We start from the raw sequence: 72,089 nt of genomic DNA, 5'->3' as shown, positions 1-72,089 counted from the left end.
AAATTTACTAACCTATCCTTCTACACCTTCATCTAGGTCATTTATAAAAGTGACAAACAGCAGTGGTGGCAAAACAGATCCTTGCATTACACCACTGGTAATTGAACTCCAGGATGAACCTTTCCCATCAACCAACACTTTTCAGCGAGTCAATTTTCAGTCTTTCAGCTAGCCAATTTCTGATACAAACCATTAAATTTCCCTCGATTCCGTGCCTCGCTATTTTCTGCAATAGCATACCATGAGGATCCGTATCAAACGCCTTACTGAAAACCACATCAACCACCTTACCCTGATCCATCTGTTTGGTCACCATCTTAAAGCACTCAAGAAGATTTGTGAGGCACAATCTCCCCTTCACAAAACCGTGTTGTCTACCCCTAATCAACTTATTCCTCTCTAGGTAATTATAAATCCTTTCTCTTATGACTTTTTCCGACACTTTACCCACAACTGAAGTAAGGCTCACTGATCTATAATTACCGGGGTTGACTCTATTCCCCTTCTTGAACAAGAGGGAGTTGTCCTCCAGTCTTCTGGCACTATTCCTGTAGACAATGACAACACAAAGATCAAAGCCAAAGGCTCTGCAATCTCCTCTCTGCCTTCCCAGAGAATCCTGGAATAAATCCTATCCGACTGAGGTGACTCATCTACTTTCACACTTTCCAAAATTGCTCACACCTCCTCTTTGTGAACTGAATTCCATCTAGTAGCCTGTTTCTCAGTATTCTCCTCGACAATATTGTCTTTTTCCAGTGTGAATACTGATGAAAGATATTCATTGAGCAATTCCCCTACCTCTTCAAACTCCACCCACAACTTCCAACTCCGGTTCTTGATTGGCCTTAATCTTTCTCCAGTCATTCTTTTATTCCTGATATACCCAGAGAACGCTTTAGAGGACACTGGTGGTTCTTAGCCTTCTCTTTAGGTCTTTTCTGGCTGACTTGTAAATCTAAAGTGCCCTAAAGTGTCTCATCCTAATAGAAGCCTTTTTATTAGATTAGATTAGACTTACAGTGTGGAAACAGGCCCTTCGGCCCAACAAGTCCACACCGACCCGCCGAAGCGAAACCCACCCATACCCCTGCATTACCCCTTACCTAACACTACGGGCAATTTAGCATGGCCAATTCACCTGACCCGCACATCTTTGGACTGTGGGAGGAAACCGGAGCACCCGGAGGAAACCCACGCAGACACAGGGAGAACGTGCAAACTCCACACAGTCAGTCGCCTGAGTCGGGAATTGAACCCGGGTCTCTGGCGCTGTGAGGCAGCAGTGCTAACCACTGTGCCACCGTGCCGTTTTCTTCTTCTTGACAAGAGATTCAACCTTTTTAGAAAACTATAGCTCTATCGCTCGACAATTTCCTCCCTGCCTGACAGGCACATGCTTATCAAGGACACGCGGTAGCTGTTCCTTGAAAAAGCTTCACATTTCAACTGTGCCCAACCCCTGCAGTTTCCTTCCCTATCCTATGCATCCTAAATCTTGCCTAGTCGCATCATAATTGCCTGTCCTCCAGCAATAACTCTTACACTGCCGCATATACCTATCCCTTTCCATCACTAAAGTAAACATAACTCAAATTGTGGTCACTGTCACCAAAGTGCTCACCTACCTCCAAATCTAATACCTGGCTGGGTTCCTTACCCAGTACCAAATCCAATGTCGTCTCGCCCCTTGTTGGCTTGTCTACATACTGTGTCAGGAAACCATCCTGTATACATTGGACAAAAACTGCCCCATCTAAAGTACTCGAGCTATTGTATTTCCAGTCAATATTTGGAAAGTTAAAATCCCCCGTAACAACTATCTTGTTACTCTTGCTGCTATCCAGCATTATCTTTGGTATCCTTTCCTCTACATCACTGGAACTATTCGGAGGCCGAGAGAAAACTCCCAACAGAGTGCTTTCTCCTTTACTGTTGCTTACCTCAGCTCGTGCTACCTCAGTAGTTGAGTCCTCAAATGTCCTTTCTGCCACCATCCTTGACTAAGTGCATATCTCTCCCTCTTTTAGCATCTTCACAGTTGCATGTGAGTAATTTTGGACCCAATATTTAAGGAAAGTTATTATTTCATTGGAGGCAGTTCCAGAACATTGATGTGGGTGATCCCTGATCAAGAGGAAAAGGCTAAACAGGCTGAGAATTTAGAAGAATGCGATATGATCTCATTGCAACATATAGGGTTCTTAAAGGACTTGACAGGGTAAATGCTGAGAGGATATTATCCCTCACGGGAGAGTCGAGGACCAGAGGGGATGGTCTCATAATAAATGGTTGACAATTTAAGACTGAGATGCAGAGGAATTTGTTCCTAGGTTTGAGAGTCTTTGGAACTCCTCATTACATAGAGCTGTGGGAGTAACGTCCCTGTCTATATTTAAGGCTGAGATAAATTCTTGAGCAGTAGGAGAATTGAGGTAATAAGAAAATACAGAAAAGTAAATAGTGTGGAATGTCGTGTCAGCAATGATCCGAATGAACGATGGAGCAGGCTTAATTAGCCAAATGGTCTGTTCCTATTCCTATTTCTTATGGTTTAGGACCTTGAGCTATAATTAACCTATATCATGTTCTCCTTTCCCACAACATCACTCACATTTTCCATTGCTGTGACCTCAGGCACATTAGTCGAAAGTGGATGCAAGGAGAACATCTACAGAAGTCCGTGCCTGGCATTGGGAAGCTATTGGAAGTAGATTGTTCCTATTGGACACTGGCCTATGTTATATCTCAGCAGGGGCCAAGTAGCTGGTGTCATGGAAGTTAAATTGACTCGACTCAAATGCTAGCAAGAGCATAGACAAAGCTTTATTGTAACCTCTACAGGGGGCTAATAGATTTGGCAAAAATGTCTTATATAAGGGCCCTGAACAAGTTTCACATATTCTCTTTATACTATTTTTTGCTTATTCTTATCACAAGCTCAAGCACAAGGGTTGGGAACATTCAAGCTTCTTCCTGCCCACCCCCCATTCTTCACTCCCTCCAAAATCATTGCCATGGGTCTCCAGAGTCTGGTGACATTTGATGAAATATGCCTACATATTTGAAGAAATATGGCTATGGATTAGGACCGGCTCCTGGTCTCCTCGCCTTGGTCTATCTCCCATACAATGTCGCTATTGAATGCTTTGCACTTTTTATAATTTAAGTTGGCCAGAAGTCATGTAAATCCACGGAGTCAGGCACATTCCCTACTAATAGGTATTTGTTTGAATCAAGCTTATAAAGTGTTTTCATGGCAAATTCAATACAGGCAGCATCACATCCACACCGTTTCACTGATGTCATCAATTAACAGAAGTCTAAATACTGAAGTGATTACACTGCTCTGGGTCAGAGACCTGTAATTATTCCTGGGTTTATTATGGTCAGATCTTTCAGTAAACTGCAAATGGATGAAGTAGCAGAAAAGGAAAAGGAATAAAATTCTCTTTTCAACAAAACAGCCAATACTGACTAATATGACATGAACCTTCAGTAAATTTGAATAATGAGAAATTACTATGTTTGGATTCTGAATCAAACATTGAGTTACAAATTGTGCTTGTAAGGGTTAAATTAGCAATCGTGTATAAAGACCTTGAGTTTCTTGTTCCGAGATAAGGAAGTTAAACTTGAATCCTTGCATTTGCGATGTTTTCCCTCTGTCCCAGTGCAGACAAGTCTTTATTTGACCTCCTTACTCCCCACCCACCAGCTCCTGCCCTCACAGCCAAAACTCTCGATGTTGATAAGAAGTGCCAAATATTAACTTTGTGATCATGCACATATTTAAAATGATTTAACTGGTATTTTATGACCAGTTGCGGCTGTGAAAATGTTGACACCTCACACTGTGAATTAAGTGGAAATCTAAGTTTGTCAGAAATTAAAGGAAACAAATTGGCAAGTAAGTTTGGTCTAATATCAGATTAAATCTGCTATATTAGGGATCCAATAATGAGAAAGGGAAGTGCTGGCAGGACTTGAAAGCTGGGTAAGCAAGTTTGCGGATGACACAAAAGTCGGTGGAGTTGTGGATAGTGAGGAAGGAAGTGGTAGGTTACAGCGGGATATAGATAAGTTGCGGAGCTGGGCGGAAATGTGGCAAATGGAATTCAATGTAGCTAAGTGCGAAGTCGTTCACTTTGGTAGGAATAACAAGATGATGGATTACTGGGCTAATGGTAGGCTACTTGGTAGTATGGATGAGCAGAGGGATCTTGGTGTCTATGTACACAGATCTCTGAAAGTTGCCACCCAGGTAAATAGTGCTGTGAGGAAGGCATATGGTGTACTGGGCTTTATTGGCAGAGGAATTGAGTTCCGGAGTCCTGAGGTCATGTTGCAGTTGTATAGGACTCTGGTGAGGCCTCATCTGGAGTATTGTGTGCAGTTTTGGTCGCCATACTATAGGAAGGATGTGGAAGCTTTAGAACGAGTGCAGAGGAGGTTTACCAGGATGTTGCCTGGAATGGTAGGAAAATCTTATGAGGAAAGGCTGAGGCACTTGGGGCTGTTCTCATTGGAGAAGAGAAGGTTTAGGGGAGATCTGATAGAAGTGTATAAGATGATTAGGGGTTTAGATAGGGTAGATACTAAGAACCTTTTACCGCTAATGGAGTCAGGTGTTACTAGGGGACATAGCTTTAAATTAAGGGGTGGTAGGTATAGGACAGATGTTAGGGGTAGATTCTTCACACAGCGGGTTGTGAGTTCATGGAATGCCCTGCCCGTATCAGTGGTGAACTCTCCTTCTTTATGGTCATTTAAGCGGGCATTGGATAGGCATTTGGAAGTTATTGGGCTAGTATAGGTTAGGTAGGATTCGGTCGGCGCAACATCGAGGCCGAAGGGCCTGTACTGCGCTGTATCCTTCTATGTTCTATGTTCTATGGCAGTTGTCAGATTATGTCAGGATTGCCTCACGAAGGCATCCCACGGCAGCGTGGTGAACACAAACACAGATGAGAACAATTACAGAAAACAACTGCTTGACTGGTTCAGAAATGCTTGGCTTATTTTGAGAGACCAATCTTAAATCAGCATAAAACATCCAAAGTTTTTCAATGGTCCATTGAATTTTGCCTGTCTTTCAGTATAAAGGTATTGCATAGCCCAGAAATGGCTTTAAACAAGGATGACGTACTGTGACATACTGAAGAAATGGTTTTCTCTTTTTTTTCGCTCTGTGCTGTCTCTTCCACACCCCAACCCCTGCATTCCCTCATTGTGGTGTACTGTAGACATCCTGTGGAAGTCAAAAGAACCCCATACCAACACGACCAAGATGGTTCATGAGGCATCTTGAAAACAAATAAAATCCCAGCAGCATTTTTTAGATCATAGGACAGCATTGTCAACACACTCCAGGGGGATGGGTGGTGAAGGCAGCAATAACTAGTTACATTAGCAAGATTACAAGACTGGGCAAGGTATACTGCTTTGTCATTACCCCCTCATTAACTTCACCATGCAAGGCTAAAATCTCAGAAATGCTTGGCTTATTTTGAGAGACCAATCTTAAATCAGCATAAAACATCCAAAGTTTTTCAATGGTCCATTGAATTTTGCCTGTCTTTCAGTATAAAGGTATTGCATAGCCCAGAAATGGCTTTAAACAAGGATGACGTACTGTGACATACTGAAGAAATGGTTTTCTCTTTTTTTTCGCTCTGTGCTGTCTCTTCCACACCCCAACCCCTGCATTCCCTCATTGTGGTGTACTGTAGACATCCTGTGGAAGTCAAAAGAACCCCATACCAACACGACCAAGATGGTTCATGAGGCATCTTGAAAACAAATAAAATCCCAGCAGCATTTTTTAGATCATAGGACAGCATTGTCAACACACTCCAGGGGGATGGGTGGTGAAGGCAGCAATAACTAGTTACATTAGCAAGATTACAAGACTGGGATACAAGGTATACTGCTTTGTCATTACCCCCTCATTAACTTCACCATTGCAAGGCTAAAATCGGGAGCATTGGAATCTTCACTGCTCACCTGGTGATTTGTTTAATTGCAACAATAGTCAAGAAGCTCAATATGATCAAAGAGAGAGCAGTTTGATTGACTGGCAAAAGAACTAACGTACCTAATTTCCACTCCCTTCACCATCACTGAGCTACGATGTTGGGCTACCTAGCACTTACACTGTACGGAATGAACTGCAGCAACTCATTAGACTTACACTGAAAGGACCTTTCCTGTCTATAATCTCTATTTCTGAACAGAACAATAATCAGCTAAAGGTCTGTTCCACCTGATTCTGACTTTGCATGGATATCTCTGTTCTTTTATTATCACTATGGCAAAATAATGCGATTTATTAAAATTGCAGTCATTGACTAACTTAGGAAAACTAGTCGACCAGGCTTGGAATATTGAATCTCAAGTCTGTGATTTCTTTTTTTGTTAAATTGCTTTGGACTTAATTCTGAATAAGTTTACTGATGTTAAATGAGTTAATTTGTGCTCTTTGATGAATTGCAGTTCTGGAAACATTGTCAGTGCAAACAGTGAGGAAAATGGGAATGCAGATTCTCCTGGATCAAGTGAAGTAATTGCAAAGTAAGCTTAGTTGCATGCATGACTAAGTTAGTCATTATATCAGAATATGACAAACCATTAGGAAATAACTGGTGAGCTGGTAGTTTATGCAATGTTATACAACGATCAATGGTAACAACTCGGAGGCAATGATTTGATCAGCTCTCAAAGAGGAACTTGCCGATGTTCACTCCCAAGTCCTTTTACTATGTGATACTGCAAAACCTCTCCTTATGAAAATTGTAGATTCCTTTTGAAGACCTCAGTTGAAGCTGCCTCCACCACTAAACTATCAGGCAGAACATTCCAGTTTCCGAGCAATGCTGTTTTTAAGAACAGTTTTCCTTGTAACCGTTGTTTTCTTTTTTTTGCTGATCAAGTTAAATCCACTGATCCTTTTCTTCTCAAGCCTTTTTAAAATATAATCCGCACAGTATGGAAACAGGCCACTTGGCCCAACAAATCCTCACCAACCCTCCAATCCAAATGCATTCTCCTACCCTTTTACGCTACTCTATCCAAATCCCTCATGATTTTGAACACTTTTAAAATGAATTCTTCATCTTCTGTTCTCAAACTATCCACATAGTTCTCCAATTGCTCATCTCTGGTACCATTTTTGTGTACCTTTTGTGCACCTTCTCAAATCCCTTCCTGAAGCGTGCTGCATAAATACTAGACATGAGGGAAAAGCATGTTTATAACTATTTGTCATAATTTCCTTCTTTTGCATGCCACTGTCTTATTTATAATGTTCAGAATCCTAATGATATCTTCAATCTGCAATCTGAGGAAGTTGACAATTTAAGTTCACGAGAAAAGAAAGTGACAGTCAAAAAGTAAGTTTGATCCAATGTATGACCATGTTATGCTTCAACATGTGTTCAGTCTCTTTCTGAACCTGTGCCACCCTTCAAAGGTTAAGTCCATAGGATGTTGCTTGATTGGAACAGCATTTCCTCAATCAATATTATGTGCAGTGAGATTAGTAATTCCCAGGTTATTCCCACATATCTCCCCATGTGATTATAGTAACTCTTTCAGGTCATTTCGATTTTCATCTGGAAGGTAACTCAGCAGTTTATCCCAGTTTTCCAGAACTTCCTCATTGTTCAATTTAATTTGAGGAATGTCCAATTCACAATCATCTGAAATTGTTTCGTCACTCTGTGTTGTAGCCAGTAACACATTCTCTTTTGTTTTGCTATCAAAATAGCTTTTGAACAAAACACATCTCTTTAAGCCACAGAATGGTCACAGAAATAGGTGGAGCAGTAAGCCATTCAGCCCCTTAAGCATGCGCTGCTGTTCAAAATGACAATGGCTGATTATCCAACTCAATATCCTGTTCCATTATTCTTTCGATAAGCTTTGATCTCTTTAGCCAGAAAAAAAACTATTATGTTTTGGACTCAATCTATTTCTATTCCTGTGAATTCTAAAGAGTCAGCACTGTCAGGGTGAAGAAAGGTTTCCTCATCTCAGTCCAAAATGCCCGAGCCAGTATCTGTAGACCGTGAGCCTTGGTTCTGGACTCCCCAGCCGTGGAGAACATCCTTCCTGGTTATCTAATTCTGGATATAAACACTGACTTGTGCTGCATCTTGTGATCTTAGCCTGGGTCAATTTGGGGAGGGTTATTCTCAGTATTGCCACACTTTGACAGTGCAAGTTAACCTCTTGCTGACAGCAGGCTGGAAGCAAGGTAGCCATTTGTTGCTAAGGAAGAGATAGGACTGAGTGCTCACTGCCCATTTCAAAAGGGAAGAATGACCCATTGAGGAGAGATTTTAGAGGACTTTTTGTAGCTGTAACGGTGGACACTGATAGAAATTACTGACTCCCGTATAACACACAGAGAATCAGCAAAGGTGACTCAAAGTGCTGATTCCTAATTAGCACTTTCCAAATGACAACAGCCCATTGGTTGAAGAAGCTTTCCTTTTTAACATTAAAATGTTCAGCAATGTATGACATGCCTCTGGAATAGGTAGGACAGGAACTTAAACCTACTAAGTCTAATCTAGGAACTTAAGCCTACTGATCTAGGGGAAGGGAGACTATCATTCTACCATAAGAGGCCTGTTTTGCATCTCATACAGAATCAATGCAATTTCCCTTAATTGCTTCATTAATTCCTGGGGATGTAAATAATAAGCCGCCTGTCAGAGTATTGGGTGTTGCTCAGGTGTCACTGAGTAGTTTGCTGATCTTTGAGTCGGAGGGTTCAAGACCTACCATCGGGTTTAGAATAGACTAATTGATGCTGCCACAACAGTGCAGTCCTGAGATAATCCTACGCATCAGATATATATGAGGCATTAAACCAAAGCCACTCTGCCCTCTAAAGGGACCCTTATTTTGAATTAAAGTGAGGAGATTATACCTGGTGTCCCGGCCAATACTTATCGCTCAATCCCGATGAGCAGATGATCTGGTCATCATCTCCTTCCTGCTTTTCTCATGGTACACAAATTAGATCTCACATTTCTGACATGTGACTACATGATCAAAAGTACTTCAGTTGTTGGAGAGAACATCTCTGATTGAAAATTGACTTTGTCCGAACCTGCATGGATTGTTACTCAACTTGGTTGTTCATGTTTCACTCTCTGCTGTAAGAAAACACTCCTTCCCAACTTCCATCAAATGAGAATGAGATAAAGCTCAGTGCTGTAATATTTCACTTTGTACTAACATCTGGATCAAACTAATATACCATTCAATGCAAATATAAAATAAATGGAACCAGTTTTAAAGTATCAAAGCAAATTATATTTTCCACCAAAGGAGTGTATTGAAATATTTCAATAGTTCTCATTGTGTCAAGTACCAGCAAACCGTGGAGTCTGTTCTTGTCTTTTATCTTGTCTAAAGAATAGGCTGAGGAAAAGAACAGTGCATGAGGAGAGCAGTACAGTGTGGATCAGTGATTAACAGCAGGAGAATTATTCTCCAGATTAGAATAGATATGTAGTGGAATATACTAAAATGATAGAGTAAGAGAAGCTAAAGTGAGATGTTGTCAGCTGAAAGTTTTATAAGCTTGTTAAAATCGGGTCAGCCAGGATCTTATTGAATAGTGGAGCAGGCTCGAAGGGCCAAGTGACCTATTCCCACTTATTGTTCATACCGCGAAACAATTTTGCTAGTTACTCAAGCGAAGGTATTAAACACACATTTTAAACTGTTGCATGGGCACATGCTGACATTTCCATCTATGATTCCCAGGGTTTGATAGCATGTAGTTGACAGTGGCCCCAGGGGTTCTGCACTTGTTTCAGAGATCTGGAAAGAGATGTTTAGGATACTGTGAGATTGCATTAAGATGTTATATAAATGCACAACTTTTCTACTTGCCTTCCTGCTGGGGTAGAGGGTGTTTTGCTCTTCATCAAACCTGTGCATCATTTGACTTCAATTTGCTTTTCTTTGTTGCATTATTGTATGGAGTTTATTCTCTTAAGTCAATAGCCTGGATTTTGCCCAAAGTTTAAGAGGATTTTACTCACATTGGTGAGTTTCTGTATCCCATGGAGTAACTTCATTGCAGTCAGTAATGGGAAATAAAGCAGATCAAATATAATGTTGTTAATTGTTATTAGGTCAATTAATAGGGATAACTATATGCTGTTCTATGAGCCTCAGGATTTAAAAGCCTTTTCAGTAGGGCCACTGCTGATTTACCCAACGCGCTATATTGGTGAACTCACTGATACTGAAACCTCTATAATCTGGGACAATGATGAAATACAAACTGACTGGAACTGCATCTTATCAGAAAAACTAGGGAACAGAGAGAGATTGGGACCGAAGCTCAGAACACAGAGGCACTGTAAACCCAAGCACCCATTGACACAGCTTCTCGAGATGAGTTATGATGTGGTTCTGCACTATTCAGTTCTGATCTGTGATCGCAACCAATGCTTCTCTGTCAAGCAGATGTGGTTTATGGATAAAAATAATGTCTGCTAGAAGGTAACTACAAAGCTCTCTTGCGATAATGTGACACAGACTCAAGTGAAATGTGGAGTATCTCCTTTTGGGGCTTCTTGCATCCTTTCAAGTGGCAGCTGAATTTGATAATCAGGTCTCAGTTACTATCGAATTGGATGAAATCTTGTTAATGGTTCATTTATTTACATTTCCCTATCTCTGAGGTTTGCTCCATTTCGTTATTAAAGAGCCAATGTGTGTGAGATCTCTTTAGTGCTGTCCACAGGATAGCCGTACTCCTGTCACTGTGCAACTGCATATTGATAGCTGCCTTTAAAAACAATCTGAATCTATGGTCACATACTGGTGTAGGAACTGAGCGGGGCCCAGAACAGAATGAGCAACTCTTCAACTGCTGCAAACCAATGTCATTATCACAAGGGTGCTTTTGGTGCCATCTTCACTATTCAGAATAACAATTAGTTTTCCTGCTGGTGCAGCATTTCTCTCTATTACTTTACATAATAGTGTGCTGTGTGTATGTGCATGTGGTTTGTTTCTATTTATTTCTGTTCCTCAATGGCTTTGAAATTGTTGCTGTATAGGATCAAAGGTAAAGTAATGTCTCCACAAGGACATTGTTGCTGGTTTCCCTCTGAGACCAGTGCAGAACTTTACCAGTTCATTGTCGGCCTGATACATTATAGTGAAGTTTCCCCTCTGCCAGCTGGGACAGCATGGACATTTGAGTATTGATGGAAATAAAGGTTTTTTTTATTCAAGTCTTTAGTATTGTACTTATCAGGACACTCTCAAGAATATCAATGGGAAGGGAGAAAGCATGGGCGGCACGGTGGCACAGTGGTTAGCACTGCTGCCTCACAGCGCCTGTAGACCCGGGTTCAATTCCCGACTCAGGCGACTGACTGTGTGGAGTTTGCACGTTCTCCCCGTGTCTGCGTGGGTTTCCTCCGGGTGCTCCGGTTTCCTCCCACAGTCCAAAGATGTGCGGGTCAGGTGAATTGGTGCTAAATTGCCCGTAGTGTTAGGTAAGGGGTAAATGTAGGGGTATGGGTGGGTTGCGCTTCGGCGGGTCGGTGTGGACTTGTTGGGCCGAAGGGCCTGTTTCCACACTGTAAGTCTAAGTCTAAGTCTAATCTAATCTAAAGCATTTAATCTGTCTGGGTAATGAGTGCTGATTGGTAAAGGCATGGAGAATGGTCCAGGTGATGATTGGCAGTTAACAGCCAATGCTTGTTGTGATTCGACTAAATTGGTGATGGCCATTCTCGGACTCATTTGGCAGGGCAATACCTTGACCACTCAGGCAACCTGCCAATTGCAAACTTAACAATGTTTAGCTCTTAACTGTCTGTCACCATCTGACCAGTCCATTTCCATTGGGGACATCTCGGTCAATCATTGTGCACTTTCCAAAGCATCAGAACTCTTTTCTTGTTCAGTGTAAAATGTTGTTTCCCTTCATATCAAAATCCTTGCAGCTATCCTGATGTATGCAAGACAAAAAAAAGAGCATGTCCTATTTTATAGCAATATCCAATTTCTATATTTGCAAACAACCGTTTCAATATGGGAACCTTTTGTTAATGGAGTAGATTAGATTAGACTTACAGTGTGGAAACAGGCCCTTCGGCCCAACAAGTCCACACCGACCCGCCGAAGCGAAACCCACCCATACCCCTACATTTACCCCTTACCTAACACTACGGGCAATTTAGCATGGCCAATTCACCTGACCCGCACATCTTTGGACTGTGGGAGGAAACCAGAGCACCCGGAGGAAACCCACGCAGACACGGGGAGAACGTGCAAACTCCACACAGTCAGTCGCCTGAGTCGGGAATTGAACCCGGGTCTACAGGCGCTGTGAGGCAGCAGTGCTAACCACTGTGCCACCGTGCCTCCCACAAGGCACGAGTATCCAACATCCAGCTGATATCATTAAAATGGAATCTAGTTTTCGAATTTGAAATGATTTAACCCCCTGACAAGCCCACTTCGTACATGCAGATCCTTTTGAATATTGTATCAGTCTGGCTGTTGAAAGACAGCTTTGGAAAGTTGTTTATTTCAGTTAACTTCTATTTAATGAATTGCTGAAACGGTGGATAATGCATTCTATTGCATTTGCAAAACTGAGATATCTTGAGAAATCAGGAGATGTGCACAGTGCAAATAAAAATCCCATTTAATGCTGGCCTGGACAAGACTGGTAAACTTAAACTTGTGCTTATAGAGAAAGGACTGAGATCTTAACTGGCACATTATGATCTAATGTATTGAATTTAAACTTATGTCGATCTTTAAATTCTTCAAGGCCTTGATCCAGGCTGTCTCTTGTACCCCTTATATACACACTCTCTTCTTTGGTTCTCTGATTGCTTTATATATATTTTTGTCCATGAGTATGGTCAAGCCCCCTTAATTAACTGTACTTTACTGATAAACTTCCTTAGATGCCCTCTGGTGTTCATTCTAACTTTGAAAGCTTGCTTAAAAGCCGGTTTCATGTTTCTGGTCATTGGTCCTAACTCTTCTGATTCATGTTTGGCGTTCGGTGCATCCTTTTCCAGTTTGGAAGGTCAAACTCGAATGCTGAATATAGGGTTAAAGGCAGGATTCTTGGCAGTGTGGAGGAACAGAGGGATCTGGGTGTGCAAGTACATAGATCCCTCAAAGTTGCCACCCAAGTGGATAGGGTTGTTAAGAAAGCAGATGGTGTTTAGGCTTTCATTTACAAGGGAATCGAGTTTGAGAGCAGCGAGGCTTTGCTACAACTCTACAAGTCCCTGGTGAGACCACACCTGGAATATTGTGTCCAGTTCTGGTTGCCCTGCTATAAGAAATAGATAGAGGCTTTGGAGAGGGTGCAAAGAAGGTTTACCAGGATGCTGCCTGGACTGGAGTGCTTGCCTTATGAAGAAAGGTTGAATAAGCTCAGACTTTTCTCTCTGGAGAGAAGGAGGAAGAGAGGAGACCTGATCGAGGTATACAAAATAATGAGAGGAATAGATAAAATCAATAGCTAGAGAATTTTCCCCAGAGCAGGATTGACTGGTACGAGGGGGTCATAGTTTTAAGATATTCGGAGAAAGGTATAGAGGAGACGTTAGAGGTAGGTTCTTTATGCAGAGTGTTGTGAATGCATGGAATGCTTTACCAGCAGTGGTGGTGGAAGCAGAGTCATTAGGGACATTTAAGTGACTGCTGGACATGCAAATGTTTAGCAGTGAGTTGAGAGGTGTGTGGGTTGTTATTATATTTTACATTAGGATTAAACCTCGGCACACTGTCGTGGGCCAAATACTGTGCCCACAATGTTCTATGTTCTATGTTAAAGCATCTCATAAATGTGAGTATTAATATCCACTTTGGCAGATTTAATTGATTCTCATCGGAATGTATCTGCCAAACCTTTAGCAAAACCAAATCAGCAAACAGCTTCAGACTGTGCCCACGTCCAACACAAAACATTGCTGCTCCTCATTCACTTTTCAAATGCACTGCTCCATTCCAAACAGTGGACCACCCGTTCCCATTCATAGACATTTGTTTCTGATGGATGGAAGTGGTTGTTTCTGTACTTCTGCCATTTTTATTGAACTCATCTCAAGTTACACTTTAGAATTTGACGGTCAGGCCAAGACTGTTTGTGTTAAGCTTTATCAATTTTGACCAGGTTGCCAGCTCTTCATGTTCTTGAATATTGGAATGGGACTGGGTTCTATCAGCCCTCTAGGGACAGGCTGCAAGGTCATTAGGTGGATAATAGGGTGGAAGATGATAAGGGAAGGAAGGAGTTTCAGTGGCTCTCATATTTCCACCTCCGTAGTATTTTATTGATCCCAAATTCGGGAAAGGATGGCCACTCAGGTGGTCAATGTAGAGTGTGTTCCCGCCAATGCTGGCAGTTTATTAGCAGTAAGGTCCTCCATTGTGTGGGAGACCTCCCCCTGCATCCTAGTGACACCCCTGGAGGATGTTCCTCCTAATGTAGTACCTTATGGCTCACAACAGGGTATCCCATCTGCACACTGGAACAGTCCCCTGTCCATGGTGGTGATCATTACGGGAACTGGAAATCAGGGTAAGTGAGTGAAAGAACTAGAGTGTTCACAACATTCCCAGGACCAGGTTGGCAGCTCCTACTGAGGCCATTAATAAGTCATTGAGATCCCCCAATTGGTGCATGGACGATGGGTTACTCCTACTCCTAGTAAGAGTACTGTGATTACTGCGTTTTCAGTGCGATCAAGCAAATAGTGAAGTGGGGCCATGTGATAAAATCATTTACATTCAGTGCTGGATACTTGAGACTTTTTTTGTGAGAAACTTTATAATTCTTCTAAATGTTCTTTATGCACTTTTTGTTTCATACAATGGTGATGTTCTACATAGGATTACAGAGGAAAAACAGACCATTTGGCACAATCAGTTTATGCCAGTGTGTATGTTCTACTCAAGGTGTTTCACATCTTTCCTCATCTAAATCGCCCGTTGTAATTCTCTATTCCCATCCCTTCCAAGTGCTCGCCTAGTTTCCTTGAAATACATCTAAACTATTGATTTCAACTATTCCGTCTGGTCACATATTCCCCATTCTCATCATTCTTTCAGTTAAGAGGTTTCTTCTGAATTCCCTTTTGGACTTCTTGAGGTACCGTCTTATATTGACAGCCTCTAGTTATATTCTATCCCACAGTGAAATGTTTTCTCTGTACCTTCTCTTTTCAAAACCTTTCTTAATTTTAGAACTGTCATCCTTCTTTTCAAGAGAGAAGTGAACAGCACAACAATTCTTCCTTGATATACACAGCCAGAAACTTGTGTGTCATTCTCATAAATCATCACTTCACTCTCTCTCATACATTCTATAATATGTCAACTCGAACTGCAGGCAATACTCTGAATTATAGTCAACCAAATTTTTATAGTGACCCTACTTTCAAATCTATCCCTTTAGAGATACAACTTAGAGCTTTGTTTGCATTTTTATGGCCTTTGGAACCTGTGGTGAAATTGTTAGTGATTGATGTAATTGTCTGAAATCCCTTTGTTTGTCTCCCTCACTTAGACGTGCATCTTTGAATAAGTGACCTGCACATTATTCCTACCAAGATGTAACACCTTACATTTATCTGTGTGGATCTTCATTTGCTAATTATTTGAACATGCCGTAAATTAATTAATGATCTCTTGCAACTTCTTGTAGTCCTCAGAATTGGCTACATTTCAACATTCCTTTCCAATTTGGTGTCATTGAATTGCTAATTTTTTTGTCGTAATTAGATGCAATATTTAATTTGCAGTTTTACTTTATTTTGTTTTGAATATTTAGAGAGGTGCAGTAATCCACACGTTAACTATAACAACTAAATGTAGAATGACAGATAGATGAAAATTATTACAAACACAGGACTAATTAATAGACTCTATTAACTTCACGGTCAAAACAGGGAATTATTTTTTACACGAATGATATGGTGAGATGATCCATAGTGCAATAACTTTTTGTCCATTTTTTTATTGCAGTTTATTTCCCCAGGTCTTTCTGTGCCACTGATATGAAATTGAAAAGGCACCCATCCTCCATTTTCAACTAAATGATAATAAAAAAAACAGCATTTATATAAAATGCAACATGATTTATGAAGCCAATCCTCTAGGCTTATACATATTCACAGCCATGTAGAGTTATATAGGGAGAGGCTGAATAGGCTGGGGTTGATTTCTCTGGAGCGTTGGAGGCTGATGGGTGACTTTATAAAATCATCAGAGGCATGGATACGGGGAATAGACAAGGTCTTTTCCCTGAGGTTTAGAGTGTAGGTGAGTATAGGTTTAGAGTGAGAGGGGAAAAAGTTGAAAGTACCTCAGGAGTAACTTTTTCATGCAGAGGATGGTGTGTATGGAATGAACTGCCAGAGGAAGCGGTGGAGGCTGGTGCAATTTCAACATTTAAAAGGCATCTGAGTGTGTATAAGAATAGGAAGGGTTTAGAGGGATATGGACCAAGTACTGCCAAATGGGACTAGATTAGTTTAGGATATCTGGTCATCATGGGCAAGTGAGACTGAAAGATCTGTTTCCAAGTTGTACATCTCTATGACTCTATGATCTACCCCTTTGCTCTTAGTGTACTAGTCGAATCTCTTTGGATTATCTTTAACATTATCTCCCAAGGCTATCTCATTTTCCTTTCTTGCCCTCCTCATTTCCCTCTTTAGAATGTCCCTGCACCTCTTGTACTCTTCGAGATTCACTTGATCTCATTTATCTATATCTAATATATGATTCATTCTTACTCTGAACTAGAGCCTCAATATCTTTATTCCTCCAGTGTTCCCTCCTCTTACCAGCCTTACCTTCACACTAACAGGAACATCACGCCTCCGAACTCTCGTTATCTCACTTCTGAAAGCTTCACTATTGCCGGCCGTCCCTTGAGCTGCAAACAGTCTACTCCAATCAACTCTTGAAAAATTTTGTCTCATAATATCAAAATTTGCCCTAGTTCAATTAAGAACTTTAACTTATATATAATGCCAATCCTTTCCATAGATATTTTAAACTAATCGAATTATGACCCTGGCCCCATAAAGCTCCCCTACTAACCATTCAGTCACTTGCCCTACCTTATATCACAAGAGTAGGTCAGGTTTGCTCCTTCTGTGAGAGTTACATCTGTATATTAATGAAGAAAATTAACTTTAGCACTTACCAAATTCCTCACCATCCAAGCTCTTAAGATCATGGCTGTCCCACTTTATGTTTGGAAGGTTAAAATTTGTGATTATTACAATCCTATTATTCTTACGTATAAATAAGATCTCTCCACATATTTGTTACTCAATTTCACTCTGACTACTGGGGGGACTATTACAATTGCATCAAAGTAATCATGCCCTTCTTATTTCTGAGTTCCATCTACATAGCTTCACTGGACCATCCCTCAGAAATACCTTGTGGTAGAACAGCAGTAATGTCTCACCACAAGAAAAGTTGACTCCAATCTCCTTCTAGCTCTTCCTACTTCTGCCGTACCTTTGATGGTGGGAGGGGATTTGAACATAAATTATTCAATTTACTGGTGATGGTTAGTAGCTGAAAATAAAGATACTCTGGGGGACTTGGGTGATGGGAAATAAAAGGTTACATTGTATGGAAGGAAAATTCTGGATATAAACAAGAATTTTAAAAAACGAACTCCACTCTGTCTGCCCAGGTCTTGCCTACACCGCTGTACCTCCAGAGTACTTTCCTTTTATTTTGATGAGTTCAAGTTAATCTCACCCACTGTTTTGTCCTTGTCAACCATTTGTTGACGGGTGTTTGCTGTTTCAGAATGTAGGTTGCCTTATTGTGTATGTTCTCAGAGTTCAGTGTTTGGAGTCCTTGTTGTTCCAACTTGTGTTTTGGTCTCTAATGCAAAATTACAGAAAAATATTAACAGCAATTTAAGGTAAAATGTTAGGATATTGGAAGAACAGCATAGAGCATCAAGTTTGACAGAGGGGTTGTGGGAAAGGACATGGAAAGCAGCAGGGTTTCCAGAACTTCTGATCTCTGCCTTCTCTGATCGAAATCAACCTGTGATTGATCATTTTTGAGGATTGTTATTCATTAATATCGGTGTGTCAGATAGATCTCCGTCTCAGGGAGGGGTGGCGTGCTCCTTTGTTTTGTGATGAACTCAGGGGAACATACAATAGTAAGGGGTAAACCCAAAGGGGGTGAAGGAGCAGAGGATCCTCCGTGTGTGTGTGCACAAATCAGGGAATGGACCATGACACGTGGACAGAAGAGCAAATAAACCCTACTTCATCAATAACACCGCAGAGAACAAACACAAAGCAATTATGTTAAACTGAAATCAAACAGTCTCTTGTCTCACCTGGAATATTGCAGCTAGTTTCAGGTGCCACATTTTTGACAAAATGCGAAGTTATCAGGTGCGTGACTGATTCACAACACTGTTCCCGGGATGATACACCTCAACAACTCTGAGAAATTGAGAATGTTCTCCTCTGCTGATAGTTTCCAGACTCTGTGAACAGTTGCTATGATTGGTTCTCAATACCGTCTTGCGTCATATAGATCCCAATGGCTGAATATTTCAGGGACTCATGAGCTCTGCCTTGCCTGATCAACATTGACCTCTGATTTATTATTTTTGAGGGTTGCTGTTCAGTAATATCCCTGTATCAGATAGATCCCAGTCTCGTTCCCTGGGATTTGACAGGTGTGGTGTGTCAAATAGATCCCAGGAATTCTGCTCCATGAGATTTATGTGTGAGAAAATCTCCAGTTCTGAGAATCCGCCCTTGGATTGTGCACATGTTGCTGTCTGACTACCTGACTGAACGTTGACATTTTTGGCTGATGAATGTTTCGTTGGGCGTTTTAGGTGGTGAGTTATGCATTACTAACCCAGGCTGTGCGGACATTGGGAGTACATGTAGTTTAGACAGTGTAGAGTAAACTTTCAAACTTCTTTGCCTGCCTTTCATAGGCTTCTGTTGGAGCAAAGCTCCTAATTTGTATCATTACGTGACCCGAGGCCGTGACCCTTGGTGCATAAGAGGAAATGTTCTCTAATCATTCTGCCTCTGGAGTGTTCCATCAGGCATATCGTGTGAAAGATGCATTTACATTAGTGGGCGGCATGGCAGCGCAACATTTAACTAAATGACTGGATGAAACACAACCAAACAGAACAAGTGAAAGTATTTGGCTGGGAAAGGAGTAGGATGTGGGAAAATGTATGATTACTGACTGGCCTTGAAGAAAGAATGAAGCAAACTCAAGGTTAGTACATATTCATTCGAGATTTATTAACCATTTCAGAAAGCATTTTCATCCAAAAAGTTGATGTAAAAGCTAACAGAAGTGAATATAATGGCTGGTTGCCACATTGAGACGAGAACACATGCGCTGTGAGGTGGGAATTTTCTGTACATCAGTAACAGTCACAAGAAAGGGAATACAAAGGCTCATCAGAAAGGGTAGGCAACCATTCTGAGTAAGGAACAAATAAAAACAAAACAAATGGGCTTCAAACAACAGGGAAGCTACAAATTCTTCCAACCACAACCATCTCAAAGATATCAAAGTAAAAACAAAAATCCATCAATAATTGTCTCAGTTACACACTGATAAACTGAAGTGATCTCACTGTTAGAGTCAGCAACAGGACAGATTGTAGATTGGGAATTCAGAGACCTTGATAAGCAGATCAGGAAAATCAAAGGAGTCCACAATTCATTCACTTAACCTGGAAAAGAGAGATAAAGCAATGACACAGATATTTATGATCAGGGACGTTCAGATTTAATGTTTATTCATGGGCACACTTAGAGATTTCACAAAACATATTGGGCTGCTTGGCGTGAGAAAGATGTGATTATTCTCACCTTCACCAGAGTGACAGCAGCGCTGTAGAAAATACTCAGGAAGAACAAGGTGATGAACGTGGAAGCAGTTGTCCAGATGTTGCTGTTATCATTGTCATAGTCTTCAATCCAAGTGCGATTTATTGAATCTATGAACATAAAGCCGAGAGAACGCATTTAGATCGTTTATTGATCCAGATCGATCTATGTGCATCCAAGTCATGTAATTAGAGACCATTACATCTTCATAAAGCAGTCAGGTATTTCTCAAGTGTGACTCTTATCTGTATCCATCAGTGCATTATTGACTCTCAGCAAGAAATTACAAATACTAACTGCACATGTTCTTTCGTCATTGTCCATGTCAGAACGTTCTAAATTATTTTTCTTTTAATCTATTATTTAAGGATATTATTATTTGAGGAATGCTTATTACGAATGATTATTTTAATTATATCATTATATTTTAAATATAGGCTGTGACAGCACTTTAGTTGAAAATTGTGGCCATCACTGAATAAAAGTTCAAATGTGATTCTCACCTTTATGTATTGGTGACCAATTGCTTGGCAAATCGTGAATATAAGTGACATCACAGTCAGGACATTGCTTCATATTTTTGTTCGTAGGATCTGTATATTTAGGAATAAGTTTTTGTACATGTGTCCCTTAATTTATTTGACCTACTGCTTGGTGTGTTTGGTTTCCCTTTAATGTTTGTGTATGTGGTTATGAGAGTCTCTTACTTCACTCTTGCCCATGTTGGAGTCTGTGCATGAATAAACATATTCCTGTTCCTTTACTGCTGGTGTGCTCATGTGTTTGGGCACCGAAATTTTGGTCTTTTCACATTGTGTAAGCATCATCATGCTAATATGCCATTTTGTTGCTGCCTATGCTTATCTTGTAATGTCTTTGTGAGTGTTCACTTTTCATGAGTGCTATCTAAAATGTGTGCTTATGTGTCTGTTTCAGGTCCTTAATGTTTATGCTTAATAAATGTTAGCATGCAATGTTATGTTTTGATGGATGTTTATATTTATATGATGATGTTTGCTTGTGTGGCAATCTTTCCCAAACCATCTCCTGAGAAGCTTGTTTGTGTTACTGTGTGTGGATGCTTGCTGATGCTCGTGCCCATTATCCTTATTTAATAAACGCCCCTCTATTTGTTGATCTATGCACTTGTGTGTCTGCATGTGAGACTCTGAATTTGTGTGTACGTGTGACATTGTATACATGCTGATCATTGTGGTTTAACAATAACTAATTAAGCTGCCTCTGTCATCGTATGTTTGTGATTCTGAAAATGGGAAAATAATGATATTAATATTTATCTCTGTGCACTTACGTGCCTGTATGAGTTGACATGTGGGAGGACATTTTTCGGAATTTGTATCTGTGTGTTCATGCGTGTATGTCTGTACGCATTGTGCTGTATGAATGTATATGTATTCATGCCCATTTGTGTGTTACCGTGTGTCTATATTTCTCATGGTTATGTGTGAGTACCCCTGTTCATTTGTGCAAATAATTTTCTTTCGGTGTATGTGAGTTTTTGTATGAGCTTAGGTGAGTGTTCAAGTACCACTTGCATGTGTGGCTCTGTGCGAGTATGCGTGTGTGACCTCTTATCTATATGCACATTTGAGTGTGCACATAAATATGTGTCTTTAGGTGAGAGCCCATATATGTGTCATTACGTGTGTATTTGCGATCATCTCTCTGTATCTGTTCTCATACCAGACTGCAATTTTTATTATTCTAATTTATTGTTCTAATTTTAATGGATTGCCCATAATTAGATTTGACCTTGGTGTTGTAGGAAACATTTCCCATCATCGTGGAGAGATAAGCGTTTTATGAGCAACTCTTCTGTTGCAGTGATAGAATTTCTGTCTCTGAGAGAAAAGGCGTGAGTTCAAATCCCCACTGCCCCAGAGATAACATTTCTGAATATGTTTATTAGAAAATGTCTACTTGTGTTCTGTATGTGAAACAAAATGATATCAGGTATTCGAATAACAGTAGAGGAAAGTATTGCAAGGATGATTCAGGAGAAGAGTGAAAGTAGCACGGTGGTTGTTATGGGGGACGTTAACATCCCAGATATTGACTGGGAAAGCTATAGCTCGAGTTCGTTAGATGGGTCGGTGTTTGTCCAATGTGTGCAGGAGGGTTTCCTGACACAATATGTAGACAGGCCAACAAGAGGTGAGGCCATACTGGATTTGGTTCTAGGTAATGAACCCGGCCAGGTGTTAGACTTGGACGTAGGTGAGCACTTCGGGGACAGTGACCACAACTCGGTGACTTTTACTTTCGTGATGGAGAGGGATAAGTGTGCACTGCAGGGCAAGAGTTATAGCTGGGGGCAGGGAAATTATGATGCGGTGAGGCATGACTTAGGATGCGTGGATTGGAAAAATAGGCTTCAAGAGAAGAACACAAATGATATGTGGAGATTGTTCAAGGAACAGCTATTGGGTGTCCTTGATAAGTATGTACCAGTCAGGCAGGGAGTAAAGGTTCTTGTGAGGGAGCCGTGGTTTAATAAGGAATTGGAATCCCTTGTGAAAGGGAAGAGGGCGGCCTATGTAAAGATGAGGCGTGAAGGTTCAGTTGGGGCGATTGAGAGTTATAAGGTAGCCAGGAAGGATCTAAAGAGAGAGCTAAGAGCAGCGAGAAGGGGACATGAAAAGTCTTTAGTTGGTAGGATTAGGGAAAACCCAAAGGCTTTCTATAGTCATGAATAAAAGGATGACTAGGGTAGGTATCGGTCCAGTCAAGGATAGTAGTGGGAAGTTGTGCGTGGAGGCGGAGGAGATTGGAGAGACTCAAAATCAATACTTTTCGTCAGTATTCACTCAGGAACAGGACACTATTGCTGATGTGAATACTGAGTCACAAGTGATTAGAATGGATGGCCTTGAGGTATGTAGGGAAGAGGTCTGGGGAATACTGGAAAGGATGAAAATAGATAAGTCCCCTGGGCCTGATGGCATTTATCCTAGTATCCTCTGGGAAGCTAGGGAGGAGATAGCAGAGCCATTGGCCTTGATTTTTATGTCGTCATTGTCTACGGGAATAGTGCCAGAAGACTGGAGGATAGCGAATGTGGTCCCCTTGTTCAAGAAGGGGAGTAGGGATAACCCGAGTAACTATAGGCCAGTGAGTCTCACTTCTGTTGTGGGCAAAGTCTTAGAGAGAATTGTAAGGGATAGGATTTATGAACATCTCGATAGGAATAATGTGATCAAGGATAGTCAGCATGGTTTTGTGAAGGGCAGGTCGTGCCTCACAAACCTTATTGAGTTCTTTGAGAAGGTGACTAAGGAGGTCGACGAGGGTAAAGCAGTAGATGTGGTGTATATGGATTTTAGCAAGGCGTTCGATAAAGTATCCCATGGTAGGCTCATGCAAAAACTACGGAGGTATGGCATTGAGGGTGCATTAGAGGTTTGGATTAGGAATTGGCTGGCTGGAAGGAGACAGAGGGTAGTAGTTGATGGAATAGGTTCATCTTGGAGTGCAGTTACTAGCGGTGTTCCACAAGGATCTGTTTTGGGACCATTGCTGTTTGTCATCTTAAGAAATGATTTAGAGGACGGGCTTGAAAGCTGGGTGAGCAAGTTTGCAGATGACACGAAAGTCGGTGGAGTTGTGGACAGCAAAGAAGGATGTGGCAGGTTACAGCGGGATATAGATAAGTTGCAGAGCTGGGCAGAAAGGTGGCAAATGGAGTTCAATGTAGCTAAGTGTGAAGTCATTCACTTTGGTAGGAGTAACAAGAAGATGGATTACTGGGCTAATGGTAGGCTACTTGGTAGTGTGGATGAGCAGAGGGATCTTGGTGTCCATGTACACAGATCTCTGAAAGTTGCCAGCCAGGTAAATAGTGCTGTGAAGAAGGCATATGGTGTACTGGGCTTTATTGGTAGAGGAATTGAGTTCCAGAGTCCTGAGGTCATGTTGCAGTTGTATAAGACTCTGGTGCGGCCTCATCTGGAGTATTGTGTGCAGTTTTGGTCGCCATACTATAGGAAGGATGTGGAGGCATTGGAACGAGTGCTGAGGAGGTTTACCAGGATGTTGCCTGGCATGGTAGGAAGATCATATGAGGACAGGCTGAGGCACTTGGGGCTGTTCTCATTGGAGAAAAGAAGGTTTAGGGGAGATTTGATAGAGGTGTATAAGATGATTAGGGGTTTAGATAGGGTTGACACTGAGAACCTTTTTCCGCTAATGGAGTTAGCTGTTACAAGGGGACACAGCTTTAAATTAAGGGGTGGTAGGTATAGGACAGATGTTAGGGATAGATTCTTTACTCAGCGGGTTGTGAGTTCATGGAATGCCCTGCCAGTAGCAGTGGTGAACTCTCCCTCTTTATGGTCATTTAAGCGGGCATTGGATAAGCATATGGAGGTTATTGGGCTAGTGTAGGTTAGGTCACTTTGGTCGGCGCAACATCGAGGGCCGAAGGGCCTGTACTGCGCTGTATTTTGCTATGTTCTATGTTCTAATTGATCCCATGTGCTCCAGAAAACTGAGACAAAACTATGGAATTCAAACCGGGACGATGCAAACACCAGTTTTGGATTATGGGAATCGATGTTAATCATTTGTTAACAGAGCCAAGCGTGTCCAACATGTTTCAAAGGTATTATTTTGCATGGAAATGTTCAATCTTTGGACAGTAAGCAAGAAGCTGACTGTTCCTGTTAGTAACGGGGTTACATTACAGAGGACATCGACCATGAAAACTCTGCACAGGGAGCAAGAGGACAGACCATTCATCGTTCCCCTCCCCTCTGCTCCACGACAACTTATCTGTCGATTCTCTTTGGTGTGAAAGTGAAGATACATTCTGTCAACTCATGCGCTGGCGCAAGATCCCTGGCAGTTCCCCAGAAATAAAGGTTACATTCAAACTGTTCTGCACTCTTTACGATTGGTATGTTCCAATCAAATTTAATTTTAAAGTGTATTAAATTTACATTTCCAATTGGTGCAATGTGGCAGTTGAAAACTGACATGAATTTTGTAAGAATGTCCAATCAGGGGAATCAAGAACACCAAGTTCAAAACTCGTGCTCTTCCCTTGACATAAAATGGACAGTGTCAGATTTTGTCACAGAGGGACTAAAGATAGATAAGGTATTTGGCGGAATCCTGCAATGAGTGAGCTTTACTCTGTCTCTGACCCAGGGTGTATCTGAGCAGAGAACATTAACTGCACAAGACCCTTGTCCTAGACCTGTTAATAATCCACTTTAACTACACCGATGTAATGTAAGTCAGAGTGAGAAACAACTAATTCAGTATTTACCTCACAACTGGAGGGAAAAGAAACTTTATTACTTCTGTTGAATTATTAAATGCAACTTTGAGATTTTTATTGACATGAATTAACAGTGTCCATCAGTGCAAGTGAAATGTTTACGAAACTCGGTTTACCGCTGGATTTATCGACTGTTCTGTTGATGATCTTCAATGGAATCGCTTCATGTCCCACCACACAGGAGTAAGAAGCACCGCTGGCCCACTCCTCCGCTGTAATGGATAACAGGCTGTAGATGAAGAAGGAGGTGTTGTCACTCTCCGCCATCACCTCGGTGTTCTTGTAGTTACTGGGATTCACCTGCTTGTCATTGTTTGTCCACTTGACGAAGATCTCTCGGGGGGAGAAACCTCTCACTAAACAGGTGAGGGAGAGAAACCTCTGAGCGGAGATTTCTTCTGTTGGTGGCAGGAGGACCGACACTGATGGCTCCAGCGGATTAATCACTGCAGAATATTTGAGACAAATATAAATCAACCAAAAGCATCCTGAACCAATATCACAATTTCACTCAATATTAAAATACGTCATTTTAAATTTGGGATTTATTCACTTTCCTTTTCTAAAGGAGCAGTATGGTACACATTCTGTTCAGTAAAAAAAGTAAAGTGAAAGTTGCCTCCATGTTTCCAGCCCACAACAAGGGCATTCTGTCCAACTGTCATTGCTGATGGTGACATCACAACCCAGGTTTCTTCCCACCTTATCTGACTTAATCAGAATACAATATCCTTTGGTCCATCTTTTTCTTAATCAGCTACTTAGCTATCCTGCCTTCAGACGCATCATTAATGCTCCCAACGGTGTTTGTTCATTACCAATCAAAGCCTGCCATTGATGTAACTGGATCTGGATTCCACATGGGATGCTTTGTGTTTTAATCTCACCGCTCACCTTTCTCCTTGTGGATGGAGTCTCTCAGCGGAGTCGGTAGATTCTGATGGTACACCACACATTCAAAAGTAACGCCACTCAGCCAGGCTTCAGTAGAAATGTCTAATTTGCTGATCACGCTGTCGGGATTCTGTCCAGGCTGGTCAGCAATCTCTGATTTCAGAGGCTTCTTTTCTTGTTTCCAGGTCACGTTGACTCCAGAAGGAAGATTGGACACAACGCAGGTTAACGTCACCGTCGCCTCCAGTAAGACTTGTTCTACTGGCGGTGGGAGGATTTTAACGGTGTTAGGGTGGCACTCGGTATCTTCTATGAAACAAAAATCAAAGTCAATGAAAAATGCCCCTTTATGATACAAACACCCAATCTTCAGATTACTTCTTCACAGGGTGAAGACACCACCTTCAAAATGGCAACTCCAACCATTGCTGAAACGATGCTTACTATTGTTGATGTATTTTGAGTTGTGAATGCATTTGTGATTACCTATGACATACCCTGTGTCATTATTCCTAAAGAACACTGGCTTTGTAACAAGTGACACCTGTGAAAAAAGTAAAATCATCGAAGATACCATTATGTAACCCATGGAATTACCTTTCTTTCAGAGTTTGTCTCTCACTTAAGACCATCTATTGATACTTGTGACAAGAGTAATCTGAATATAATGAGTTCAATTCCATGTTCATAACCCTTAGGTGTAAGTGCTGCTGGTCACGCTGACTGCTAAATCACATCCCAAATTTCGGACAAATTATAATAAATAATAATTATTCTCTTTGCAGAGTTCTAAAGTGTTACAGGAGCGGTGAATAGCCATGGAAATTCTGTTCATTATATTTAACGTGATCAAAAATACTTTGCGTTATTGGTGTGATGTCATTCTCTAATTTATGTCATTGTTCCTCGTGGGCTGCGTTTGGAGTAGATCTGAAAACAAGGCACTGAGTACAGCATTGGATATCGAGAAGGACACCCATCTCCTTAAGTCTACCCCTCCATTCAGTTCGTTCATGACTGGTCCGTACTTTCACTTTATTTACCAAGCTGCATTTTTTAAATTTCTTCATAGAGCAGGGGAGAAAAAAAACAAACAAAAACGTCTTAAATTAATCTACAAACGTGATGGAAATGTACACTAATATTACAGACATCCACTACCCACTGTGTAAACATCACCACCCTAAACCAGGCTAAATCAGCCTGTCTCGAGTTCCTCGTTCATTCATCCCTATTGTAGCATTCTTACCAGAATTTATTCTCCTCCCTCATCCACTACTTACAGAGAGCATCTTAAAGAAGCTCAGTGAGACCACGTTTATCCCAGTTCATCAAATGTGATACCCACTTGGTCTGTGGTCTGATCCCATAAATGTAGTTAAAGAGCTCAGTACCAGATAAAAATCGATGTCGTACAATGTCCAAGGCCAACAGGTCATTCCTGATCAGGGAATGAAGCATTGAACGCATTCTGATTTACTTTCAAGTAAGGGTCACTGCATATTTTAACCACGTCATTTTGAGACCACATCATCATAAGATAGAGGATCAGAATAAGGCTGTTCGGCCAATCCAGAGTTTAGGTCAGAATGATGCTGGAAAAGCACAGCAGGTCAGGCAGCATCCGACGAGCAGGAAAACCGACGTTTCGGGCTAAAGCCATTCTACTGTCTTCTCCCCACACGAAACAAGAGCCGAACTATCTCTGGCTTGAATATACACAATGGCCTGGTCTCCACAGCCCTCTGCAGCAACAAGTTCCACAGATTCATCACCCTCTGGCTGAAGAAATTCCTCCCCATCTCAGTTCTAAACGGTGCCCCTTTGACCCTGAGACTGTGCCCTTAGGTCCTAGTCTCGCCTACCAGTCAAAACGTCTATTCCACGTTCACTCGACCTCAGTCTCTCAGTATTTTTTATGTTTCAATTAGATATCTCTCCAATATTCCCCTCCACCCCCAAACTTATCCTTGAAGCCACTACCAGGCAAGGATTCAGCACTCTGAATGCCTCTCCCAGCAAGGTCAGGCAACAAACTATTTAACAAAGCTCACTGTCTATATATCTATCTTCAACAGAGAGGAAACATGCTTTTCTGACTTGCCAAAATGTTGAATTATGAGCAATGCTAATGTAACACTCAAACCGAAATGAGATACGTGACATGTGGGGAAACGAGAAGCTGTACCTTGCTGTTTACTACGCCTGATAAATTAGTGTGTTTGATTCACATCAGAGTTCAGAGTGATTTGTAGCTCTCTCAGTATGTGTCTCTTACCCTGGAGTGCGGTGATGTTTTTACTTTGAATGTTGTCTTCATGAGTGACCTGGCAGGTATAGACTGCGCTGTTGTACCATTCACCATAAGGGACCATCAGCCGACTCGTCACCGAGAAGTTCCCGTTCGCCTCACACACGGGAGACATGAAGAAGCCAGAATCCAAGAGTCGGCCATTTTTCAACCAACTCACGGAGATTGACTTCGGATGGAAATCGATGATTGAACAGACAATGGTTGCAAACTTGCTGCTTGCGATTTCTTCACTGGAGCTCACAGTTAGGAGAAGAGTTGGTGGGAGAGGACCTCTACCTTTAGGAAACACATCGCATAAATTATCTGATGAATTTCATAACAAATACAATCAGTTCTCATATATCAAGGTTTCTTGTGGTTAATGGATACAAGAATCATAATTGTGCAGAGTGCTGGAGAAGCTGGGATCCACACAGAAAGATCATCAGGACAATGTGAAAGGCTAAAATTATAGGACACAGCAAGGGAGTCAAGGAGGCATAGAAACTGTAGACCGGTAACATCAGAAGGGAGATAGCAACGTTGGATGGTATTCGTTTTAATGACAGAGTCTGATGAACAAGGCAGATGAATTACCGCCATAAATGAGGAAATGATGCGGTTGCTATCACGGAGACATATTGAGAGATGGGCAGGAGTGGCTATTCAATATTCCAGGATTTAGTGCCTTCAGGCGAGACAGGGAAAGATGGAAAAGGATAGGGGCGGGGGTTTGCGGCACAGAATGTTGCTTCTGTCACAATTCTGACAAGAGTATTTTAGGCTGTAAATAGAAATGAAATAATGGATACCTCCTCGAACAAAGGCAAATGGACAGTACCTCAAAACCAAAATCCAGCAAACATCACTACTGGGAGAACACGATAGACCGTACTATAGGTCCAAAAGACCAAGTGCAAATACATGGGCAAATTTCAGAGAAATGTAAATTAAATAGGGGATTGAGAAAAGAGGTTTTTAACTTCCTCAGAATAGGCTTGGATATTCATTGTGTCAAAAGTTGAGAGGGAGCACAATTCTGAAAATGCCCCCAGGAGAATATTTTAACAAAGTATGTGTTAATACAGAGAATTTTAATCCAGACCTTGCAAGAAAGGGGTGAACCTGGACTTAACTTTTGGAAATGAAGTCGACCCAGTGGGTAAAACATCAATGGTGGTGCACTTTGCAGACAGTGATCGTAAATCAGTTGGATTTCAGATTGTACTGCAACGGAATAGAAATTGTCCCAAAGTTCTGAAAAGGGGAAGGACAATTTTAGTAAGATCAGGTAATGACTTAACCAGAGTGGACTGGAAGCTGACACTTATTGGTAAATCTGAGTCAGAGCAGTGTGACACATTTAAGAAAGAGATAGGAAAATCACAGGGAGGACATTTCCCAGGAACCCACTGAATGGGACCAAGAATGTAGCGGGCTCTGGACACCAAAGGGCATGGAGGGTGAGATAAAGAGAAACAAGGGAGGCTTCCGGTCTATACTGAAATCTCAAAACAATAGAAATTAGTCTGGAGTACAGAACGTGCAAGGGGGAGTTTGAAAGACAAAGGAATTAGAAGAGCAAAGGGGACCATGAGAAAATAATAGCAGTCAAAATAAAGGAAAATATTTTTAAAAGTTACAGGCTCATTCATAATAAAAGAATGATTTGGGAAACAGTAATGCCCATTAAGTGTTATTATTGGAGTGGAGCCGGAGGATTAGGTTGTGGTCACAACGAATGTGTTGTGTCAGTGTTCACTAGTAAGACGGACAATGTGGGGACAGAAATCATGGAGGGGTGTTGTGATGTACTTTCAGAAATTAGGACACATGATGTGATCTTCTGTGTTGTCTTGATGAATGAAAAGTGGTTATATTTCCAGGGCAGATGAAAAGTATACCAAGCGGTTGAGCGATGCAAAGGATGAAATAGTTGGGTCGCTGACAATAATTTAGAATTACTGCCTGGCCACAGCAGTTGTGCCAAGTGAGTGTAGATCAGCCAACGTTGCACTGTTACGCAGGACAAAGTAAGGGGTAAATAATGAAAACACAGATCTGTCAAGCTAGTCACAGTGGTAGGGAAACTATTGAAAAGTGAAATTAGTCTTCATTTGGAAGATAAATCAACAATTTTCAGCACGGTTTTATTGAGAGAAAGTCATGTGTAACAATTTGATAGTAGTTTTCAGAGAGATAACTCGATGTACAGATGATAGCAATAATCAGAGCCAATGGGATCCGAGTTAATTTGACAGATTGGATCTCGAACTGGCTGAGTGATGGGAGCAGGGGATAATAGTCATCGGGTATCTGCGTGACTGGAAATCTATGTCTCCTGGTGTTCTGTAGGGATTGGTGTTGATTTCCATGTTATTTCTCTGACATACCAATGATTGAGACTCAAATTTAGGAGGATTAACCAGTGAATTCACAGATGAAATGAAAACTGTCATGTTGGTAAGTCATGAGCATTATGGCTTTAGATTGCAGGAGGATATAAAAGAGTTGGTTGTATGTGAAGAGAAGTTGCAAATGGAAATTATTCTGGATAAATGTAAGGTGATGGAATTCGGCAGAAGAATCTGTGAGGTATGACATTTTGAATGGTGGAACCCTGGAAAGGCCTGAGGATCTTTGGTGCATGTACCCACCGATCCCCTATAGTACTGTGTCGTCTGGATAAAGAGACTAAGAAGGTGGGAGGATATTTGCTTTTATTAGCCTAGACATTGACAATGAAGAATAGGGAGATGATACTGGAACTTAATAGAACACTGGTTAGGCCATATTGAAGCGTTGTGTGCATGTTATCGAAGGAATGTGATTACATTACACTGAAGGCAGTATTGATGAGATTTGCCAGGATCTTGCCTGGGTTGGAGGGTTTTAGTTATGAAACTAGGTGAGATAGACAGGGGTTTTCCTTGGAGCAGAGGAGAGTTAGGGAGAAGATTATCATGATGTCTAGAATTATTTTAGGCATAGACTGGGTAAACTGGATCAAACCTTTCCCCTTGATGGAGAGATCAATGCCTCAGGGGCACAGGGTGAAGGTAAGGCCAGGAGGTTCCAAGTGGATCTCAGGGGAAAACAAAATCAAACAGAGGGTGGTGTTAGCCTGGAGCTCAGCACCTATAAGTCATGTAGAAACTGAGCCCCTCATAATAAGTATGAAGTATTGAGATGCATCCTTGCAAGGGCAAGTCACACAAGGCAATGGATCATGTGCTGGCACATGGGACTGGAATAGTTAGGTGGCTGTTATTGACAGGCGTAAACTGGATGGATCAAAGGGCCTTTTTTCCTGTGCTGTATAAGGTGATTCTGTGAAAATGGTTATAAATAATGCCTTATTCATATTAATCCCAGATGCTCTGTTTATCTCAGTTCCCACAATACGTACCACATGGCATTTCTTTGCTCTTGTGTGAGTGTGACCCGCTGTGTTCAACCTCACAGTAGATTTTGCTGGGGCAATCTACCGCTGACCCGGGCAGGGTTAACTGGCTGCTCAGGGTGTAGGTTCCCTTCTTGTTTCTCACTGATGGGTAAGTCTTCAATCCATCCGTGATTAGCTCCCCACCTTTCTTCCAGGTTACCTTGGTGACGTCAGGGGAATAGTCCATCACCAAACAACCAAAGATTGTCGAATCGGTGTTGTGCCCCTCACAGGAGGAGACCAGGCCATAAAGCGTGGGGGGAGATGGTGTCTCTACAATAGAATGACCAATTGAGCATGTTAGTTTCTGTTAATTTGACCTTATCAGTTACTCAAATGTATCCTCAGCTGTAACCGTTTGCCAGTATGCTCCCGCTGAAGTCTACAGCATAACTGGAGTTTATTTTTGTTTCCTACCAGTTGCTGATCATGATCATTGGTTCCCTCTTTAGGAACATGCCCTCGACCTTGAACATTGCCATATCATTTAGGAAGAAGAACATCCTGATCCCACCCCAGGAACTGTTTGAAGATCTCACCAACTGACACTTTCATTGGATTGCTGTGAAGAGCAGAGAAGTTTCACAAAATACAAACCAAGGAAATGCAGATTCATTGAAATTCTACAGTGTAGACAAACAGGCCATTTGGCCCAACAAGTCCACACCCACCCTCTGAAAAGAAACACATCCAGACCCATTCCCCTACCCTATTATGCTACAGTTAACCCTGACTAATGCACCTAACCTCCCAATCACTGAACACAACATTTGCAATTTCCCCAGCTTGTACATCTTTGGACTGTGGAAGAAAATGCAGACAGATATGGGGAGGAAGTGCCAACTCCACAGACAGTCACCCGAGGCTGGAATGGAACCCGAGTCCCTAGCACTGTGAGGCAGCAGCGCTAACCACGGAACCAGCGTGCCGCCCCACTAGGTACCCTGCTGCTGGAAATACCCAACAGCTGGCAGTACCCCCGGAGAGAAATCAGAGTGAATCATAGAACATAGAACAGTACAGCGCAGTACAGGCCCTTTGGCCCTCGATGTTGCGCTGCTCTGACATACTAATATGAAGCCCATCCCACCTACACTATTCCATGTACATCCATATGCCTGTCCAATGACAACTTAAATGTATTTAAACTTGGCAAATCTACGCCCGTTGCAGGCAAAGCATTCCATACACTTACTACTCAATGAGTAAAGAAACTACCTCTGCCATCTGTCTTATACCTATCTCCCCTCACTTTAAAGTTGTGTCCCCTCGTGTTTGCCGTCCCCATACTTGGAAATCAGGTCCAGTGAGCCTTCCTCACTTATCACTGCAAGGCAGAATGTTCTCTCTGGGAGGAAGGTCACTGCAGCAGCAGCAGCAGCAGCAGCAGCAGCACAGGCAGGAGCTGAGCACTGGGACGGGGAGGATGGCTGTCACGGCTGAACTCAGGCCAATTGGCTGGAAGTTGAAACATCTCATTTACAATGATCTGAATTCTGGAGGCCTCTGAAAAATGGAGAACCATTAAGGTTCAGAGACTTTGGAGTGTTACAGCTGAGTATTTACGTAAATATGATTTGAGAAATGAACAAGTAATCTTTAACTTTAATAACTATCAAACTGATACGCAGTTCACCACCAAACCTCATCTCTCAGACTAACCACTGCACTTACTCTGCCTAGACCTAAATTTCCACTCACATTGACAAACCCTACCCTGCTATACACCCATTCATGCCCGGAACACACAACCCCTATCACACAAAACACATCCAAGGCAATCCATATTGGTAGTGTAGCTGAGCAGAGAGATCTCGGTGCCCATGTACATAGATCCCTAAAAGTTGCCAGCCAGTTTGATAGAGTTGTTAAGAAGGCATACTTTGTGCTGGCTTTCATCGATAGAGGGACTGAGTTTCAGAACCATGAGGTTAGGTTGCAGCTGTACAAAACTCTGGTGTGGCTACACTTGGAGTATTGTGTACTGTTCTGGTCACCACATTATAGAGAGAATGTGGAAGCTTTGGAAGAGTTCAGAGGAGGTTTACCAGGATGTTGTTTGGTATGGCGGGAAGGTTTAATGAGGAAAGGATGAGGGTCTTGAGGCTGTTTTTGTTTGAGAGAAGAAGGTTGAGAGGTGACTTAATTGAGACATAAAAGATAAACAGAGGGTGGACAGTGAAAGTTTTTTTCCTTGAATAGTGATGGCTAGCAGGAGAGGACATAGATGACAGATGTCAGAGGTTGTTTCTTTACTCAGAGAGTAGTAGGGCCATGGAACGCACTGCCTGCAACAATAGTACACTCGCCAACTTTAAGGGCATTTAAAAGGTCATTGGATAAACATATGGATGAAAATGGAATAGTGTAGGATAGATAGGCTTCAGATTGGTTCCACAGGTCAGCGCAACATCGAGGGCTGAAGGACCTGTACTGCACTGTAATGTTCTATATTCTATATTCCAGATGGACATATGATCTCAATCCCTTTCAGTCATTTACACTCCTGCCATCCTGCACCTGGCCCATAGCGAATCTGGCCCTGACTGGACCTGGCACCATCATTTTCACAACCTCTGACAAAAGCCCACTACCCAAGACATGACCTCAGCCCTTGATCACTGACCTCTCATCTTACCCAAGACAACCTGTGCACATTGCATCCTAGCTCCGCTGGCATCTGTGCTTTACAACCTACCATTTTGCCAGACTTCGAGCTTTGCATTTTGACAACACGTCCACCTGTCACTTCATTCCAGTGACCTTCCACCCCCGAAACATCCTGGCACTCTGCCCACCTCTACACTAACCAGCCTGGCATCCTGCCCACCTCTCCATAAACCAGCCTGGCAAAGACAGACCTCCTGCATTTCAGCTCAAACTACCCCTCACCTACCAAGCACAATTCAACCAAATTATCCTGTGACCATTACCATTTACCTTGATGCCACCTTTTGCCAGACAGAGTGCACGCAAGCTTACCCAGCAGCCAGCCAACCAGCCTCCCAGCCCAAACTCTCCCACATGCCCAATCTAGCCCCTCACTTGCTCACCACCTTCCAACTTTAAGCCTCCTCCACCATAAAGTCAGTGAGACATAAAGTCGTACAGCACAGAAACAGTTCCTTTGGTCCAGCCCAGCCATGCTGACCAGAGTTCCCAAATTAAACTCATTCCACTTGCCTGCCTTTGGCCCATATCCATCCAGACCGATCCAGTTCCTGTAGCTGTTCAAATGTCTTCTCAATGTGGGACCTATCTCTGCACTTACCGCTTCCTCTGGCAGTTCATTCCAATGTTTTGGACAGTTACAACATGAAGCCCTAACTCCTGCACTCAGTGCTCTGACCAATGAAGGTACATGCGCCAAACACCTTCAACACACTAGGTACTTGAGACAACGCTTTCAAGAATCGATGAGTCTTGAATCTATGAATTTCTGTGGTGGAGAATTCCAAAAGAATTCACCATTGTTTTGTTGAACAGGAAACAATCAGGTTCAATGTTATCGAGTGTTGGGAAGACTGGTGAGCAGCAAGATTAATCATGATCCCATGAATGGAATAGCCTTCTAAAGAGGCCAAGATGCCTTCTTCAGCTTCCATTTTGCATGCTGACATGTCCCTTCGGCAGCATGTTCCAAAATTGTGATCCTTGAGGATAAGGGCACACATGCATGTAAAGCTTTCCTCCAAATCAGACTTCAACTTGACTCTCAACTATTTCCCTGCCCGTTTCCTTTTCCTCAATCACAGCCATGGGACTCACTTCCTAACAGCGCTGTGAATGTGCTAATACCACACAAACTTCAGCAATTCAAATAAACTGATGACAACTGGTTTCTCAAGGCGATATAAAAAGTCTGACACTTCCACACCTGTCTAGAGATTCAAACAACCACTGGAAGAATTGAAAATGATTTGATGCACTTGTGTGTCTACACAAGATGACATTGTTTCCTTTTTTAAAAATCACACAACACTAGGTTGTAGTCCAACAGGTTTAATTGGAAACAAACTAGCTTTCGGAGCGTTGCTGATAAAGGAGCGTCGCTCCGAAAGTTGGTGTGCTTCCAATTAAACCTGTTGGACTATAACCTGGTGTTGTGTGATTTTTAACTGTGTACACCCCAGTCCAAAACCGACATCTCCAAATCATGGTTTCCTTTTGTGTGATTTGACTGTGTTTTCACTGAATGAACAGAGCTATTTCTTAATCATATAATAGGAATGAAGCTTCCCTCATTTTTAGCAACTGCTGAAAATGTGTTGCTGGAAAAGTGCAGCAGGTCAAGCAGCATCCAAGGATCAGGCAGTATCCAAGGAGCCCTTCCTGAAGAAGGACTCATGCCCGAAACGTCGATTCTCCTGCTCCTTGGATGCTGCCAGACTTGCTGCACTTTTCCAGCAACACATTTTCAGCTCTGATCTCCAGCATCTGCAGTCCTCACTTCCTCCTCATTTTTATCAAGGCAATCACACATTATATTTCTTTATTCCAGGGAAGTATAGTGTTAAATTAATGAAATATGATGATTGGGATGTTTCAATTGGAAATTGTCAGAGATTTAAAGTTTACTTTCATGAGCAATTAATTCCAGCCTCATTGTGTCACTGTACTCACAGGAATGTCTTTCAGAAATAGTGTCTCCCTTTGTTATGGGCAGTCGAATCAGTAAATCTGGGATAGTTTTTGCTTGTTAAAGAGTTTTAGCCAAAGGGAGACCTGGGGATTGAGCTCACAGATGCACCATGATCTAAGTAAGTGGTGGAACAGCTCGAGGGGCTGAGTGCCCTCCTCTTGTTCCTACCTTTCTATCATTGTGTCATTCATTAAGCTAGCACTGGCCGTGAATACTTGTTATTAAAATATTTCAACAAATTAATTGTTTGACACGTGCTTTAAAAAAAAACTTCTGTTGATTATTTGGAACGGGATCATTGACATTCTCTATTTGAGTGATCAAAATAACTTCCACCCAATTACAGCAGCCACTGCACTCTGCAGTGTGTTGTTACTTCATAGTAGTTTCTTGTGAAACTACAGCTCGAGATCAGGGCGCTAAATTCAATAATATCTCTGAACATTCGCAATTTGTTCAAATGCATCTTTTCTCTGAAGAACGTGTTTAATCGAACAGAACTTTTTTCAATGAAACAACAAACTTTAAATGCTAGAAAACCAAAATAAAGACAGAAACTTCTGAAGAAACTCAGCAGGTCTAGCAGCTCCTGTGGAGAGAAGGCAAGGTTAACCTTTCGCATCCAGAGACCCCTCTTCACCAAATTGTTTTCATGTTTTTGGCACAAGAGCTCACATCTGTTGAGATAAACAGTGATTACGTTGGCTTGAGTCCTGTTGGAAAAAGAATTCTTAGCAGAGGTACTGGATGGTCTGAGATAGCAATGGAAGACCAACAGAAAAGCTATCACCATCTGCTGCAAGTGTTGGATCAGCAGAACCCTCACCGTACTGAACTATCAAATTCAGCTACAGCACTGGTTTAATATAAAGTAAAACAGCCTCAGCATAATCTCATCAAATATACTTTGAAAATGATTCATTCGGGATTAGTTATAAATGATATTGTTAGAACAGCAAGTCAAAAGCTGGGATTTCTTTGAGCACTTACTCCATTAACCCCATCTAGCGATGCCCAAAAGCTTGTGAACAAATATTGATCTGGAAAAAGCTGCTAACCACCAAAATTCTGTTTAATATCTAAGAGACACAAGTCAGGACAGAGATTGAATAGATTTCACTGGCCTCTGTGAGTGGAATTCCAACAAACACCCAAACATCTCAATCTGCTTTCTTGCATTGAAGTAACCTGATAAGAGATGGTGTTACATACCTCTCTAACAGGTGGTAAGTGAACACAGACCACCTGGCACAGAATCAGGGACCCTACTATAACTTCACAACAGACCTGAACACAATGAGCTCGACACTATCACGGAGAACATAGCCCACCTGTTTTGACAGTACATAAACCATGTTAGTTATTAACACCTTCCAACAACTAGGGATTGTTCCAGAATGTTTGTACAATGAAAGTAACGTTTCAACATTTATCCAAGAATACTTTGACAGCAGCTCCAAATTGTTCAAACTCTATGGGAACTACAGAGGAATAAAACTAGGAATTGCATTGCCATCAATTCACTGTCACTGGATTCCAACCTCGAACTCCCTTCCTCTTTCCGCTGTGAATGTTGCTGCACCAGACGGTCTACTTAGTTTGAGAAAGTTTAAAATGTTTTGAAGTGTAATATTACTGTTGCCAGTGACATTAAAAGCTGATAATAGGTTTTCAAATAATAAGATGCAAAAAAATTCTGATTCTGCATTGTGCCACGAAACATGTCCTGCATAACTGAGGCACAAAGAAAATATGCAGCATATTTCCCTCTGCCTCGCTCAATCAAATATCTCTTGTTGCCAACAACCAATTTCAGAACTCTTGCTATCTGCCTTTTGTTCCTGAAACGTTCGTTCTGATTGGAACAACTTAGTCAGGGCTCTCAATTCTGAGGCACCTATTGTATTTCTGGCAGATAAAAGTGGTTTTGAAGCGCGAGATGGAATTGAACTGTCTGAGATTCAGGTATCCCAACTGGACAATTTACAAATGGTCAGGACCGTTGGCAAGTTAGTCAGAGATAGCACTGAAACAAACTGTACAACAGACTTAATCCTAGAGGATACATTGCTCAACTCCTCACGTCAAATATATTCACTGTAATTGAATATTCATCAGAAGAATTAACCAGTGGATTAATATGAACGAGAATGTGTTCATAATGAACATAAATAACCACTGAATTAATAAACTTAATAAGTCATTGCATAAATTATTGAGGTGGGAAATATCACCAATTAAAGCACAGATCTGGAGGAAATGGGTTATTCTCTAAATTATTTTTACATATTCTTAAAATGTTCCTTGAACTGTGGAGATTTTGCATGCACTGTATAAACAATACTGCATTCCAGTGTGGAAAGCATTTCTGTTGAAGGAATTAGGGCAAGGTTATTTTCTTGTTAACTGCTTTTAATGAACTAAAATGTTTAAAAAGGTATGAATTGAAAACATGCTTCTGTCTGGAGTTGCCCACTTTAATGGATGTCTAAGTAAATGTGGCACTGCTGCCTCACAGATCCAGGTACCCAGGCTCGGTTCCAGCCTCAGGTGACTGCCTATGTGGAGTTTACACAATCTCCCCTGTGTCTGTGTGGATTTCCTCCCACAATCCAAAGATGTGCATGTCAGGTGAACTGGTCATGCTATATTGTCTATAGTGTTCGGTGCATTAGTCAGGGGTAAATATAGGGTAGGGGAATGGGTCTGGGTGGGTTACTCTTCAGAGGGTCAGTGTGGACTTGTTGGGCCAAATGGCCCGATACATACTGCAGGAAATCTAATCTGAAAGATTGTCACACTTAACTAACGTGAGCAGATTCCTTCTGATCGCTACATTGCAATAAATAGGTCAAGTATATTAATTAAAATAAATATTACTCTATTTTCAGTGTCTGAATAAACAATGTGCTCTGTTATCCTCTAGTTCATGTCTTCTGCAAATTTGTGAACTCTGCATCCGTCTGAACACATCGATGTAAAATGAATTCTCTGCGTTTGCAGCAAGTACTCCCATGGTTTTAAGAGGAGAGTTCCTACAGTAAGGAAACAGGCCATTTGGCCCAACAATTCCACACTGACCCTCTGTTCAGTAAGTAGCCCACCCAGACCCATTCCCCCTAATTTATATTTGCCCCTGACTAATGCACCCTGACATACACATCCCTGAACACTATGGCTGTGCTCAATTGCACAATCACCTGACCTGCACTTCTTTTAGACTGTGGTAGGAAACCAGAGCGCCCGAAGGAAACCCACGCAGACACAGGGAGAATGTACAAACTCCACACAGGCAGTCACCCGAGGGTGGAATCAAATTTGGGACCCTGGTGCTGTGAGGCAGCAATGCCAATCACTGAGCCACCATGCTGCCCTGCGAGTTCATGAGTGGATTACTTTAATTAATTCGAAATTTGGCCTTGGTCACATAACTCACTCTCGCAGTTGTTTCCGGAAGAATGACTCCTCAGTTGATATTTTGTTGTAAAATGTAATTATTTATTTAAAATGCACAGATTGGGAACACCTAAAGTACTGTGCAGGTTAAATAATTCAGTTAATGTTTTATTTTTATCCTGCAAATCCAGTTTAATCAGGGACATAACAATTAATTAACTCAAGTTATGTGTGAAACTGATCAAAGCAGTGAAACTGATCTGTTCTTCATAGAATTGAGCAGAATTTCCAAATGGTCTTTGCCAATGATCTTTTCCAGCCAGAAAAATATGTATGTAGTGTACAGCGGAATTGAAAGGTGTTTCTTGATCAATTATAGCACAGTCATGGCATTTTTGCTCAAGAGCAAGAACTATTAGAACATTAGACTTTTGAAATTCTATTTATATTTCTCTATGACTTGCAAACTGTTTAAAGACAGACCTTGTGATTGAACTAGATAGTTGAGTTTTGAATTTGGATTGTAAAGCATGGATTCGATTAATCCTTAATTATTTATTTTAAGTCAAAATGGTGCCTGAAGGTATCTGTTTTCCCTTCATTTCTAAATCTTTGCAATTTGCTTTCACTTAATAAACGAAATAATTTCACTTTATGAAATTTTAACTTGCATGCTGATTGCATTGAATGAGGAAAGAGCAGTTCACTGTCACCAACCGTGTTAACATTGCAAAAACAATGTAGAAACCAGAAACAGTTTCCCAAATATAACACATTTAATGTTCCCCAAGCACAATCCCTCCTCAACAGATCAACGATCACCAGATCACAACACGGTGTGTTTGCAGCAGAACTAGCTCTGCAAACATTTTCAACAGAACCAAGAACATGACGTAACCTCACAAAAAAAACAAATTGAAGTCTATCAAAGCTGCTTAAAATCAACCAAACTAATGATTAAATTGAATAGAAATAACAAGTCATAACAGCAACCTTGTTTGTAGGGGACTTAACACTTAAAGCTGTAACGTTTCTGGCAATAGTTCAATTTATTTCCAACCTGCACACTCTTCCTGATCATGACTATCTTGTGCAGTGCACAGTAGAGTGGGGTTGAAGGCATATATTGATTAATCACTTCATGGTCAAAACAAAATTACTGAATGGACAAATATTACCACATTATAATTTTAAGTTAGTTTCAATTACGTAATCTGATCAATTCTGCAGTTTCAGATTTTAGTCCCAAATTTTATTTTGAATGAGGCTACTCAAAACAAAATTCAGTTCGTTTACAATTAGAACGGAGTTTTTTTTAAAAGTCAACGCATTAAAAACTCGTTTTTTTTTTCATTTCTCACACTTCTGGGTTTCTGCCTTGAGTTGTTTTTCAGACCGTTACAAATAGATGTAATGTTTTCAATCAAGCAGAGAAAAATGTGTCATATAAGTTTAACAAATGCAGAAATGATTCATGAAAACCAAAAGAACTTCACAAATATTGGTAATGAAAAGTATTCCAGAGAGTCAATCTCCTCACCAGAAAGAAAACACCAATTCAGAAAGCATGAAAACGCAGATCAATTTCACAAACTGAATAAGAATCCAATCAACTCAATTCAACAGAATCCAGGAAAATAAAATCAGAATCCAATCAACTCAAAACAACAGATTTGAATGAAACATAATCAGAATCCAACCAATTCAATTCAACAGAATCAAATAAAACCATTTCAAAAACCAATCAACAAAATTCAACAAAACTAAGTAAAAACAAAGTCAGAATCCAATCAACACAGTTCAACCCAATCAACTAAAACAAAGCCAAAATCCAATCAACTCAATTCAACAGAATCAAGTAAAACAAACTCAGAATCTAATCAACAGAATGCAATATAGCACCGCAAGAAGCTTTTATGACAGTTTCTAACCTGCTTGTCATCAACAAAATTAACAAAATAAATGAGAAAATATAATCATGGTAAGAACATATATTCAGGAAATGAATCATGATATTTTAGCATATTTTAGTCATGTTTGGTAATATCTTGAACATCTTTGAATTCTTAGCATTTGTTGTTGATAATAAAACTCACAGTCAGGGTGTCACTGGCATTAAACATTATTTATAGCTGACTGATTAAGAGACATTAGGTGTTTCAAGTAACCCAGCCACACAGAATGCCCATCTGATCAAACAATAGAGATACACCGAGCAACTGACTCCATCATCACCATTTTAACTATTTGCTGAGCATTAACTGAAGTCTATAATCAGTCTGAACAAAAATCAATCCGAACCAAACCAAACTCAGCACAGAATCTGAGCTTCATTTAATTCAGAAATTAGTCACATGGATAGAAAGTTTTTAAAAAGTCACTAGGAAAGTTCAAAGTTCTTACCTGAAGTCACAGTCACCATGCTCCCTTGGCCCCAGTAATCAAGATACTCACAGTGTTACGTTCTCTGGACTGAGTCACATAATAACTAGCTCTGCATAAAACAAATCAAAAATCTACCATCATTTTAAATTTTCAGAACCACAGGCAAAATAAAGTCCCGATAAATCTTCATCACATAATTGCGCTAGTGAATTCTGATCATTCTTGATAAATTTTAATACTGTTTTATACTTCACAGAGTAACACATGAGCTGATTCTCAAAATCCCCAACTGGTATATCAATAATTACCCAACCCTTTTCCAAATTAAATAGTGATACTGGCATAAAACCCACAGAACTAATACTGCACTGCAAGTTAAGACGGTTTGTAGAAATAATCACTGACTAGTTTCAAACAATGGAGGCTGAATAGGTTTTTGTATTGATCATAATTGCAGTGCCATTCCAGCTATATCACTGTGAGACACGTTGTGTCAAATACTATGACAGACTGTAATCTGTAAAATGCAAATAATTTCTTCACTTCCCAGAAAGCAGTGATTCAGACTCCTCTAAAAATGATTTGGTGCATTATTTCAGCTTTTACTATTCATTGTATTTTGAAAGCTTGGAATACTTTTCCAGGTTTGGTCTGCATTTAACTTGACAATCAACACGAAGAAAGTAGAAAAAAATTATACATTTGTACAAACTAGCCCGACTGGATTGTGTTTAAATTGCATCTCACATTATTTCTCGCTCCTGCCACGGTAGAAATCACCAATTTGAGATAAATCCTTGTCAGTGGTTATTGTATGAGGATGTCGCTGTGCACAACACTGTGACCCGTCTCTTGCACAGTAATAGATGGCGGTGTCTTCGATCTTCAGGTTCCCCATGTCCAATGCGAAAATGTTGTTTGAAGTGTCTTTGGACGCAGTTAATTGACCCTTAATCGCTGGTGCATAGTAACTGCTGGATGAACTATAGTAGCTAACCAGCCACTCCAGACCCTGGCCGGGAACCTGGCGGACCCAGTACATCCAGTAGCTGCTGAGATCGAACCCGCTGGTTTTACAGGTCAGTTCCAGGCTGCCGTCGGGACGGCCAGTCTCTGCCTCTGGCTGGGTCAAAACAATCTCCGAGTGGACACCTTTAAAAAAGACAAGAAATAAACCATGAGCATTAATGCAGATGAAATGATGCCTGAGTCTTTTACATTCCTGAGGTAGACTAACATTGAGACAGTAACAAAGACAGACTTGAACAAAAAACACTCACATGATAAGAAAGTCAGTAATAAACTGAGAAAAATTGTCGACACAATCATTCTGATAACTTCTGGGAAGCGGTTCTGTCAAGATCTTTCTAAACAAAGCCGATCCCGGAGTGTTGAATTACGGTCCAGTGCCTAGGATTTATATGGCCATCGGAAAGGGCAGGCTTACAGCTTCCGCCTGTTGGTTTCCTGCTGGAGGCTGAGACTGGATCCTGGTCTCAGCTTGCACAGCCCCAACACATGGGCTCATGTATTTACCAGGTTACGCTTAAACATGGATATATACACATCTTGGGATATTTATTTTGCTGAATAGCTTCTTTGGGAGTTTTTTTTTAAATGGTGGGAGTAAAATTGAGTAGCTTCAGGTCTGTTTCACATGATAGTTGCAAGTATTTTGTTTTTAAAAAATTCATTTGAAAGTTAGCTCCCTTTATTTCTACATTCATTCACAAACAGATAAAACTAAAATCAAAGTTCAAACGTATTACTAGCTAGTAAAACAATTGAGCTTTTATTTCCCAGGACACTGCCAGTCTCTGTCCCACTACAAAATAACATGTAATTCATACTAAACATTTCAAAATTCAATTTAGGCAACTGAATACAGAGCGTGTCCAAAGTGATTATATTCAGAATATTCAATTTGAAGTTAACTCCCTTTAATTCTACATTCCACCACAAGCAGATAAAGCTAAAAAGAACTTCAATCATATTATTAACCAACAAAATGAGTGACTTTATTTTTGCTGTCACTCAAAGTCTCTCTCACTTTACAAAATAACATCCCATTTCTAATCTGCGTTTCTAAATTCCATTTAGGCAACCGAATATGGAGCAGGTCTAAAGTGATTATTAGATTAGATTAACAGTGTGGAAACAGGCCCTTCGGCCCAACAAGTCCACACCGACCCGCCGAAGCGCAACCCACCCATACCTCTACATTTACCCCTTACCTAACACTACGGGCAATTTAGCATGGCCAATTCACCTGACCCGCACATCTTTGGACTGTGGGAGGAAACCGGAGCACCCGGAGGAAACCCACCCAGAAACGGGGAGAACGTGCAAACTCCACACAGTCAGTCGCCTGAGTCGGGAATTGAACCCGGGTCTACAGGTGCTGTGAGGCAGCAGTGCTAACCACTGTGCCACCATGCCCCCAACGATACATTATGTTCGGATTGTGAATGGATATCACTAAACAGCTTGGACCCGGAGATTAGAAGCACCTCCTTACATTGCAGAATGTCTCTCCTTGCATCGTTTTTTTCAAATTGCTCTGACCCTAAAATGCATAGTAAAGGAAAGCTGTGTGCCTGAGAAACAAAAAGTGAGTTGGCAGTGATACATAACGCCTAGGTAAACTTTTGAAAGAGCATCTAATGAATTAGAACAGGACAGTCCATACGTTTTTTTCAATATCCTCAACATCTAAACCATTGCAGGTAACTGCCTGGGGACATCAGGAGTGTTTGGTTAAATTAGAGAGTATTACAATAATCATTACCACGAATGTAGGTTATAAACAGTACATTTCTCTGCTCACTGATAGCTCTGACAGGGGCAGTTAACTCATAAAAATAAGCAAAAATTCACTGTTACACGACACCAGTGTTGACCATGTATAAAGGGCCCACTCAGTTTTAATGAGATACATGAATCAGAGAATGATGCAACAAGTGATGTGAGTTTGAACCAATTCAAGTTTGTTAATTTACTTTGAGATGATAACAAATGTTACTGCAATGTGGGATTTTGGATCCATTAACTTCATATTCAGGAGCTTTAAAGATACTCAATAAACAGACTGAACTAACCAGAATGTTACTGCATTCAATGTCCTGGCTCTGATAGTCATACAGTGAATGCTGTATTCTGTGACTTTCCTTTTTAAAGAAGAAATGCCAAGTGAAATGTATCCATTGTGAGTAAATGGGAAAATATAGTTTGTTTGGTAGGATTTTACTTTAGTTGATTCATTTTCCCTTTAATCGGCCAGATACAATAGTTGGCAGCAATTAAGCTGACTGCAGAAAAGGTCCTTGAGTTTCAGTTTCATTTACTGGAAGCAAGTGGAGTTTCTGCAGTGGATCAAAGATATTTTGTCTCACTGTTGACCAGTTGGTGGAAAGCAAACTGCAAACCATAACCACTGCCTCTGCAGGAACACATCTACTCAGCAACAATACTGGAGAAAAGTTTATTTTTCAGTTGTGAAACTTGGAGAACTAGTCACTCCTCTCATTGAAGGAAATATACGCAGAGTCTCAGACACAACCTAAACATCAACAGTTCATCAAAGACTATCCGATTCAACATCTGCCTGATGGCTCTGTGATGGTGGAGTCCATTCTCATTAAAATCAGTGCAATGTCTGATGATCAGAGTACTAAGGATGTGTTAGTTTCATGGACCAACCAGGATGAAGAATTGGGCAGTTACCTGATAACCTTGTTAAAGAAAGGACTGCCTCAGTCAATTGCTCTCTGACCCACTGGATGACAGGAAATAAATTTAGCACAGATGATCTTTTTCGTATTTTTATATTTAACTCCTTGTAAAAGAGTTCAGCCTTGCAGGATCCAAGAAGCTATGTTAAATATGCCATTGTTTATAGAAAATTAGATTTGGAGGCTCAGATGCATATGACCTGCGGATTATAATGAGTCATGTTTTGCCCATGGAACAGGGTGGTTTGGTTCAATTTTATTTTTCTAAGTAGGCATGTGGATTGAATTGGAATTTGAGAATGTATGTGGTTTAAAAAAAATTAAAAAAAAAAAAAAAAATTTGGTAGGAATAACAAGATGATGGATTACTGGGCTAATGGTAGGCTACTTGGTAGTGTGGATGATCTTGGTGTCCATGTACACAGATCTCTGAAAGTTGCCACCCAGGTAAATAGTGCTGTGAGGAAGGCATATGGTGTACTGGGCTTTATTGGCAGAGGAATTGAGTTCCGGAGTCCTGAGGTCATGTTGCAGTTGTATAAGACTCTGGTGCGGCCTCATCTGGAGTATTGTGTGCAGTTCTGGTCGCCATACTATAGGAAGGATGTGGAAGCTTTAGAACGAGTGCAGAGGAGGTTTACCAGGATGTTGCCTGGAATGGTAGGAAAATCTTATGAGGAAAGGCTGAGGCACTTGGGGCTGTTCTCATTGGAGAAGAGAAGGTTTAGGGGAGATCTGATAGAAGTGTATAAGATGATTAGGGGTTTAGATAGGGTAGATACTAAGAACCTTTTACCGCTAATGGAGTCAGGTGTTACTAGGGGACATAGCTTTAAATTAAGGGGTGGTAGGTATAGGACAGATGTTAGGGGTAGATTCTTCACAGCGGGTTGTGAGTTCATGGAATGCCCCGCCCGTATCAGTGGTGAACTCTCCTTCTTTATGGTCATTTAAGCGGGCATTGGATAGGCATTTGGAAGTTATTGGGCTAGTATAGGTTAGGTAGGATTCGGTCGGCGCAACATCGAGGGCCGAAGGGCCTGTACTGCGCTGTATCCTTCTATGTTCTATGTTCTATTCGAGGGTCACTACAGCACTGTTTAATATTGAGAAACATTGATAAATAGTCATAGAGTCATGGAGTGAGACAGCATGGAAACAGACACTTCAGACCAACCAGTCCATGCCAGTCATAATCCCAAACTAAACTAATCCCACCTGGGTGTACTTGGCCCATATCCCTCCAAACATTTGATATTCATTTACTTATCCAAATGTCTTCTATAGGTTGTAAGTATCCACCACCAGATCATCGCACACACAAACCATTCTCTGTGTAAAAAGTTGTCTCTGATATCTTTTTAAAAATTTTCTCCTCTCATTGTAAAAACATGTTCCCTATTGTTGAAATCCCCCACCATAGGGGAAATACGCCAATGTCTGGGTCAAAAATTGAAAACAATCCCAGCTCCACCTGACTCTCTGGCTAGCGATGTGGGAATTAATGGTCTAATTAATGGTGCCAGACGATGCCTGGGACAACATCACTTTATTCAACTAAAGTCAGTAATATACATTAACAATGTGAAAGGCACAAACTGTACTTTTACCCAGAGCAGCCAGTTACATCTGCATTCAGATACAAAATTCAGAACATTGCACAGAAGATAGACGAGTCCTCACAACATTGGAAATGATTTTGTTTGATAAAACAGTCCATCCTAGACTTGTTTAGAACAACTTGTGACAACAAAATTGCTTGATTGTTTTTGTGTGGGGTAACACATGAAATGTTACTGTATTCCGACTGATGGGAACCATTTGCACTTCAAGTTATTTGAAAACGTCCTTCACAACAGATATGGGAACAAATTTTAGAAATCATTGATCAAAGGGACATTTTATTTTGGACTCAAGGAAGATCCATAGTGATATTTTGTAAATGTTTGGAGCTGTGATTGCTTTAAATTTTTAACTAAGACATTGGCATACAGTGGACAACATCACAATTTGCTATAACATGAAACTCACAACCACTGTGAACCATCGCCTGATGGTTCAGAATTTAACAAGGATCTAGCAAGGTTCATGGAATGGACCGACGAGTGATACATGAAAATTAACAAAGGCATTTCTGAAATGATTAATTTAGCTAGGAAGAATGTAGAGACCTCACATCTCTGTTTGCATTTCAATATACTATAAATTACTTTTCTATTATATCCTAAAAAACTTGTGTCTTTGTTCATATTTAATGCACTCTATCTTTTTCTGGGGTTAAGATAGTTTCTTTATTTATTTCACTCAAGACTGGATGCTGTAGTTTTGCCTCAGTATTGACCAACCTCGGTTTGGTGCCAGCTTATATCACTTGAGCTGCTTTTCCAGGAAGTGAATCTCTCCACCTGTTCAGTCAAAATAATCTGTTCATGCTTAGATCGAAATAAATCCTATTAATATCATCCCAAATTCAGACTCGGTTATTTTGTATTTATTCATTGGAATTAAACAGGAATATGACCGGCTGTTCTTGGTGGAGTGGGAGGGGGAGTTGAAGTGTTCAGCCACGGGGCTGTGGGGTTGGTTGGTAAGGGTGTCCCAGAGATGTTCTCTGAAATGATCCGCAAGTTCTTGTCCTGTCTCCCTGATGGAACAGACACAGTGGATGACATTTGTGGAAGTATAGATAAGTTTCTATGGGATGTGGAAGGATCATTTGGGGCCTCGTCGGAGGTGAGGGGGGAGGTGTGGGCGCAGGTTTTGCACTTCCTGTGGTGACAGGGGAAGGTGACAGGGGTGGGGAGTGGGCTGGTGGGGGGCATGGACCTGACGAGGGAGTCGTGGAAGGAATGGTGTCTCCGGAATGCCGATAGGTGTAGGGAGGGAAATATACCCCGAGTGATGGGGTCTGTTTACGGTGGTGGAAGCAGCAGAGAATGATATGATGTATGCAAGGTTGGTGCGGTGGAAGATGAGGACCAGGAGGGCTCCCTGTTGCAATTGGAGGGATGGGGTTCAAGGGCATCATCGACCACGTGGGAGAGGAAATTGCAGTCTTTGATAAAGGACCTGGGATGTTTTATGGTGGAACTGGTCCTCCTGGGAGCAGATGCGGTGGAGGCAGAGGAATTGAGAATGAAGGATGGCATTTTTACCTGAGGTCGGGTGGGAGGAGGTGTAGTCCAGGTAGCTGTGGGAGTCAGTGGGCTTGTAGTAAATGTTTAGTTGGTCACTGGAGATAGAGATGAAGAGGTCTAGGAAAGGAAGGGAGGTGTCCGAGATGGTCCCTGTAAAGTTTAGGTCAGGGTGGAAGGTTTTAGTAAAGTAGATGAACTGTTCAACCTCCTAGTGGTTGCATGAGGTGGCGTTGATACAGTCATCAATGTAGCGGTGGTAAAGATGGGCAATGATACCGGTGTAGCTGTGGAAGATTGACTGTTCCACATATCTGACGAAGACGCAGGCATAGCTGGGGTCCGTATAGGTGTCCATGGCTACCCCTTTGGTTTGGAGGAAGTGGGAGGATTGAAAGGAAATGTAGTTGAGGTTGAGCATGTACTGCTTGGGTTGGCGTGACAGGAAGAAACGGAGGGCTTCGAGGCCTCCATCATGGCGTTTGGATGTGTACAGGGCCTGGACATTCTGTTCATTCTGGGGCTTATCAATAGCTTGCAGTTATTATGGAACTGCAAGGGCAATGGCTGGGAACTCAGAGAAACCAATGGTTCAGTCTTCTGCTTGAAGCAAATTTTGACCAGAACATTTAAACACCACAAAGCTCACTGTAGGAAATGCCAGTGCTGCAACTTTTAATAATATTTGAAACTTGGTTAAAAATAGGGATTTTTAATTATAGTTTCTGAAATAATCAAGAAAAGAATTAACCGTTAGAACAAGCTCTATCAAAGAGAGAGGATTTGCAAAGTTTGAAACCACACAGTGCTGTGGTTTATTTGAATTCAATGTCGGTCAGAGTTAGATACAGCCAAGGTGATCTCTCCATATATTGATTGATTCTGTTAATCGGACACACCAACAGACCTGTCTGTACTAAACTGTATTATTTGTTTAATTGATCAAAATTTAGGAAATAGATCAAACAGAATGTATTCGGCTGGGAAGGTGATGAATACAGAAGACAGAATCAAAAGCTGGGAACATTAAATCTGAAGAGACAGTAACAAGTAGTACACGATCAAAGACATGAAAAGGTGCATGTCAATGTGTTCCAGACATTAGTGAATCGAATGAGCTTGTTCGATAGTCGAGAGACTCGTCCAACGACATCCTGGAATCAGACCGTGAAATAGAGATCGAAAGGTCGATTTGCAAATGTCACTTCAATGTGATCACTTCACACTCTGTGTCCTGATATAGGCCACATTGGCAGGTGGTTCTGCCAGATTGTATCCCCTGGGTTTATTTTCTGATCAGAAGTGAGATGTGTGGCTTGCTGCTGGCACATAGAAACAGGAAGTTGCGCGCCAGCTGAGAATGATACATCAGGCGCTACTTTCCATATTATCAGCACAAACAGTCTTCCTACCTCTGAGGGTGAACACACTGACAGTGTCAAGAGCAAACAGACAGTTTGCTGATGGTCTCAACATTGTATTCAATTCCATTCCCATTTTCCAGAATGAAACAGAAGAGACACAAGATTATTTCAGCGAGAGTAAATTATCTGTCAGAGAGATAAGAAAGAGTTATCACCGGGTGAAAGGAGCGAAATGACAATATGTAGTTTCGCTCATAAACCTATGTTTAAAAGTAGAAAGCTTGGGGGAAGTTAATAAATAAATCTAAGAGACAGCATTCATTAAAAGTTGGAAGTGTAAGGTTTAGTCAATAAAATTCAGCAGGGCTTTGGTGGAAGTGAGACCATCTGGGAAGTGGTTGATTCTGTTTTCCGCAGAGGCAATGAGATGTGCCATCGGGTGTAAAAAGTGGATGTGATGCTTCTTGACTTCAATCAGGTTTTTGACCAGATCTTGCATCTTCAATATGCTAAGGGTTCATGGGATCTGGTGCAGTTTGGCAAATGCATCGAAGGTTTATTTGTTGGCAGAAGCTAAAGGTCAAAGGTAGTCATTGTGAAGACATCTTGTGTCCAGTGGCTTACCATATGACTTGGTGCTGGATCCTTTGCTGTTTGCAGCGTATATGAACGGTCTAGTCAAGAATGTAGCAATTTTGATCAGTAAGTTCAAAGATGAGGTGAAAAACATTTGGTTTTGCAATTAATGAGGAGGAAAGCCAGTGTGACATCGATGACCTTGCCTGTTGGAGAGAAAAATTGAAAACAGAACATTATATCCTAAAGTCTGTGAAGTAAAGCATTTTCAAGACTAACAAATTAAGCGAATATATGATGTATTGTTGAAATCTACAAATACAAAGGATAAGCGATCTTCTGTTGTGCATATCACATCATGGAGTGCGAGTTGGAGTTATAGTCTGGAGATATTGTGGCTAGACCATTAATTCAGGAAACTGGGGTCTGAGCCTGCAGTGCTGCCACATCAAGTCATGAACTAAAGTTGATAATTAAACAACTCATTGCAGGAATAAGCTCCACAGATATCCCCTTGCTCGGCTTTGGAGAGCACAACACATCAGCGCAAAAGTTAAGGCTGAAGTATTCACAGCAATCGTCAGCCAGAAGTGCCAATTGTCTGATCCATCTCAGCATCTTCCATAGATCACCAATATTACAGATACCTGTCAGCAGGGAATTCGCTTCTCTCCATGTGAAATCAAGACACGGTTGGGCTGGGGGGCACTGGTTACTGCAAATGCTATGGAGCCTGACAAAATTCTGGCAATAATACTGATGACTTGTGCTAGCCAAGCACTCCCAGTACAGCTACCACACTGGCATGGACAATGTGGAAAATAGGCCAGGCATGTTCTGTGCACAGAAAATAGGTCAAACCACCCTGGCGACTTCCTGCTCCATCAGTCCATGCTCAATCATGTGTTAGGTGTAGGAAGGTGCTTTCAACAGTGCTATCAAGCAGCACTAGCTCAGTAATAACCTGCTTGGTGACATAAAATGTGGCTTACGCAAGGCCTACTCAGCTCATGACTGAAGTACAGACTTGATTTAAACATGGCTTAAAAATGTGTTGCTGGAAAAGCGCAGCAGGTCAGGCAGCATCAAAGGAGCAGGAGAATTGACGTTTTGGATATAAGCCCTTCTGAAGGCTGATTCCTGAAGAAGGGCTTATGCCCAAAACGTTGATTCTCCTGCTCCTTTGATGCTGCCTGATCTGCTGCGCTTTTCCAGCAACACATTTTTAAGCTCTGATCTCCAGCATCTGCGGTCCTCCCTTTCTCCTAGTTGATTTAAACATGGACAAAGAACTGAATTCCAGAAATGAGGGAAGAGTGACAGCTCTTCACATTAAGGTCACATTCGACAGAGTGTGATATTATGGAGTCCTAGCAAAACTGGATTCAATGGGTATCAGGTGACAACCTCCCTGCTGCCTGCAGTCAGACCTCACACATTGGAAGGTGGCTCTGCTTGTTAGAGGGCAGTCGTCTCAGCCAAAGCAAATCTCTGTTGGAGTTCCTAAAGAAAGTGTCCTTGGCCCAATCATGTTCAGCTGCTTCAGCAATGCCTTTCCCTCCCTCAGAAGGTCAGAAGTGAAATCTGCATTGATCTAGCATTTTTTTTGGGACTGCTCAGTCCACATTCAAACGCAACAAAATCTGGACAATTTCCAGCCTTGAGCTGACAAGTGGCAAATAGCATTCACACCACAAACTTGCGAGACAATGACCATTGACAATAAGAGACAATCTAACCAAAACCCCTTGACATTCAATAGTGTTACCATCACGGAATCCCTCACCATCGACATCCTGGGTTTTATTGTTCATTAGAAATTGAGCTGGACACTCCATATAAATACAATGGCTGTAAGAGCAGGCCAGAGGCTAGGAATACTGCAGTGAGTAACTCACCCTCCTGACTTGCAAAGCCAATTAATTGTCTAAGAGACAGAAGTCAGGAGGGTAATAGCACAGCTCACCCTTTGACTGGACAGGAGCACCTTCAACTGCACTCAAGAAGCTAGGCATTGTCCAGGACAAAGCATCCCACTTGATCAGCAGCACATCCACAAGCGTCCATTGCCTCCAAATCTGATGCTTAGTATCTGCCATATGCTGAAAAATGTGTTGCTAGAAAAGCGCAGCAGGTCAGGCAGCATCCAAGGAGCAGGAGAATCGATGTTTCGGGCATAAGCCCTTCTTCAGGCATACCTGCCGTATGCACTGTCTAAAATACTGCACTGCAGTAACTTAGCCACTTCCTTACACAGGACCTTCCCACTCCCACTTGCATCTCGATGGATAAGAACAGCAGATACATGGGAACAGCACCACTGTAAGCTCCTCTCTAAACTATTCGGCATCCTGACATGGAAATACATCATCGATCTTTTACTGTAACTGGGTCAAAATCTGGAATTCCCTTCCTCAGGTCATTTTGGAAGATGTTATTTCAGAAAGGCAGCTTTCTGCCATCTTCTGAAGGACACCTACCGACAACTAAAAGCAACCACCGTGTTCCATGAGTCAATAAAACAATCATTGAAGCTAATATGACAGTTTGAGAAAGTGGTTAAGGAGGCATTATGAGTATGTAATAAGCAATCAAAAGGTTTGGAGTAAAGTTCCAGAACCAATCTCTACCATAGTAGCTTCAATTCATGAAAGAGTATGAAACGAAACTGCTGAAGTAACGAATGATAATCACAGACCTACCAAAGTTTTGAAGCATGTTACATGGTTCAGTATTGTCCTTCAGAGGAGGATGTGTGACCTTCCTACCTGGCCTGCCTGACCTGTTCAACAAAAAGGCGATGGTTCCTTTCCTGTGCCGAACCTGACTAAGAAACCCATCAGGAGAAAGTGAGGACTGCAGGTGCTGGAGATCTGAGTTGAGAGTGTAGTGCTGGAAAAGCACAGCAGGTCAGGCAGCATCCAAGGAGCAGGAGAATCAATGTTCCAGCCATAACAGCTACATCAGGTATCTTAATGAAGGCCTTCTGCCCAAAACGTCGATTCTCCTGCTCCTCGGATGCTGCCTGACCTGCTGTACTTTTCCAGCACTACAGTCTCGACTGAGAAGCCATTTGGTTGTAATAAAGCTTCTTAAGAAAGATCAACCATAATTAGCCGAGCAAGATGGCAGGCCTTCAAAAAGGGAGCTGATGGCCACCTTCTTGGGATATGTGACTAACGTTTTCATAATTCAGTGAAGAATTCAACAAATGCAAATGACGGTGAGTCAGGCTCTTCAGACAGATCCGATACAGATTTTAGATTGGTGAGTGGATGCAAAGTCTCCTGTGATGTTGCTGTGAACAGCAAGAGAGTTCTTGCCAGTATTTCACTCCAATATTTGTTCATGATGTAAAGTGTCAGATTTATTGCATTTCTGTGCTTTCTGTACATTGCCAACATTTGGATCACAGTGATGATATCATGGGACCAGTATTCTCGAACTCCAGTTTGATGTTGGATGGCCAGGGTTTGGAATATCATCGTTTGCCCAGGGTGAAATGTGAATTTAAAGAAATCCTGGAATCAGAAAGGAAGGCAAATGGTGACCATGTAACCCGAGTCAATGGAAAAATACAAAAACAGCTGGTTCACGAATGACAAGGCATCTGTCACCTTTACATGGTCTGGCCGACATGAGATTCCAGACCCACTGGGAAGTAATTGACTGTGTTCTGAAGTGGCTTTAGCAAGCTATTCAATGGGCAGTTGGGGATAGGAACTCATTGCTGACCCTTACCATTAAGTAATACGTGTAACGAAACCTCGTAACAACTATATCAATTAAATGTAATTGTTGCGGCAGTTCCTGTATTTCACGTGAATATTCTAAATTTGCAGAATTTTCAGCACTGAATTGTTAACCTAAATAAAAGTTTTAAATTGTTTATCTTTCAGAAATAAATAAAATCTGTTGCAATTCGGCTTCATAAATTTTTATTCACTTCTGCAAATGGTCAACATTCTTAAAATAAACTTGTTTCGATTTGAAACTTACCACCAAATCACTTCATTCACCTGGCTTTGCTGCCATCATCACTTCCTTGAAGCCAATTAAGCATTTATGTAAATAAACACAGAAATAGAATTCTCAGAATAGATTACAGAACCACAAAACCCTAATTTATATTTCCCCACAAGCACATCACACGAATTGTGGAAAAATGCAAATAACTCAATGGATTCCAATACTAATTGATGTTAGGACTTTTTAATACATAAGTTGTATGATTGTTGAATGACAGAGGTATCAATTGTCATGTTTAGTCAAAAAACTATAATTAAGAGATACATTGGCACAGCTAATATTTCTGTGTCTCTTTTTCTCTCTTCCCCTCCTGCCTGCCCCCTTTTTACTTTATCTCTGATGCCTTGTTTTGCCTCTCCACAATCGGACAATGTTTTCCTCAATAACATGAAGCCAACACCTCACCAACATTGCCTCTCAGCCAAATTCATCCATTTCTTTCGAGAGATTTGAGTCAGGACAGCAAGATTTTACAAACATCTGTCTGAGTATTGAGTGATCTGGAAATGCTTGATAGGAATGAGGCTGCAAGACTTTACTGTGTTCGCGTTTTCATTGTATCTCAGCACTATTATTCTTGTCTGAGGAATGTTTAATGGTTCAGTGTAATGCATATTTAGTCTATAATTAACCTTACCTGCACATCTCATGGAAGGTTTAATATTGTAGAGGTCAATTTATTTTGTGTCAACTCTGGGAGGATTTTTTTTAGGGAATCCTGGATGCAGCTCTACTCTGTGTCTAAACCAAAATATATTTGACATGATTGCATTGGACAACACAATATAGAGGGAGATTTACCCAGAACATTACATGAGCTGTACAATCACAGAAAACATTTGATGTAGCCGTGTAAAGGGGCTTGAACTCCTACCCACTGTCTTTCTGATTTTGAAATGCTTGATACCAGAATAAAATGCACTATGCATCAAAACTTTGTTATACAAGTAGATTATCATCTACAGGCATAGACATACACACACACATAAGCAAATCATCTCTGAACAACCCTTGCAGTGTATAATGGATGAGTACTGAGAGAGCTTTAATATGCAACATGTGTGTATTCCATGCAACACATGCCAACAGTGTGCTTGATATGGTAGTTTAAATGTAGTTTTGATCGGTCTTTAACCTTTTCTGTGACAGCCGTGGTTGTGTTTGACAAATATTCAACAGAACTGGAGGACTATAAATGTAGTCACTGCATTAGGGGCAGAATGCAATGCCATCTAACAGTGAGAAAGATGATCCCTGTCTCTTTTCATGATGAGGAGGGATTGAAGTAGCTGGGCTTCAAACATGAAATGGAGGGTAATTTCGATGAGACCTATATAATTCTGAAAAGACTAACTTCGAGCAAAAGTCAATGAGAGGGAACCAGAAGCAGTCTGTTCAGCCAATGGGGTTTGGGCTTCCAAACAATGACATCATAGCTGAGCTGATAATCCTCACCTCCACTTTTCAGCGTTTAACTGTAAGCATTGATTCAATTCCCAAATCAAAACCTGCCCATTTCAGCCTTCAAAATACTGACTGACCCAGCCTCGACAGTGTTCTATGGAAACAAATTCCACAGATTCACTACATTCTGGGAGACAAAATTCTGTTCTGCCTGACATTTGTGACCTCTAATTCAGAGATTTTACTCACTGGTCCGAACCTCTTCCACAAGGGGAAACAACATTTCTGCATTTACACCATCAAGTTTCCTGAAAATAATAGATGTTTCAGAATGTCACCACTGAATCTTCTATGTTCTAATGGGTATAGGCCCAAACGACTCAGTCTCTACTCTCAAGACAGTCCCTCCATCCTCAGGATCAGTCGGCTAAACCTCGTGTGGATTGTCTCACAGTCCAGTGTACCTTTTCTTTGTGATATGAGTCCCAAGAACAGTCCACAGTATTCCAGCTGTGGTAAAAATACAGGTCCTTTTCAGTTTAAACAAACATTATAGTCATACAGATATCCAGCACAGAAACAGACCCTTCGGTCCAACTGCACTGACCAGATATCCCAACCTGACTGAGTACCATTTGCCAGACATTTGGCCTATCTTTCTCTAAATGTTACCTGTTCATACACCCATCCAGGTGCCTTTTAAATGCAGTAATTGAACCCACCTCCCCCACTACCACTGGCAGCTGTTTCCATATATGCACGTGAAAAGGTTACCCCTCAGGTTCTTCTTCTCAGTTTCTCCTCTCACCTTAATCTGCTGTCCTCTAGTTTTGGACTCTCCCACTCGAGGAAAAAGGCCTTGGCTATTCACCATATCAATGCCCTGCATGGTTTTATAGGGTCTTGTTCAGGCCACTCCTCAGCCTCCTTTCCTCTCACTGTAGGGAAAAGAAAAGCCCCAGTCTATTCAGCTTCACCTTATACCTTAAACACTCCAGTTCCAGCATCATTCTTGGAAATCTTTTCTACATCCCCTCAAGTTTCACAAAATCCTTCATAGAAATGGTCAGCCAGATTTGTCTGTAATAATTCTAAACGTGGCCTCACAAATGTCCTATACAACTGAGACATGGCATCGCGACTCCTACACTTAATGTTATGGCCAATGAAGGAAAGCCTGCCAAACACCTTCTTCCCCACCCTGTCTACCTGCAACTCCACTTTCAAGGAATGATGCATCTGCACCCTTTGGTTTCTTTGCTCAGCAACACTCCCCAAGGCCCAGCCATTAATTGTATATGTCTTGCCCTGGTTTGCCTGACAAAAATGCAGCACCTCACATTTATTTAATAAAGCTTGGGTTCATGAAAGGCAGGTCATGTTTAACTGATTAACTGGAATTCTTTGAGGTCATAATGAGCGTGGTAGACCATGGGGAACTGGTGAACGTGGTGTATCTGGATTTCCAAAAGGCATTCAGCAAGGTGCTGCACAAAAGGCTGCTGCATAAGATAAACATAGAACATAGAAGGATACAGCGCAGTACAGGCCCTTCGGCCCTCGATGTTGCGCCGACCGAGTCCTACCTAACCTATACTAGCCCAATAACTTCCAAATGCCTATCCAATGCCCGCTTAAATGACCATAAAGAAGGAGAGTTCACCACTGATACGGGCAGGGCATTCCATGAACTCACAACCCGCTGTGTGAAGAATCTACCCCTAACATCTGTCCTATACCTACCACCCCTTAATTTAAAGCTATGTCCCCTAGTAACACCTGACTCCATTAGCGGTAAAAGGTTCTTAGTATCTACCCTATCTAAACCCCTAATCATCTTATACACTTCTATCAGATCTCCCCTAAACCTTCTCTTCTCCAATGAGAACAGCCCCAAGTGCCTCAGCCTTTCCTCATAAGATTTTCCTACCATTCCAGGCAACATCCTGGTAAACCTCCTCTGCACTCGTTCTAAAGCTTCCACATCCTTCCTATAGTATGGCGACCAAAACTGCACACAATACTCCAGATGAGGCCTCACCAGAGTCTTATACAACTGCAACATGACCTCAGGACTCCGGAACTCAATTCCTCTGCCAATAAAGCCCAGTACACCATATGCCTTCCTCACAGCACTATTTACCTGGGTGGCAACTTTCAGAGATCTGTGTACATAGACACCAAGATCCCTCTGCTCATCCACACTACCAAGTAGCCTACCATTAGCCCAGTAATCCATCATCTTGTTATTCCTACCAAAGTGAACGACTTCGCACTTAGCTACATTGAATTCCATTTGCCACATTTCCGCCCAGCTCTGCAACTTATCTATATCCCGCTGTAACCTACCACTTCCTTCCTCACTATCCACAACTCCACCGACTTTCGTGTCATCCGCAAACTTGCTTACCCAGCTTTCAAGTCCTTCCTCTAGATCATTTATAAAGATAACAAAAAGCAATGGTCCCAAAACAGATCCTTGTGGTACACCGCTAGTAACTGCGCTCCAAGATGAACATAATCCATCAACTACTACCCTCTGTCTCCTTCCAGCCAGCCAATTCCTAATCCAAACCTCTAATGTATCCTCAATGCCATACCTCCGAAGTTTTAGCATTAGCCTACCATGGGGAACCTTATCGAACGCCTTACTAAAATCCATATACACAACATCTACTGCTTTACCCTCATCCACTTCCTTAGTCACCTTCTCAAAGAACTCAATAAGGTTTGTGAGGCACGACCTGCCCTTCACAAAACCATGCTGGCTATCCCTGATCACGTTATTCCTACCCAGATGTTCATAAATCTTATCCCTTACCATTCTCTCTAAGACTTTGCCCACCACTGAAGTCAGACTCACTGGCCTATAGTTACTAGGGCTATCCCTACTCCCTTTCTTGAACAAGGGGACCACATTCGCTATCCTCCAGTCCTCTGGTACTATTCCCGTTGACAATGACGACATAAAAATCCAGGCCAATGGCTCTGCTATCTCCTCCCTAGCTTCCCATAGGATCCTGGGGTAAATGCCATCAGGCCCAGGAGACTTATCTATATTCATCCTTTCCAATATTCCCAAAACCTCTTCCCTGCATATTTCCAGGGCATCCATTCTAATTATTTGTGATTCCATATTCACATCAGCAACAGTGTCCTGTTCCTGAGTGAATACTGATGAAAAGTACTGATTTAATGTCTCTCCAATCTCCTCCGCCTCCACACACAACTTCCCACTACTATCCTTGACTGGACCGATACCTACCCTAGTCATCCTTTTATTCTTGACATACCTATAGAAAGCCTTTGGGTTTTCCCTAATCCTACCAGCTAAAGACTTTTCATGTCCCCTTCTCGCTTCTCTTAGCTCCCTCTTTAGCTCCTTCCTGGCTACCTTATAACTCTCAATCGCCCCTACTGAACCTTCACGCCTCATCTTTACATATGCCGCCTTCTTCCCTTTCACAAGGGACTCCAATTCCTTACTAAACCACGGCTGCCTCACAAGGCCCTTTACACCATGCCTGACTGGTACATACCTATCGAGGACACGCAGTAGCTGCTCCTTGAACAATCCCCACATCTCATTAGTGTTCTTCTCTTGAAGCCTGTTTTTCCAATCCACACAACCTAAGTCATGCCTCACTGCATCATAATTTCCCTGCCCCCAGCTATAGCTCTTGCCCTGCGGCGCACGATTATCCCTCTCCATCACTAAAGTAAAAGTCACCGATTTGTGGTCACTGTCCCCGAAGTGCTCACCTACCTCCAAGTCTAACACCTGGCCTGGTTCATTACCTAGAACCAAATCCAATATAGCCTCCCCTCTTGTTGGCCTGTCGACATATTGTGTCAGGAAACCCTCCTGCACACATTGTACAAACACCGACCCATCTAATGAACTCGAGCTATAGCTCTCCCAGTCAATATCTGGGAAGTTAAAGTCCCCCATAACAACCACCCTGCTACCTTCACTCTTTTCCTGAATCATCCTCGCAATATTATCCTCTACTTCTCTAGGACTATTAGGAGGCCTGTAGAAAACACCTAACAGGGTGACCTCACCTTTTCTATTTCTAACCTCAGCCCAAACTACCTCAGATGGCAAGTCCTCTTCCATCGTCCATTCCACTGCTGTGATACTGTCTTTGACAAGTAATGCCACGCCTCCCCCTTTTTTACCCCCATGTCTGATCCTACTAAAACATTTGAACCCTGGAACGTGCAACAGCCATTCTTGTCCCTGTTCTACCCACGTCTCTGTAATGGCCACAACATCGAAGTCCCAGGTACCAACCCACGCTGCAAGTTCACCTACCTTATTCCTTATACTTCTGGCATTGAAGTATACACACTTCAATCCACCTTTCTGGTTACAGGCACCCTCCTTAGAGATCGCTGCATTATTCCTAACCTCCCTACACTCAAGGTCCTGTACCCTAAAGCTACAGTCCTGGTTCCCATGCCCCCGCGGAGTTAGTTTAAACCCTCCCAAAGAGCACTAGCAAACCTCCCCCCAAGGACACTGGTGCCCCTCAGGTTCAGGTGTAGCCCATCCTTTTTATAGAGGTCCCACCTTCCCCAGAAAGGACCCCAGTTGTCCAGAAACCGGAATCCCTCCCTCCTGCACCATCCCTGTAGCCACGCATTTAACTGCTCTCTCTCCCTATTCCTCGACTCTCTATCACGTGGCACGGGTAACAAACCAGAGACTACAACTGTTTGTTCTAACTCTGAGCTTCCAACCTAGCTCCCTGTAAGCCTGTCTGACATCCTCACCCTTCTTCCTACCTATATCGTTGGTGCCAACGTGGACCACGATCTGGGGCTGCTCCCCCTCCCCCTTAAGGACCCGGAAAACACGATCAGCGACATCACGTACCCTTGCACCTGGGAGGCAACATACCAAACGTGAGTCCCTGTCGCCCCCACAAAACCGTCTGTCTGTACCCCTCACTATTGAGTCCCCAAGAACTATTGCTCTACCTTTCTCCACCCTACCCTTCTGAGCAACGGGGCCAGGCTCCGTGCCAGAGGCCTGAACCTCGTTGCTTGCCCCTGGTAAGTCATCCCCCCCACAAGTATCCAAAACGGTATACTTGTTCTTGAGGGGAATGACCGCAGGGGGTCCCTGCACTGGCTTCCTCCTCCCACTCCCCCTCACTGTCACCCATCTATCTTGAACTTTCGGAGTAACTACTTGCCTAAAGCTCCGATCTATGACCTCCTCTGCCTCCCGAATGATCCGCAGTTCATCCAACTCCAGCTCCAGTTCCCTAACACGGGTTTGGAGGAGCTGGAGATGGGTGCACCCCAGATGCACAGTGTTACGAGCAATGCATTAGCATGGACAGAAAACTGGTTAACTAACAGAATGCAAAACGTGGGGATAAATGGGTGTTTTTCTGGTTGGCAATCAGTGGCGAGTGGTGTGTCTCAGGGATGAGTGTTGGCACTGCAATTGTTTACAATTCAGGTAGATTGCTTCGAGTTAGAGATCCAAGTGTAGTGTGTTGTAGTTTGCAGAAGGCACTTAAATGAGTGATAGAGCAAAGTGTGCAGGTGGATATAGATAGGTTAAGTGAGTGGGCAAGAGTCTGGCAGATGGAGTACAATGTTAATAAACGTGAGGTCATCCATTTTGGTAGGAATAATAACAAACAGAATGCTGCTGTGCAGGGGGACTTGGCTGTTCTTGTGCATGAAACAAAACAGTATGGTTTGCAGGTACAGTAGCTAATTAGGAAGACAAATGGAATAATGTCCTTCATTGGCTGTGGATAGAGTTTAAAATTAGGACTTTCTGTTGCAGCTGTATAGGGCGCTGGTGTGACCATGCCTGAAGTATTCTGTACACTTTTCATCGCCTTACATGAGATGGCACTGGGGTGGGGTTTGCTGAGGAGGTTGATTACGTTGATTCTGGAAATGAGGGGGTTGGCTTGTGAGGAGAGATTGAGCAGACTGGGATTATACTCATTGGAATTCAGAAGAATGTGGGAGGGGGGTTGTAAAATTATAAATGGAATAGATAAGACAGAAGCAGGGAGGCTATTTCCACTGGTGGGTGAAATTAGAATGACGGGGCATAACATCAAAATAAGGGCAACAGATTTAGGACTGAGTTGAGGATCAACATCTTCACCCAAAGGGTTGTGAATCTGTGGAATCCCCTGCCTAGTGAAGCAGCTGAGGCCAACCTGTTGAATGTTTTAAAGGTGAAAATAGATTTTTTTAACAGTAAAGGAATGGAGGGTTATAGTGAGCGGGTGGGTAAGTGGAATCTTAATCCATTGAAAGATGATCCATGATGTTATTTAAAGGAAGAGCAGACTCATGGGGTCAGATGGCCTACTCCTGATCGTATTTCTAATGTTTGGATGTTGTTATGTTCTAACAGGCCTCCCATCCAAAACGTAATGCTCTCTGACTACTAAGTAAAAACTGAAAGAACTGTGGGTGCTGTGTATCAGAAACAAAAACGGAAACTGCTGGAAATGTTCAGAAGGTCTGGCAGCATCTCTGGTGTGAAAGGCTCACCAGTTTATGGTTCCCTGGCTTTTCCATACAACTTTCTTCAATAATGCTGCCACATTAGTCACTCTCCAGTCTTCTGGCATCTCATCTATGATTATCAACGATACAAATATCTCAGCAAGGGGTCCACGAATCTCTTCCCTAGTTTCCCACAAAGTTCGGAGAAAACCTAACCAGGTCTCCAGGATTTATTTCCATTTTTCTACTGTAAGACCTCCAACACCGCCTCTTCTGTAAGATGAACTCATTTTAAGATCACATTATTTATTTCCCAAGTTCCTTAGCTTCTATGCTCCTGTCTACTGTAAATATTGATACAAAATATTTGCTTAGTGTCTCAGCCATCTCCTGTGGTTCCATGCATGGAAAGCCATGTTGATCTTTAAGGGCTGTATTCTCTCCTTAGTTATTCTTTTAACCTTAAAATAATTTTAGAATCTTTGCGGATTCTCCTTAATTCTATTTGCCAAAGCAATTTCATGCCCCTTTTTTCCCTCATGATTTCCTGGTTAAGGATACTCTGACTGCCCTTATCCCCTTCTCAGGATTCACTCAATCCCAGCTGTCTATATCTGATGAATGCCCCCTTCGTTTTCTGGACAGGAGTTGCAATTTCCCTCATCATTGAGCTTTTCCCATGCCTTGCCCTTCACACAAACAGAAACATACCATCACTGAACTCTCATTGTCTCATTCTTAAAGGCCTCCCACTTGTCAGCCGTCCCTTTACCTGAGAATAACCTCCCCCAACCAACTTCTCAAAGTCTTCTACCTTCGAAACTGGCCACATTCCAATTTGAAACTTTCATTTTTAAATCAATTCTATCCTTTCTCATCATTATTATTAAACCAATAGAATTATGATCACTTTCCCTGAAGTGTGCCCCTACAGACACCTCAGTCACTTGTCCTGCCTTGATTCCCAACAGAAGGTCAAGTATTGCGAACTGTCCAGTAGGTGCATCCACATATTGAATAACAACGTTTTCTTGTACACACTTAACCAATTTCTCCCCATTCCAAGATCTAAACACTACCCCAAACTCTGTTTGGAAAGTTAAAATTCCCTACCATTATCCTCTTTCCTTACAGATAGCATAATCGCTTGTAAATTTCCCACTGACTATTAGGAGGCCCATTTTACAATCCCAGCAAGGTCATCACCTCTTTCTTATTTTTAAGTTTCATCCATATAACTTCACTGGGCAGTCTCCAAGAAATGTCCTCTCTACATCCAGCTGTAATGTTCTTTCTAACCAAAATCACCACTCCATCTCCTCTCTTGCTCCTTTGTCTATACATTCTATAACATCTGTATCCTGGAACATTAAATTGCCAGTCCTGTTCATCCCTGAGCCACATTTCTGTAATGGGAATGTTATCCTTGTCCCACATTCCCATCTATGCCCTATGTTCATCTGTCTCACATGTCAGATCTCTTGCATCGAAGTAAATGCAGTTTAGCAGTCTTACCTTGCTCTTGCCAAACTGTTGTCTGCCTTGACCCCTAGAATTGCTCACCACATCTCACCTCAAAAATTTCTCTTTTCTCACTATCTTGTTGGTTCCCACCATCCCCCTTACTAATTTAAAACCTTCAGCATACTGCTAGCAAATTTCCCCACAAGAATATCGGTCCCCTTCCAATTCAGGTCCCTCTTATATAGGTCATTTCTATCCCTGAAGAGATCCCAATGATTGAAAAATGGGAATCCTAACCCCTGCAGCAGCTCCTCAGCTACACATTCGCTGCTCTATCTGACTGTTCCTAATCTCAGTATTCCATTAGTTTTTAAACAAACCCCAACATGACATTTGCCATCTTTATTGACAGTTGAAATTAAAAGCTAACTTTTTGTGGTTCGGAGATGCAGACTTCCTGTAGATTTCTGAATTCAATCTCTATCTTGCCTGTTAAAATGCACAAGTTCACTGTTTATGCCTGTTCTCATTTATTTAATCCACATTACATTAATGTGCAAAGCTCCTTGTTCACTCCCGTCCTATCTGTATCGCTCCACAAACTTCTTTTTGTGTCATACTCACCACTTGTCTCTGCTCCAATTTTTGTGTCATTCGCAAACTTGCCTACAATATATTCACTTTCCTCATCTAAGTCATCAAAATACTTTGTAAATTTTTTTTCTCCCCCAGAACAGATTTATGTGGTACTCCACAGATTGACATCCTGTAAAATAAAACACTTCATCAAACTTTTCTGATTGGGATTTCAAAAATCCTCTCTCCACGTTAATACAGTCCCTCCAAAGCCAAGGCTCCTTTCTTATTCAGTAATCTTATGCATGGCTGCTGTCAAACACCTTCAGAAAATCAAAACATATTACAATCATGTTTTCCTCCATTTTCTCCAAGAATTCCAATACATTTATCAGGCAAGATTTCCATTTTGTAAAGCCATTCTCAGTTTTCTGCTGTAACATTCTTTTTTAAAGACTCCACCATTTTTTTCAATAAATGATGTTAAACTAAGTAGCCTCAGTCAACCTTTTGTGTGCCTTAACTTTTTATGAGTGAAGGTGTTGGTTGAAGGATCTACTATCAGCCGTCACTTCCACCTGCTGGAGAAGCACTGTCATCTACTGTGAAAAACTCAACAAAATGTATCTATGTTCATTTACTGAGAAAGCAATTCCACAAATGTTCTAGCTCATCACCTTCTGCTGGCGGTCCCAGATTTTATGAAGCAATTCATTGAAAGTCGACAAGGCTAATTAGCATCAATCCAAGATCAATAATTAAGCAGAAATATCTCAATTCCTGCTCATGTATTTTTGTTCATCTCTTTTTAGGACATTAGCTTTGACAATGTGGAGACTGTATGGGTGGAGCTGTGAAATACCAAAGGACAAAAAACATTAGTGGGTGTCATAGACAGACCCCCAGACTGCAGTGGTCATATCGGAATAGTATTAAACAGGAAATTAGCCAAGCATGTGATATGGAGACATCTGTGATCATGGGTGATTTTAATCTGCATCTAGATTGGACAAATCAAATTAGCCACAATGTCTTAGAGGAAAAATTCCTGGAGTACATGCGGGATGGTTTTCTTAACCAATATGTGGATGAACCAACTAGAGAGCAGGCCATCTTAGACTGGGTACTGTGTAATGAGAAGGGAATCATTGCCAATCTAGCTGCGTGAGACTCCTTGGGGATGAGTGACCATGACATGATACAACTTTTTTATCAAGATGGAGAGTGAGCCAGCTGATTTGGAGACTAGGGTGCTGAATTTTAATAAAGGAAACTATGAAGACATATAAGGCATGAGTTGGCGTTGATAGATCAGTGAAAGTTGCTTAAAGGTGTGACAGTAGATAGGCATTGGCAAATATTCAAGGAAATCATGGGGGAACTGCAACAACTATTTATTCCTGTCTGGTACAAAAGCAAAATGGGTAACAGGGCCAATCCATGGCTTATAAAGGAAATTAGATAGCATCCAATTGAAGGAAATAGCATAGAAATGGGCCAAGAAAAATAATAGGTCTGATGTTTGAGAGCAGTTTTGAATTCAGCAAAGAAGGACCAAGGGATTGATTAAGATGGGGAAAACAGTCCAAAAGAAAGTAAGCTTGCAGGGAGCATGAAGACTGACGCTACAAGGTTCTACAGTGCATGAAGAGAAAGAGATTGATGAAGACAAATGGTAGGTCCCTCCAGATGGAAATTGGGGAAATGTATAACAAAGGACAACGAAACAGCTGAGCAATTGTATCCATCCTTTAGTTCTGTCTTCACAAAAACCGACAGTTATACAGGAGGTGGGTGAGGCTGCAGTTGGAGCATGTGTTCTGTTTTAGTCACCTTGCTCGAGGAAGGATGTTATTAAACTGGAAAGGTGCAGAAGAAATTTCTAAGGATGTTGCTCGCACTCAGTGTTATAAGGAGAGGCTGAACAAGCTGGAACTTCTTTTCTTGGCAGTCTAGGAGACTGAGAGGGGATCTTATAGAACTGTACAAAATTATGAGAGGCATACACTCAGTCTTTTTTGTCTTGAAGAAGTTTTCCTCCTCTGTCTACAAGATCTTTCCACTCTGCAGGCTCCTGCCTCTATTCCTGATGGAGGGTTTTTGCCCGACACGTCGATTTTCCTGCTCCTCGGACGCTGCCTGTGTTTTTCCAGGTCCACTCTCATCTCGACTCTGGTTTCCAGCATCTGCAGTCATTGTTTTCAATTAATTGGTTTATATCAGACAGGGCGAGATTGGCGTCAGTGTCTGTGGGGCTGGTTTATATCAGACAGGCAGAGATTGGCGTCAGTGTCTGTGGGGCTGGTTTATATCAGACAGGCAGAGCTGAAAAATGTGTTGCTGGAAAAGTGCAGCAGGTCATGCAGCATCCAAAGAGCAGGAGAATCGACGTTTCGGGCATGAGCCCTTCTTCAGGAATGAGGAAAGTGTGTCCAGCAGGCTAAGATAAAAGGTAGGGAGGAGGGACTTGGGGGAGGGACGTTGGAAATGCGATAGGTGGAAGGAGGTCAAGGTGATGGTGATAGGCTGGAGTGGGGGTGGGGACAGAGAGGTCAGGAAGAAGATTGCAGGTTAGGAAGGCAGTGCTGAGTTCGAGGGATTTGACTGAGACAAGGTGGGGAGAGGGGAAATGAGGAAGCTGGAGAAATCTAGTTTCATCCCTTGTGGTTGGAGGGTTCCTAGGCAGAAGATGAGGCGCTCTTCCTCCAGCCATCGTGTTGCTATGGTCTGGCGATGGAGGAGTCCAAGGACCTGCATGTCCTTGGTGGAGTGGGAAGGGGAGTTGAAGTGTTGAACCACGGGGTGGTTGGGTTGCTTGGTCCGGGTGTCCCAGAGGTGTTCCCTGAAATGTTCTGCAAGTAGGCAGCCTGTCTCCCCATCATTGGGGGAAGAGCACCTCATCTTCCGCCTAGGAACCCTCCAACCACAAGGGATGAACCTAGATTTCTCCAGCTTCCTCATTTCCTCCACCTTGTCTCAGTCAAATCCCTTGAACTCAGCACCGCCTTCCTAACCTGCAATCTTCTTCCTGACCTCTCCGCCCCCACTCCCACTCCGGCCTATCACCCTCACCTTGACCTCCTTCCACCTATCGCATTTCCAACACCCCTCCCCCAGGTCCCTCCTTCCTACTTTTATCTTAGCCTGCTGGACACACTTTCCTCATTCCTGAAGAAGGGCTCATGCCCGAAACGTCGATTCTCCTGCTCTTTGGATGCTGCCTGACCTGCTGCGCTTTTCCAGCAACACATTTTCAGCTCTGATCTCTAGCATCTGCAGTCCTCACTTTCTCTTATCAGACAGGCAGAGATTGGCGTCAGTGTCTGTGGGGCTGGTTTATATCAGACAGGGGGAGATTGGTGTTAGTGACTGTGGGGCTGGTTTATATCAGACTGGGGGAGATTGGTGTTAGTGACTGTGGGGCTGGTTTATATCAGACTGGGGGAGATTGGTGTTAGTGTCTGTGGGGCTGGTTTATATCAGACTGGGGAGATTGGTGTTAGTGACTGTGGGGCTGGTTTATATCAGACATGGGGAGATTGGTGACTGTGGGGCTCGTTTATATCAGTTTTCCTCCTCTGTCTACAAGATCTTTCCACTCTGCAGACTCCCTGCCTCTATCCCTGATGAAGGGTTTTTGCCCGACACGTCGATTTTCCTGCTTCTCGGATGCTGACTGACGTGCTGTGCTTTTCCAGCACCACTCTCATCTAGATTCTGGTTTCCAGCATCTGCAGCCCTTGTTTTTAACTAGTTGGTTTATATCAGACAGGCAGAGATTGGCGTCAATGTCTGTGGGGCTGGTTTATAGCAGACGGTCAGAGATTAGTGTCAGTGACTGTGGGGCTGGTTTATATCAGACTGGGGGAGATTGGTGTTAGTGACTGTGGGGCTGGTTTATATCAGACTGGGGGAGATTGGTGTTAGTGTCTGTGGGGCTGGTTTATATCAGACTGGGGGAGATTGGTGTCAGTGACTGTGGGGCTGGTTTATATCAGACTGGGGGAGATTGGTGTCAGTGTCTGTGGGGCTGGTTTATATCAGACTGGGGGAGATTGGTGTCAGTGACTGTGGGGCTGGTTTATATCAGACTGGGGGAGATTGGTGTCAGTGACTGTGGGGCTGGTTTATATCAGACTGGGGGAGATTGGTGTTAGTGACTGTGGGGCTGGTTTATATCAGACTGGGGGAGATTGGTGTCAGTGTCTGTGGGGCTGGTTTATATCAGACTGGGGGAGATTGGTGTTAGTGTCTGTGGGGCTGGTTTATATCAGACTGGAGGAAAATGTTGTCACTGTCTGTGGGACAGGGTGAAATCAGACATGGGGAGATTTGTGTCTGTGGGGTGGTTTATATTCAACAGGGGGTGATTGGTGTCAGTGAGCGAGGGGCTGGTTTATATCTGACAGGAGGAGTTTGGTGAGGACGTTATAAAGCCAGAAAAGGATCACTTCATGCTTTAATTCTCTTTCAAGGCATACTGGGCACTCAAGGCTTAAACATTCCACTGTGAAACAGACTCACACAGTATCAATTACAGAATAGACAGAACATCTCAGTAGGATAACTGAATCTTCGTGAAGGAATCCATTGCAGCCACACATGTGGATTCCTCTGTAGTCTCAGGCAACGGTATTTGTCCTCCCCAGCCCAGACTGATAGCCTTGGCCACAACCCTGTTAAACTGCCTCCTGCTCCCATTATCTTGCTTCCTCTCCATATTAGCATAGGGATGTGCATTCCCCGTTGAAAACAGGCAAAACCCTTCAGTTTTAATCTCTTCCCATTGATACATGATCATGAAGAATACGATAATCAGTCGTTATTGCAGGACATCAACATTCACCGGACCTTGTAAAATTATAATTGCCCATCTTAAACAATGTAACGACAGTCAACCATGTGGATTATAGACCTTTTGTATCACCACAAGTAGACACACAACTACTTTCAGGGACATGGAGAATCCCGCGCTGCACTCCGATAATAAAGCATCTGCTGTTGTACTGAAACTTGTGTCGTCTGGATTTGTGGAACAAAATATAGATTAACAGCCTCACAATTCTATGTTTGACTTTTCATTTTCAATCAGGAAGTGTCTGCTTCGCCTTCCCATATCTAACAAACCATCAGATTTCATCTCTGCAGCCTCAGATCCTCTCTGTAACCACAAATAAACACTGAGTGATGAAGATATTTAGCAGGTGCAGAAGCATCTGCAGAGAGCGAGAACAGAGTTCAAACCCAGGTCTGACAGTGTGTCAGAATAAAGCTCAATCTTGTGGCACTGCCACATTGACAATTGTTAGTGCCAACACCTCAATCAAAGGCTCTTCATTGTCCTGTTGTTTATCGAATGGCAGTGGTCTACAGTGCAGAACAAGTCCCTTCAGCCCATTGCTTCTGTGCCAGTCATAAACAACCATCAAACTATGGCAATCTCATTTCTCAGCCCTCGGCCCATCACCTTGTATAAGGTAAAAACAAGGACTGCAGATGCTGGAAACCAGAGTCTAGATTAGAGTGGTGCTGAAAAAGCCCAGCAAGTCAGGCAGCATCCAAGGGGCAGGAAAATTGACGTTTCGGACAAACATGACAGACTACAGATTCAAAAACACCAGCAACGGTTCTCCTTCAAGACTCATCACCTTGTATGTCTTGGCATTGCAAGTGCACATCTGAATCCTTCTTCAATGATTCGAGAGCTTCTGTCTGTAATACCCTTCCGGCAGTGAATTCAGTTTCTCACCACCCTCTGGGTGAAAGCCTTTTCCCTTCATTATACAGACCATGAGTATAGGAGTTAGGACATCATGTGGAGGTTGTACAGGCCTCTTCTAGAATACTGTGCCCAATTCTGGTCTCCCTGTTATAGGAGGGGTATTGTTAAACTGTTCAGAAATTATTTACGAGGATGTTGTCAGGACTGGAGGGTTTGAGTTATATGGAAAGGAGCTTGAAGGTTGAGGGGTGACCTTACAGAGGTTTATAGTATAATAAGGAGCATATATAAGGTGAATGTCAGATGTCTTTTCCCTCGGGTGATAGACTTCAGGGCTTGTATATGAAGAGGAAGTGATTAGAGAGATATGGAACAAGGACAGGTAAATGGGACTAGGGTAAATTAGGATATCTGGTCAGCATGGATGAGTTGGGCCGAAGGATCTGTTTCTGAGCTGTATATCTCTATTATTCGATGACATGGTTGAGATGTATAAAATCATGAAGGATGTTCATAAGGTAGATCATGGGGAAATTTTCCCCTTGGACTAGGGAGCTTATTCCCCGCTAGACTTCAGCACTAGGGGACATACTTTTAAAGTGAGAGGAGAAAGATTTAAAAGGGAAATGAGGTTCAACCTGTTCTACACAGAGAGTGGTTCGTGAGGAATTAATGGATGCGGGTTCAGTTCCAATGTTTAAAAGATATTTGGACAAACAGGAAAGTATTGAAGGGATATGGGCCAGGAGCAGGTGGTGGGACTAGTTTTGTTTGGGATTATGGTTAGCATGGACTTTGGGGGGAACCAAAAGGTCTGTTTCCATGCTGTATGACTTTATCACTGACATTCCCCTTCAGTCTCCTGCCCCTCACCTTAAATATCTGCACTGCCTTCCAGTCTTTACAACATTTGTCTGAATTGGTTCCTCCATCAAGGGGAATATTTCCTTACTGTCTACCCAATTAACACCTCCCATTATTTTGTACATCTCAGTGATGTCATAGAGTCAAACAGATGTACAACACAGAAACAGATCCTTCAGCCCAACTCGTCCATGCTAACCAGATATCCAAAATTAACCTCGTCCCATTTACCAGCACTTGGCCCTCTAATCCCTTCCAGTTCAAATTAAAACTCACCCAACATCAGGTTATAATCCAACAGGTTTATTTGGAACCACTAGCTTTCCGAACACTGCTCCTTCATCAGGTGGTTGTGGAGTTTTCTTCTACCCCTCCCGATGCCTTTTATATGTTACTAGCCTTGTACTGGCCTGCACTTCCTCTTGCATACACG

The 72,089-nt window shown here is 42.0% G+C and overlaps 1 gene segment (V, D, J or C); it reads right to left on the bottom strand.

Moving 5' to 3' along the window:
* Positions 1-25,263: 25,263 nt before the first annotated feature.
* LOC132808844 (Ig heavy chain C region-like) lies at positions 25,264-43,710 on the bottom strand. The segment is given in 7 exon segments: positions 25,264-25,688; positions 26,137-26,445; positions 28,415-28,726; positions 31,839-32,147; positions 42,316-42,362; positions 43,134-43,449; positions 43,578-43,710. Coding segments are annotated over 7 exon segments (1,734 nt in total).
* Positions 43,711-72,089: the final 28,379 nt, after the last annotated feature.

Source organism: Hemiscyllium ocellatum, assembly GCF_020745735.1.
Source record: "Hemiscyllium ocellatum isolate sHemOce1 chromosome 40 unlocalized genomic scaffold, sHemOce1.pat.X.cur. SUPER_40_unloc_5, whole genome shotgun sequence".
Taxonomy (NCBI): domain Eukaryota; kingdom Metazoa; phylum Chordata; class Chondrichthyes; order Orectolobiformes; family Hemiscylliidae; genus Hemiscyllium; species Hemiscyllium ocellatum.
This window is presented reverse-complemented; position numbering and strand designations above follow the sequence as displayed.